Source organism: Thamnophis sirtalis, unplaced genomic scaffold (genome assembly GCF_051295495.1).
Source record: "Thamnophis sirtalis isolate CommonGarterSnake01/CBP01778 unplaced genomic scaffold, rThaSir2_p1.2 scaffold_3, whole genome shotgun sequence".
NCBI classification, from domain to species: domain Eukaryota; kingdom Metazoa; phylum Chordata; class Lepidosauria; order Squamata; family Natricidae; genus Thamnophis; species Thamnophis sirtalis.
The window spans coordinates 100,880,534-100,952,622 of NW_028261383.1; the positions used below are offsets into that span (position 1 = coordinate 100,880,534).

At 40.4% G+C, this 72,089-nt stretch overlaps 1 protein-coding gene across 1 annotated transcript; it reads right to left on the reverse strand.

Moving 5' to 3' along the window:
* Positions 1-15,174: 15,174 nt before the first annotated feature.
* Positions 15,175-24,673, reverse strand: MSX2 (msh homeobox 2). Its single transcript, XM_087709609.1, has 2 exons — positions 24,143-24,673; positions 15,175-17,249 (listed from the first exon to the last, which is right to left on the reverse strand). The coding sequence occupies exons 1-2, from the start codon at positions 24,477-24,479 to the stop codon at positions 16,825-16,827; spliced, it is 762 nt and encodes a 253-aa protein (XP_087565735.1). The 5' UTR covers positions 24,480-24,673; the 3' UTR covers positions 15,175-16,824.
* Between the last annotated feature and the right edge of the window lie 47,416 nt (positions 24,674-72,089).

A 72,089-nucleotide genomic window follows, 5' to 3' on the forward strand; every position in this document is an offset into this window, starting at 1 on the left:
TCAAAAAAAATATTAAAAGTCTTCAGTGGTAACGGGGCAAAAATTTAAAGCTAACTAAATTACATACAGTAATTCAAAAGGATTTCCAATAGGAAAATGTACAAAAAAGTCTCCAAGCAGAATAAGATGATATTGGTTTGTTGACAATATGGAAAGTTCTGTTGTGAAGAGTCAACACCGGACAGAGTTATTGAGTTTATACAGAGAAATAAGCATCACTGACCACAAAACCTAAAATGAAAAAATACATGGAAAAATAAAGGATTATTTCTGGCTAGACTTCTTTACCTATTCCTTAGAGACAAATGGATCTCTGCAGTGAACGTTTTTGGCTTGCTTCCTGAAATTTTCAAGATTGTTGTAAATTCCAATTTTCAATCAGAGATTTAAAAGAGCAGCACTACATTTCTCATTTACCTAGCCCCGTGATGGCGAACCTATGGCACACATGCCACAGGTGGCATGCAGAGCCCTTGCAGGAACTCAAGCCTTCGCCCCAACTCAACTTCCACTGTGCATGTGCACATGCCTCCCTCCAGCCAGCTTATTTTCGGGTCTCTGCCATGCATGTGGAGGGGGCAGGGCGCATGCAGAAGATGAATGTGTATGTGTGGGTGGAGGGAAACACATATGGGGGTCACACATACATGCATGAGAGTGGGGTACATGGGGCAAGGTGGGTGTTTATTGCATCATGGGACGTGCACACAACCGTGATTTTGGCACTCGGCACCAAAAAGGTTAGCCATCACTGACCTATCCCTAGAATCAGGCTTCTGCCTTTCTTCAAAGAGGATCACAACCTTGAATATTCAGTAGAGGGAGAGATGGAAGAAAAACTCATTGCTGTAGGTGACTAGAAGAGTATTTCTCTTTCCAAAAAAGGGATTCAAATTCAGATTCTGCTGCCTTGATTGGGAAAGGCTTGCAACCTGCAACTTCAGGCATGGACTGTGTGTTTTGTGTTAGTCACTTCACGAAGCAGCAAAATGTTTGCCAATTGCTTTGTGCATTGTGGAGAGGAGAATATAGAAATGTTCGTTGGGGTCGTAAGTCAAGGACTATCTGTAATTTAATTATCAATTTTCTTTCCAGGAAGTCTCCATTAGCATAAAATGAAATAACTCAAAAATGCATATAGGAATGATAAGTCATGCCTATAGAGATACAAAGACATTGAATGTATACCTTCTCCTATTGGAGGGAGGGAGAGAGAACCTTCTCTCTCCCAAATAGGAGGTATACATTATATATATATATATATATATATATATATATATATATATATATATATATATATATATATATATATATATATATATATATATATATATATATATATATATATATATATACATATATATATAGTGTCACAACCCCTGGTAAGCCCCAATTATAGGAGGAAGCTAACTGCTTCCATTCTCTGTCCATCGGCTCGTCACAAGAGACCATCATGACAGAAACCCAATATTTTTACTGTTGCCTTTGTTACATCAGCACAAATACAATTTTATATATACCGGGGGTTGTAAGGCCCGATTCCCAGTAAGGGTATGGCTAGCTGATGAGAGCTAAATAGCTTGAAATAGATCTATACTAGTCTCCCTTTATTTATTTATCAGCACAAATATTATATATATATATATATATATATATATATATATATATATATATATATGTATGTATGTATGTATGTATGTATGTATGTATGTATGTATGTATGTATGTATGTATGTATGTATGTATGTATGTACGTACTTATTTATTTATTTATTTATTTATTTATTTATTTGTGGTTTTTTATATTTATTTAACAAAGGCAACAGTAAAAATATTGGGTTTCTGTCGTGATGGACTCTTGTGACGAGCCGATTGACAGACGATATATATACACACACACATACACATACATACATACATATAATGTATACATATTCATTATTCAGAGTGAGTTTGTGTGTGTCTGTGTGTGTGTGTGTGTATGTGTGTGTGTGTGTGTGTGTGTGTGTGTGTGAGAGAGAGAGAGAGAGAGAGAGAGAGAGAGAGAGAGAGAGAGAGAGAGAGAGAGAGAGAGAGAGAGAGAGAGAGAGAGAGAGAGAGAGAGAGAGAGAGAGAGAGAGAGAGATTCATAGGCTTCTGAATAAAAAAACATATTAAGGTAGCTCTAAAGCTTGCATGTGAGAAATGAAGTGGCGATATCCTGGCCTATCTTCGTTTCGAAGGTTGCTCCTTAGTGAAATGGAATTATCTCTGAAAACCCTTGTTTCTAAGGTCTCAAGTAAATAAGTAATTTGTTTACTTATTTACTTGTACCATATCCAGTAGGCTTAAAGTTATATCATCCTTTGCTCTTGAATATATTGTCTTTTATTTATCTAAGTTTTGAAGATAAGTAGAAACAAGAATCATAGGATGCCTTTTGCATATGCATTTCACTGAAAGCTAGTGTGAATTGGTAATAAAATATTTTTAAAATATTTACTATATATATTTTAAAAATATTTAAACAGAATGAGGTATGACAGCATGAAATCTGAAATGTCTGAAACTCAGCTAAAAATCAAGAAGTCCCCCTACTGAATTATCTATGTTCTCTTGTGGCCTCACTTTGTGGATAGTAGGCTAGGTCCAGTTGTTCAGCTTCAGTCTTCCCCATTGCGTTATGTAGGATAGTTCCTGATTTGTATTAAACAGTAGCTGCAAGGATTACACTTGGACAACGAAAGGAAAGCGCTTTAATCAACTAAATACAAATGTTGGTTTTGCTATTATCAATTTTATGGACAGATGAGAAGAGAACACATAGGAACAACGGTGCCCGGTGTCACTCTTAAATGGACTTGTCAAATACATGCTGGAGCCATTTACCTAAATACTCACACATGCATAAGCCAGCAAGTCAAGGATTATTTCCCCCACCCCAAATCTCCTCCCACTGTCCCCCATTTGAACCTGGTCTGTTACTTCCTTTGTTTGTTTGTTTTGGAGGTTACAACAGCTAAATAATAAATTAAATGCCCCCCTTTTTTAAAAAAAGAAGAAGAAGAAGAAGAAGCAGGTGCATCACAAGTTCTCCAATAGGAAACTTTTTTTTTCCTTTCTCTTTTCCCTTGCTCCTCTCCCTCTCCTCCCCTCCCCATCTGAAAGAGGGGTATGTTTAATTATGAAAGGCCCCTTCTTGGTTGTAATCCGTTTCCAGTTCAGTTCCTTGGCTGGATAAATCCCTTAAACGTGTTGTCGTTTCTTATTTATTGATTGGAGGTATTTGGGGGTTTAATTGAGCAAGTCGGTCGTGGCCCGGGGCAGGAGTGGCGCTACATGAGCAATTAAATCTGATTAGTCGGAGCCCTTTAAGCCCCAGCTGGGTGATTGATAACCGAGACCAGCATTCCTCAATTGACTCGCTACATCAAAAAGGGAAAGGGCTTAGCCGAGAAATGCTGGAGCCCGGCGTGAAAAATAGCAATGGAGTTGGGCGGATTAGGCTTTTAAAAGGAGTTGAACTAAGAAGAAGAGAAGCGATGGGGGAGGAAAGAAAGAAAGAAAGAGGGAGATCCGCCGACCATAAAGCAAACTCCTCGGGGACTGACTCCACTTAAAAAAAAAAAAAAAAAACCCTTGTCTGCCTACCGCTTCAAACACCACGCTAAAGTCCAAACCAAAATCGGGCTCCGCCTGCGTGTCCAAAGGGCTCGCAGGACCGCTCCTCGCGTAACTCTCGTCCAACCCCCCTCCCGTCTCTCTCTCGGGAACTGCGCCTGCGCTCATAAAACTTTCGAGAGTTTGTTCGGCGCGTTTGTTCTCCCCGCTGTTCGCAACTTTCCCAATCTTTGAAGGAAAGAAATTCTCTTTATGAGCCGAAAGCCGCGATGCTGCGGCCCTCCTCTAAGCCCGGCTCTTCCCTTCGCGTAGAAACCTGAAGGAAGGATGCCGAGCTTCCAGATTCCAGCCAAACTGAGGCGTGGAGACTGGATGTAGGGGTCACTGGCCTGCTGAAATTGTTATTGTTTACCTATTTTCATCCAAAGTAGTCCAAAGAGTAGAAATAGTGCTCTCCTCCTCCCTGTTTTAGCTTCACGATGCTTGTGAGGGATGGGAGACTAATCTGGCTTCATGCCCTCCCGCCAAACTAGAACGTTCCTTTTGGATGTAACATGTTGGATTAATCTGAAAATGAAGCTGAAGATGAAACTGAAATACTTTGGCCACCCAATGAGAAGGAAGGACTCCCCGGAGAAGAGCCTCATGCTGGGAACGATTGAGGGCAAAAGAAGGGGGCGACAGAGAATGTGGTGGCTGGATGGAGTCACTGAAGTTACAGTAGGCATGAGCTGAAATGGACTCTGGAGGATGGTAGAGGACACGAAGGCCTGGAGAAACTGTTGTCCATGGGGTTTGATGGGTCGGACACCACTTCGCAACTAACAACAATGTTGATGAATCTAGCCAACCTGGTTTAAAACATTTAGCGACTTAATGTGTTGTGTGCATTATTGGTCAAGCTGCAGTGAACAAACCACAATTGGGAAGATGTGAATCTAGCTAGACGTTAGCCAAGTTTGAACACATCCAAAGGAAAGGGGATGGATTCTGAGCGAACATCGCAGCTCCCCCCTCCCCCCCGTTCAGGGATTTGCAGAGCATCCTAAATGTTTAAGATCGGCTGTTAACTCCCGGGGAAGTAAATACAGGAGAGCTTTTGCCTCCGGGACAATTTTCTTTCCGCCGACCCGAACCTCTCTCAAGATACGGAACAGATGCTGTAACTCATTTCTTCTGCGTCGCCTTCCTCCCCGTAAAACCACGGTTTAAAGGGCATCCCCATTAAACGTGCGGCTTTGAGTAACTCCTTAACATTTACCTGGCCTTTGTTCACAGATGAGGTTGTTCCACGACGGAGAGGGCTAATATTGTTAAATATTGAGGATGCCTAAAACTGTGGGGACTTATATGGCAACCATGATCACTAAATAGGAGGCACCTAAGTGTTTTTAAGAGGTATAGCTGAGTAGGTGTTGGAAATGTGCAGGCCTGTATTTGTCCTGAGGCGCTGGGCTGGTCCAGGGTGCTCCTTTCAGGGCGGTGTGGACGGGCGAACCAGGTTTGTTTGATGAGGGAAGAGCGTGAGGTGGCAATGCTTCTATGATAGGACGTGAAGCTAAACTGACTAACTGGAGAAGTTTGGACGTAAAGTTATTTTGAGTCGCTGAAGAAGGATTGCTAAACCCGACACTGGAATCAATAAAATTAACAATGTTGGTCCCGCGAATTTCAATTCCCCACCATTGCCACTGATCTAAGAAAGCCGAGCCATTTTCTCTCCCTGATCCAGAGAAACCGCATGATGGGTGCAAAGCTACGGAGCAAGGCCTGCGCTTATCTAGTTGCTGGTCCCTCCAGCTAAGCGGAGAATCCTGGGGGCCAATTCACGCAGTTCCACCTTCTTTCTTCTTTAGAGCGCCGAAATGCTTCGAAGCTTGAGAAATTCAAAACATTTGAAAGGGGTAGGGGTCACTTGACAGGGAGTTCGGAACTTTTTACCGAAACAAAACCAGGGGTGCTAGGAATGTAGGAGAGTTTCGGAGGGAGGGGGAAGCGAAAAGAAAGGGCCATAATCAGGAATTTCGATAACATTTCTCAGAAACTTTCTACGTGTCTGGTTCCCGAGTTGACGGGCTTTCGAAACAAACTTTTGCTGGAAGGGTTTCGGCTTTCCTTTTTCGGAGCAGAGGGAGGGAAGTAGGGGCTACCGACCTCGCGCTCATTTTCTTAACCTCTCATATTTTTCAGCCAAACCGTGAAAAAAAAGGCCTGTGTTCAGCGCCCCCAAAAACCACCGAACAGAACACACAACCCTGCAGCTCAGAAGGAGGGCCAGGGATCTTACTGTTTCCAGAGGGCGCATCCCAGAGTAATAGCAATAGCAATAGCAGTTAGACTTATATACCCCTTCATAGGGCTTTCTGCCCTCTCTAAGCGGTTTACAGAGTCAGCATATTGCCCCCAACAACAAGTGTTTTGTTAGATCCTAGAGTGCCCTAGGATCTGATGGAGACGATTCAGCTCCGATCACAAAACCCCCATAACCAAGTTACTGAACTGACCCATTCCCGGGGATCTTCTCTGCCCGTACATCATACCACCACCGACCAGTTACCAACTGAGCAACCGGCCTGAGTTCGTCCAGTAGTACATTTAACGCCACAGAAGCTTGACAGAAGAGAACGTTGACCAAGCTTAGCATGTGGTGTAAACGCAGCTGTAATACACCCGGGGAAGTATGTCTTGTGAACTGGAGCAATAAAGTGCTGCGGCAGGTGCTGAGAAGGCAACGTTGCTCTCGTCCAAGAGGGAGATGGCTTCGGATCAGCCTTCCCCAGATCAATGCTCCCCGTGCAGCCCGAGATTTAAAGACTGGGGTAAACTTAAATAGAATAGAGCTGGAAGGGACCTTGGAGGTCTGCTCTAGTAGGATACTAGTCTATACCATTTCAGATACGTAGCTGCCCAGTCTTTCCTTGAAAACCTCCAGTGATGAAGCACCCACAACTTCTGAAGGCAGCTGTTCCACTGGTTAATTGTTCTCGCTATTAGAAGGTTTCTCCTTAGTTTCAGGTTGCTTCTCTCCTTGATTAAGTTTCCAACCATTTTTTCTTGTCCTGCCCTCTGGTGCTTTGAAGAATAATTTGACACACATACACACCCCTTCTTCGTGGCAGCCCCTCAAGTACTGGAATACATGGAGAACACGGAGTTGGATTGGCTTGCACCAGCAGCCCTAAAAGAAGAGGCCGTAGACAAGAGAGGCCGCCCTAAGTTCATTCACACGTGCTAGGGTTACTTGCAGAGCAAGGTGTTAATGGTTTAAAAAGATCCGACTTTGTTCTGCTCGGGTACTGATCAATGCAATGATGTATTAAGCAGACTAAGCACACGATTAGGGCACCAGGCCCAAAACGGGCACCGCAAAGTTCAGAAAGAAAATAAAAACCCAATGAAGATTTGTACAGTAGGTACAAAGGAGAGAGGGGGCATCAAGATTTGTCAGTGCTTAGGGCCTTAATCCGCCACTGGATCAATGCATAGGATGGCTGCTGTCCCGGCCGACTGATGGGCCAAGCCTGTGGGAATTCGCCCGAAGGGATTTGACGGGCGCCGCCTCCTCTGAAGTAAGAAACCTCCGGATCCGAAGCCTGTGGGGATTTCTTGTCTCAGCCTCCCCTTCCAGTCGTCGCCCCCCCCCCCCGCGCGCCCAGCACTCGGGGAGGCCTGCGGAGCAGCAACAGCAAGAGACGCTGACTTTCAACCAGGATCAAAACAACTTGAGAGCAGAAAATCAGAGGAGGAGGAGAAGGAGGAGGAGGAGGAGGCATCGGGGGCGGGGAGGAGGGCGCCAGCGGGATCCGGCCTTCTCCAAAGCCTTCCGTCCCCGCCGGCTTCAATATTAAGCCCCCTCCCCACCCGGGAGTCCCAGCCACTGTCTTAATTGGTGCAACCACCCATAAAAAAGGTGGGTTGAAAGCCGCACTCTTCGCCTCTGTTGCAAACAACAACAAGTCCCGTAAACACAATTGTTAGCTTGGCCTATTGCCTCTGGTAAATTACACAGCATTAAAAAATAATGCTTTTCATATTAGGCAGTAATTAAAGGTTGGGACAGCTTGAAAACAAGCGCAGGGTGGGGGGAGGGGGCCGAATCAAAGAAAATATAAAAATGTTCTTTCAAGAGTTATGGGAGGCTAATAAAGTATGTCTGTTCGGGAGAACCACTTTGCCCCCAGCTACAGCCAAACTGGAGCCGCGGCAATTGCCTCTCAATAAGACAATGATATTCCTTTCTCTGCTATTAAAAGGCTCCCAGTGCAAACTTAAAATGATTTATTTAATTTAAGAAATTATGAGGTGTAACTTCAAAGCGTAAGCCGTTAGTAATGGAAAACACCAGGTTGTTTCAAATTATAATAATAATTGTTTGGAATACACTGACATCAAAGTGCTTTCATCACCAAATAAAATATAGCCCAGACCCCGAAATCCAGGGGAGTTTATCGAGTAGACATTCTCTCTCTCTCTCTCTCTCTCTCTCTCTCTCTCTCTCTCTCTCTCTCTCTCTCTCTCTCTCTCTCTCTCTCTCTCTCTCTCTCTCTCTCTCTCTCTCTGTGTGTGTGTGTGTGTGTGTGTGTAAGAGAGAGAGACGGGGGCGTCATGTGAGTTCGTGCGTGTGTTCATTATTTCCTTATCAAGAGACATTATTTTAGAAGCGCTTTTTCTCAGCTTTGAAGTTTTGACAGTCTTAAATTAGCTTTATTGCATTTCTTTTTTTCTTGGCTCGCCTACGGGAGATTATCTCGGCTGTTTCTATTTCATTCTGACCGGAGTTTTCTTCCCCTCCTCTTCTTGCTGTTTCCAGGGTACTCGCGTTTGTTATTTAACACAACACCTTGAGAGTCCAGAATCGGCTATTCAAACTCATTAAAAAGTAAATAACTCTCCCTTCCCTCCCCTCCTTCGTTCTGGGGGTTCTAAAGCAACCCAATAACGAATCGGGGGGTGGGGGTTGATGAGTTTAAACAAACTTCAGAATATTGGCACAACGACCATATTAAAATCAACAAGGGAATATTTCTAAAGAACATAGGCCTCTTCTCCTTGTGATTTTTCTCCCCTTCTTAATTTCAAAGACGAGTGGGGCATTATTTTAAAAGAAAGGGAAGAAGCGCTTTTTTTACAGCGAATATTTTTTCCCCGCTGTAAGGGATAGAAAACAGGTTTCGTTTCCAACGCGGCTTCTAACCTGCTTCCTTCGCTCTCGATACTGGCCGCCACGGACACCAACAGCCGTGCAGGATTGGGGGAAGGGTGGGAGAGGCGTCTCCCCAAAGACAATGCGGAGAGTTGAAAGCCCGGGGGGGGGGGAAATATCCAGGCATTCACTGATGTGATGGGAGAGGGGAGGGAGGGTTCTCTGGAGCTTTAGAGATCGAGAATTCCTCTGAAAGCTGCAGGTACAGAAGTTTGTCTGCTTATGTAACACAAGGCGGATTTTTTAGGAACCTGCGTCTGCCCACCTTCCCTTTCCAGAATCTAGAAGAGAGGGAGGGAGGGAGGGAGAGAGAGAGAGATTCACACAACACGCATTTTGCTGTTCCCCACATCCTTGAAATGGAGGTCGAGAACTTAATAGTGGCCAAAGAGACGGAAAACGGGCTTTCCTCCATAGGATAATGACCAATCTCAATGAGTTGTAAGGCTAAAGCGGGTCTCCTGATCCCTGAAAAGTGAGGATCCCGAGCCGATGGTTATCCGTGAGCTGAGAGAGAGGCAGGAAGCTTGGGGACCATCTCTCTACCCCGTCCCTTCTGTGATCCCAACTGGATTCCCTAGGTCTGAAAACAGCGACAGCTCTCCGTAACACGAGCCTCAGTAGAGATGCGGGGAAACATCCCGTGAAAATCAACCACGAATTGGGCGTCGCGCCTCAGATTCGCCCTCGGCCCTCAGTCCTCCGTTTTCAAGTTGGGTGTTCTCCTGGCCCGTCCTAACATGGGCAACAAGTGAACCCCTTTTCAAAGCACCTCTACCTATGAAATGTATGAAGCATCCTCCTCGCCCTCCTCCTCCTTCCTTTTCTCCAGGAAATTTGGCCCATTTAGACCGAGTAGACTAAAAAGAGCTTGCACCTGCCCCAGTTCAGTGCGACTTCCGACATGAATGCGATTCCAAGCCCCTCCTCACCCCCACCCACCCTTCCTTCCCTTCCCTTGCCTGAGCCCAAGAGTAGATCGGGCAGATTCAAAAACGAGTCCTCTCTAGTGACAGTATTTCAATTTTCAGTTTTCAACTTCTTGGGCTTTCCGAAGCATTTCTGCCACACCGTGATTTGACTCAAAACAACCCAGGGAACAAATAAGATCAACTTCCGTCTCATCATGGATAAAATTGATAACGTTTTCTGAGAGTTTTCCAAATGCTTGGTAGGTCATATACATATGAACTTATACTGGCCAGGTATACAACAATGGGCAGCTGCCTTTGCAAGATTTATTTTAAAGAGGGGGAAGGAGTGGGATGGGTGAGGGGGTTGAAATAGCAAGCTCCGTGGAACAAAAGATATTTTTCTGTCTTCACGAAGTACAGGTTTTCCTGTACTCACTCAGACCCATTTCTGACCCATTCATATTTATCTGTATTTTACTTTAAAGGGGGCATGAGATCGGATTGTTTTACTTTTAGCTTTCCTGTTCCCTAGAATTAACAGTAACAAAAAAGGAGAGGAGATTCTAATGCCAAAGAGAGAGAGAGAGAAAGGCAGAAAAAAACCATTACGAGCAATACAGGTTTTGGGACCAGCAGTTGGAAGCGAAGCCACTATAAAGATAAGAGGAGGCTCCCCATCCAAGGCAGGCACCCAAGGATTTCCTCAAATAGACGAATTGAGTCGAGAAGAACTTCCTCTCAAAGAAACATGCAATCACGGGGTCAGAAAAATCCTTTTCTTGCTCATTAATTTAGTATCCGTAATGGGCATAAACCTGTCTTGACTGCCACAAATATGTCCTAACCCACAAGGTAGTTATTGTAGTAATAGTTTGCAGTAGTGACGGCAGCAGCAATGTTGGGGCGTGTGCTCATCATTTTACAATAGAATTGTTTCTGCTTCCAAGAACCTTTTCTTGGCTGTCCCCTAAATATTCGGAATTTTCGAGGTCCAAGCCCGAATCAGCGGCCGATATATATTTTTTTGGGTGCGGGGAGGAAAAGCTGCTGCCTGAAGAAAGCTTTGCTCTTAGGAAAGCTGTCAGAAATGCACATCACGGAGACCGGACTTGGTCATGGGATAGATTTCAGGAGCGCAAGTGACTGTTGGGTGCAAAAGTGAGATTGAGCTACGCCTTGGTGGTCGCATCCCTGCAGCGGTCCACAAGGAGCACTCCAAATGGGGGGGAAAGAGGAAAGTAGAATAGGGTAGGGTAGGGTAGGGTAGGGTAGGGTAGGGTAGGGTAGGGTAGGGTAGGGTAGGGTAGGGTAGGGTAGAGTAGAGTAGAGTAGAGTAGAGTAGAGTAGAGTAGAGTAGAGTAGAGTAGAGTAGAGTAGAGTAGAGTAGAGTAGAGTAGAATAATAATTTGAAAATCACAATCCCCTTCTTTATAAGGAGCGCATGGTTGGAGAAGCAGAGCGTCAAGCAGCCTCTTGAAAGAAGGGAACATCCCTGCCATTAGGGTCAAAGCTACCGCTTTGAGGAAGCTTGTTATCGCCCCGTCGCCGCGATGCTATATATCACTAGTGAGGAAATGCCTTTGTCAAAGCTGTCCATCTTTCGGGAGAACCGCGAAGGAGAAGCGCTTTCTTTCGCGATTCCCCCGCCCACTCCGCTCCGCCCCTCCAACCCCCAGAAATTAATGTGGCCTTTAGTTCGGGGGGGGGGACCCCAACAAACACATCTGTTCGAGTTCTAGGGAGACGAAGGAACTCAACGCACACAACACCGCATGCTGGGGAACCAGAGGAATTTACTTCGGAGTTTGCAAGCTCCGGATCAGAGAGCTGATCACTAGGGGGGTTGAGGGTGGGAGAGAAAGAGAACCTACCGTGTGTGCCAGATCAACCTGGCTTTTCTAATAAACCCGGACTGAACCTTCTAAACCTAGATTTAAAGGAGCCTCAGCGTTGGCACAACCTAACGGGGCGAGAGGGAGGGGAGGACTGGATTGTGTTTACAGGGGACGCGCCCCCCCCCAGCGACCCCCGGTTGCGGCTGGGTCGCGCTGGAGGCCCTCTGAGTTCTGCTCCGAATACATCTCGACGGCTTCGGTGGGTTGGGTTTACTTTCCTCTCTGGCCCCGCTACGGTGACCTCGCTTCCCTCCCCTTTCTCTTTTTAAAATCCCTAAAGTTTTACCCCAGTTACTATCTGCTTCATACGGGATTGTTGTCCTTATAATACGTATCAATAAGATCAGTGGCGGATTAAGGCTCACTGGTGCCCCAAGCACTGACAAATCTTGGTGCCCCCACCCCTCCTTTGTACATACTGTACAAATCTTTATTTTTCAACTTTGCGGTGTCCTAAGCACGTGCTTAGTGTACTTAATGGTTAATACACCACTGAGTAAGATCTGGTTTCTCTGGGATCCCCATCAGACAGCTACTTTTGACAGCAATTCGGTGGTCCCGATTCAGGACTCCCCCCCTTTTTTTAAAAAAAAAATAGTTTTCGCAGCTTCTTACGGAAAGGCCGGAGAGGGTAGCGGGGGAGGGGGGCGCATCACATCACTCCTCCGCCCTGACTCTCAGAGGAGCTCCGGTAACCATCTGCCTGTCTCCGGGACAGCCTCCCTTTGGAGCCGCGACAGAATCTGCCCATAAAGGGCAAGGCGCGATTCGCTCGGCTCGGATCGCAGCAGTTACAGAAGTGCTGGGGTGAAATTAGAGGAGGGTCGGGAGAGGCAGAGCAGCTGGGGAGCGGTCTTGCCCTTCTACTCCCGGCTCTTCTGAAGCCCCCCCTGCCCCCTAGAGCCCCCCCCCCCCGACTTCCCAGCGCAGAGATTTTCCGGGAATCCTCTCCTGACCCCGTTGGCTGGCTAATATCTCCCCTCCCTTGGCGCAACCCTTTCTCGGGAAAGCCAGGCTGTATGGAGCCTCCTTGCTCCCACCTACGTCATTAATTACATGAATTAATTGAATCGACTCGACTTTCGGTGAATGTTCAGTTCAAGCCATTCCTACTTTGGTCTTACTGTGAATGTTTTCAGCGGAATGGTTGGTTCTGCACTTTTCATTAGTGGAAACTGGGAGAATCTGGTTAATTCTGGGAAGGATGGATTTGATAGGTGTAAATCCTTTTTTCCTTTTAGAGAAGGAAAATAATCCACTTTGGCAAATTCCTATTGACATTATTTGGTGCTATATACTTCAAGAGTATTTTTTTTTTAAAAAAATGCATTATTAGAAGAATAATTGGAACAGACTGTGCTGAGCATGGGTGGAAAAAATTAAGAGAGTTGATGATAGCCCAGGAGTAGAGGGTTTGATCTATTTTCTTCCAGACTTTTGTTTAGACACCTCAGAGCAATCCCTGCAAAGATGTATGTATATATGTATGTATGCATGCATGCATGTATGCAAGCATGTGTGTGTGAGTGTGTGTGTGTTAGCCAGTACAGACACCTAGCCCTTCTGCACAGCTAATCCTTCTGTTCCTATCAAGGCAGAAATCCATTCTGAGAAGTCTGAATGCAATTCAAACTGTCCATTCCAAGTTACCTTGTGGCAGGAAGGGGAGCTTGTCACTAAGGAAATGGGTACAGAGTTTTAATCAGTGCCCGAAAGTAAGCCATTATGATCTGTAAAATGGGCACGCCAAGACACTGATCCAACAGGTTCAGCTGCAGATGTTTTATAAGTGGTGCCATTCCGTGCAAAGTTTTTCTTTTCTTTTCTTTTCTTGGAAGTAGGCCCTGTTGAATTGTAGGAGTTATTCTTGAATAAAATAGAAGACTCTTTGGAACATTTCTTATGCATTTAAGACTTTGATCCATTCAACTCAAGAAACTACTGTATGGAAGATTAGGAAATGGGTTACAGGATTATTGTTTAATATCACATTTCCCCCAGCAATTAATTGCTAATGCTGTCCAGGTCTCTTTTTTAGATGTTTCATTTTCAAAATAATTTCAGATATTTTACTCAAATTATGGTTTTCAAATCTCAAGATTGTGTAGTTCCACATCTCCAAAGTATGATTTTTGAAGACAATGCCACTTCAGGAGTAAGAGGGAACTATTCAATGTATCCTACCAGCTGAACAGGAGGGGAGGGGGGAAGGGAAAGTCATAATTTGGTTGAGGGCCAGTTTGGTGTAGTAGTTAAGACATCAGGCTGGAAACCTGGAGACCCATAAGGGGGTTCAAGTCCCTAACTTTGAGCCAGTTGCTCTCTCTCAGCTCTAGGAAGCAGGCAATGGCAAACCACTTCTGAAATCTTTGGAGGAATTTCTCTTGGCAACCATCAGTAGTCAGAACTGATACAAAGGCATTGTTGTTGCTGCTGTCATTACAATTTGTCCCTTCATGATTAAAAAAAAAATCCTTGTAAGATTTCTCAGCTGAACTAAGTGCAAAAAGCACTTCCTGATGATCAAAGACAAGGACAAGGAAGCCATTGTCTTAGTCCCCTAATGGCATAATTACACACACACACAAGTTTTAGAGAATGAGGGTCACTGAATTCAATAGAAACAAAGTTTACTCTCTGTTAAAGGTATGCAGGTTTCCAGCCTGGAGACACTGGCTTTCTGGATTGGGAGTATTAAGGTAATATCCTCTCATCTCCATGAATTCTAAATCTAGCATTTTCCAGTGATAAAAGATCAAGTCATATTTTCCTCTGGACTGTGCTTATAGCTTTAAAAAAAAATCCTTTAAGAGGAAACAATTGTTCCCTCACCCACCAGGGTTGTCTGATATCCCTTAAACTGGATTTTTTCCTGAACATTACAGCCTTAACCCTTTGGGAACTTTCCCCTTGCTATGTTTCTCCTAACCTGGATGTGAAATCTTTTAGTACATATTAGGGAGCGTGTCCTAATGATCTGGAGAGCCAAGAAAGCATCAATCCCAAAGGTGCTTTTTTTTCCAAGAAGGTAACTGGACTTTATTTTTTCTTTGGAGACGTTTCACTTCTCATCCAAGAAGCTTCTCCTGAAGAGCTGAAGAAGCTTCTTGGATGAGAAGTGAAAAGTCTTCAAAGAAAAATCAAAAAGTCCAGTTGCCTCTTGAAAAAAAGCACCTTTGGGACAACCATGACCCTGGATGACGGAGAATCTCCATAGGCAGAAAGCAACAAATTCAGAGCCAAGACACCAGTTTGAATAGAACCAGTGGATTCTATTCATCTCTCTCCCTCCTGATCATCTCGATAACGTCATCCTATCAAAAACACAAACTGTATTAATGAAGAAGCTAACATCAATGTCTGTAGTAAAGATCCCAAAGGGGGAAAAAATATTTAGAAGCAGATTGTTAATGACTTGCAATGTCTGCATTTGGATTTTGCTAAAATTATTTTTTTTCCTGACCTACCCAAAAGTCTTTGATTTTGACCCAGAGAAGGGAAGGCAAAATTAATCTTTTTTTTTAAAAGAAAGAAATTAACTCCACACATGGACAAATCAACACACCGTTAAACAAGATGTTTTTAATTTAATTCTAAATAAAGAGATAAGAAATAATAAATCTTCAATAAAATATATAAAATTGTACAAGGCATCCCTTTCAAAGGGATTTTCGTAAGGCTAGGGATGGGTGGGTAAAAGGCCAGCACTGAACTAATAGACAAAAGATTCACAATGTAGCCTTTAGCTGGGCAGATTCCTTCTCACTCTTGAGGACATGCTAAACACGCACCTTGAAAACATCTGGTCTTCAGCAACCTGCCTCCTCTGTCGACACTTTACCACAAGGTTTGGCCATAATAATAATAAAACAATTAAAACAATTGGGTTACATAGTACCATATATGCCAAGCAGAACTCTTTCCTCCCTGCCCTCCTCTGAAATAAATCAAAGAGAGGAGAGTTGTCCTGTCTTTAGAGTGGGCGGCACTACTTTGTTCTCATAGCTTTGTTTCATCCTCTGGGTTTTGTGGGTGTGTCAAGACTCCTTTAAGCATAATTCATTTTTACAAGCTAATAATGGTTAAATCACAAGATTATTGCAATAAACACAAAACAACTCTGCAACACAAAACAACTCCGGTTTCCTCATCCCTCTGCATATCTGCACAACTATATGTCCTCTTTTCGTATCCCTAACCCTGTTTGTTCCCAAATGTCGGCTGAACATAGACTTGGTTTAAATGAAAATTAAATGGACACGGGGGCAAACCAGGATCAAGACAAAGAGGCTTCTTGGGTTTTCCACCATAGCCCTGTACCCATCTGAATGCTGCCTTACAAACAAGAATAAACTGCAAACGAAAACCTGGCAAAAAAACCAAACAAACACTCTTGCATCTGTAGAAATCCTTTACAAGATTGAAATGGGAAATCCCACTTCATGGGTGCCATTCTACAGGAAGAATTTTTTTTTATAAAGGAACAGAAAACTCGCTGTGCCAGATCAGATCAACAATCCCACCCACTCCTCCAATCCATTATTTTGCATCTGAAGTATTCCAGTTCCTTGCATTTCAGTTTTCAGGACTGTCTGGAGTGCAGTGAAGGGATCCAAAGAGAAATGCAGAAACCAACCGAGTCTCAAGTCAGCTTTTATTTCTGAAGTTGGTTTTATAAATAAACCTCCTCTATATGTTTACGCTTCCTCAATCAGCCAAAGAGTACATGTGCGTTTTTACCTCCAGGCCTGCACTTATACCACACTATGGGAATAAGTACTACTGAACAAAGTGAGATATATTCCTTCTGAGTAAGCAAGCATAAAAGAAGACTGCAAGTTTCTCGCTGTCAAGATGTGTGGGTGTGTGAATGATATTCCACAGGTTTACTGGGAACTTCGAGGAGGCTAATAATTAAATCATACATTTTCCTGGGAATAATTATCAATGTAATTCCCCTTCCCTGTGCAGTATATAAATAAACTATATTCCTTAAGTCTGTATTTTTTTTTTAAAAAAACTTGCATTCAGGATCAGATTCTAGCTGGGGAGCTCACATTTGGTCGGTTCCCAAGTTGCAGAATCCCCAGGTTCTGGGTTCAAATTCCTATATATTTGATAAGGCACATTACAAGTAGGTGAAAAATGACCAGTCATAGTTCTGTACAGCACTTTTTAACCTAGTACACTCCATCATTCCTTTCCGGTCTTCTTATGATAAGTGATACATGCTGTAGCCCACAGGAGTAGCATAGAGTCCTACAGGTGGGATGGGAAGCACAGGTCTGTGAAAGGGATATGATGTTCCATAGAGAGAGGCGGCCTGGAGAGGCGAGTTGATAGGGAAAGGGAGGCTAAAACCGGACGGCAACATGGGCTTCGCCGCCATTTTTAACTTCTCCAGCTCTGCTTCCTGCAGTCTTTTTGCTTTAGCCCTCCGGTTCTGGAACCATATTTTGACTTGGGTCTCTGTAAGATTGAGGGAGCTTGAGAATTCAGCCCGTTCAGCAATGGATAGATACTGCTTCTGACGGAATTTGCGCTCTAAAGCTAGCAGCTGGGAAGTTGTGAAAGGTGTTCGAGGCTTCCGATTGGTCTTGTGTTTCCTCAGCGTACAGGCTGTGGGGCTCAGGTGTCCTGGAAGGAAAGCAAAGAAAGATCGATTACTTGAGGAGACGAGAATTAGATGGCCAAATGCAAGGAATAGCAACTTTCTTTTTCTTTTTCTTATGCCATATAGAGCATGTAAAGAGCATAATTTGGGGGGGGGGGATAATATCCATAGCCTAACAAAGTAGGAAGATGAAAGCTTTTGTATAGGAATGACAACAAAGCTTATTTCACAAAAAGGTACAACATGCACGCACTGATGTCAATAAGACAAAACATTCCATTTTGGAAAAGTACCCAGAGGAGAGTATATGAAATAAAACAGAACAAGAACATTTGGAGGTTACAGAAAGTTTTTTAAAATGGAGAAGGAATTATTTGTGAAATTCTGGCTTATGATGTCCTTTTATTTCATAAGGTGAATGTCTTAAGCTTATCCTTAGCAAAAGCACATCATCAGATAAAACCTACTGTGCCCACACATTAAATTATTACACCAGATCAAAGCAATCACCCATCCAATCCATTGTGTTTATTAATTTAGCCAATATAATCCACTTAAGTCAGAGTCTTTATCTGCTGTGTTTAAAGTCTTCTGCAACTTAGCAAATCAAACACACAAGAGTTGCTTTGTCCTTAACAGTCTATTTAGAAACTCTCCTGGTGTGAGAGTTATTTCACACACATTACTTAGCAGCCAAAATTGGGGTTTATCACTAAGCACACACTTGACAGGAATATGTAGCCAATTGTTGCTTTCGATTTACTTTATCTATGTAAAACATGTGTTTGACACAATATCACTACCCAGTTTGAAGTGTACACTTTGCACATTCTGGCAAAACCATGTGAAAGGAATAATAAACAGCACTCTATATGTTTATACCATATACTTTAAATTCCTCCACAAGAAATAATAGAATTTACCAAGGAAATTTAATGTTTGTCATAAATGTCCTACTCCACTACAGGAATCCCAGTGACCATATGTATTTTGGCAAGAAAGCGATCAAAAGAACAAAGGTTGTGATGTACTGAGAAATATCCTGCAGGTAGTCCTCAACTTACAACAGTTCATTTACTGACCGTTCAAAGTTACAACGTCACTGAAAGAAAGGGACTTGCGACCGTCTTTCACACTTACGACCTTTGCAGCATCCCTATGATCACATCATCAAAATTCGGACATTTGGCAACTAGTTCATATTTATGATGGTTGCAGCATCCTGGGGTCATGGGATCGCCTTTTGCAACCATCGGACAAGCAAAGTCAACGGACAAGCCAGGCTCACTTAACAACTGTGTGACTAACTTAACAACTTGCAGTGATTCACTTAACAACTGTGTCAAGAAAAGTCGTTAAATGAGGCAAAATTCGCTCAACAAATGTTTCAATTGACAACAGAAATTTTAGACTCAATTGTGGTTGTAAGTTGAGGACTACTGTGCTTAGAAACAGGATGACAGTTACGGTACCTAATGTGACAGAACAGCCCACAATTTTTATGGCAAAGCTTGTTTGTCCTTCTCACATTCCGTATCTCCAGTATCACATCGAGAAGGAAGGAAAACAGCTTGTTACCTAGTCAATCACTGGCTCACTTCCCTTTCTGCAATAATTTATTCCATGCCATTGTCTAAATAAAATGACTTTTTAAAATTTTGATTTATGAATGAAATTGATGTGGCTGCCCATCTCACAGAAAGTGACGCTGGGCTGCCATACAATAGTCCAATAAAACAGTAAATAAACTTATGGAAAGACATTGAAAGGCCTCTATTTGGAAGAATAAGCACATCAGGTGCTGCCTATATGTTCATTTTTGCAAGTCTTGGGAAAACAAGAATTTTAATAGGTTATAACTGAAGCAAAAGGGGAACATAATTCTAAAAGAAACTCAGCTAGGTGAGCTTGTTTTTTTTAAGTCTTGCAAGTGCTAGAAAACTAGATATCACATAAGCCACTACGTTATGATTTATCTAGCTGAGATATTTTTAAAATTTTGCCTACAGGCACTAGTATAAAAGCTGAGAAGTTTTTAATTTGTTTGTTCAAGTCTATGTTCACTTATATGACTTCCACTGAAATTAAGGGTTGATTGATATATATGTGATGTTTGAACAGAGTAGATTATCACCTCTCTGTTGGAATTAATTTAGTTTCTTGTAACTTTAGGCAGCAGTGGCAGGTGTGGGGGGGGGATAGATATCAAAAGGCCGATATATTGATTTAGCATATAGTTTTTGTGACAGGTGCTAATCCTGAAAGTATATATTCTGAACAAATATAGGATTTAATCATATTCCATTACTACTCAAGACCTTTAATTGAGAAGGTTGCGATTCTTTTCAGCCTATTCTGCATATATCTAGAAGTTCAATAATATGAGCTATTATTTTCAATCCTTGGGAAAACAACAACAACCTGTCAGCATCAAAACCCACGCATTTCTCAGTCCTACTGTGACATATCAATCATGGTGGCTTATTTCCAAGACACCGTGAAAATCACAGTCTCAAGGAAGCCCCTTGTAAACTTGAGAGTGCAAACTTCTGCTGGTTTACTCAGAAGTGAGTCCCTTGTGTTCAAGTTAGGCTTGCTCCTTTATAAACATATTTCAGCTTGTAGGTTCAGAATAATCTGGAAGGAAACAGTGGTGGAAAAGGCAAAATGTTGGCTATCTTTACATGCCAGATTTACCTAAGCATATCCTTAACATGGTTTCCTGAATTGACTCCATTGACTTAACTCCATTCTCAGCCACAAACAAATCACACAGGCTATGTTTGCAGAACCCATTAGGTGTTTAGCAGTTTGTGACTGAGGGGGTAGTATAAATCCAGTGACTCTTTAGTATTGTGTTATTTTAGGAACAAATATAAAGAATTTAAGAATGAAGTAGTCATTGCACTACAGGATCAATGCTAGAAATGCCATGCCATTAGTCTACAAGGAATCTTTTTTTTTTCTTTTGCTAATCTATTTTTGGTCTTTAGAAAGAATGTTCAGAAATACAAAATACAGTAAGATTGCCCTCCTATAAGGCACACTTACAGAGAAGCCACTCCCAATTAAATCTTTCGCAGAAATAGAAATGAAGTTATTTTCGTATTTCATTTAAGATTATGTTGTAAATGTCACCAAGTTGCTGCAAAAATAAAAGCTTTATCTTAAAGTGTATTAATCGTGAATGAAATAGGTTTTTTTTTGATCATGTAAGTACTATTTTTGTTTACTATTTTTTACAGCTCTCCCTAATTAAAGCAAAGTCCAAGTGATCTGTAGACAATGATTCTCTGTTGATGAACAGAGTTCATAAACAGAACATCAGCTTCTTTTGTGCTTTAAGATAGTGTTAAAAATCATTGTTTGTAAATGAAGAAATCTTACTGACTGAAAGATGTTATTGGAAGGCAAGATTAATATGTTCTCTTTTATATACTTGTATGAGAGTTTCAGTAAGCTACAAAGAATGTGTTAAACCACCAGGCTATTCAAATGCATAGACGACTTCATTTTAACTGGGTTTATATTAGGAAAGTATACATAGATTCAGTTCATGCTCCTATTGATAATAGAAAGGAGAAGGCGGCAAGGTATATATCTTCTGGCTGAAGTAGTAAGGCACAAAGCAGTAGTTTTACTTAATGGAAGTTGGTTAATAGCTAAGGTTCCGAATGGCATTACATCTGTTTTCAAAATATGATATGCATTATAAAAAAATATAATCTCTGTAATCTTTAATTTAAAATTTTTAAAATTGTCTTCTAAAGTAGCTTGCCATCTGTCAAATGATCTCATTCCATTTATTGCCGCAGTTCATCACCATAGTACAACTATTTTTTTAAAAAAGTTTTATTACTATTTACAAAATTATATATTGAGCAGCAGCTGGAAGCTATCCCTTGCATTTCCTTTCAAGTATTCTAATGTTTGGTATTTTTTCTCCTTGTGCCTCAAGTGCCTTTTAATTTATTTGGCTATTTGATGATAATAGATCTTCTCCAGATAAGTTTTTCCCTCTTCAGGAGCAACATGAATAAATCTGTAAATTAGTGAATACTGCAGGAAGACTTTAAGATTCAATCCATGAGAGAAAATTCCACTGAAGTTAATAAAAGTTATTTTATTCAGAGGTAAGATTATTTATCAAAATAATTCAGTAAAGGGGACAGAATCTCTCCAAGGTGTATCCTCCTTTCAAAAAGTAATATTGCCTTATGATTTTTCCTATTTCACTTTTCATCCAGTTGAAAACACATTTAGGTCATATTGGAATCTGGTGCAATTTTAATTTCCAGGTTTAAAAAATGATTTAAGATGAGTTTGGGACTATTTTAAAAGTTTTTTTTAAGTTATCAAGGCCCCACAAAACTGAATTCACTCTATAGAAAAAAGAAATAAGCAGAAATGCCAGTGTATGCTTTGCAGAAGTTATTTTACTTTGCTTTATTTTTTTTCCAAGACTATCCTTGCATATATCCCTAGGCAGACCTTCTAAATTGTACTGCAAGACAGATTTAGACTGTTTTAGAGTGGTTTCATCATGTGAAGGGAATGATCAGTGTGCAATCCTATACAGATTTACTCAGGAGTTAAGTCTGAGTGAATATGGCCAGGCAACAGAACCAAATAGAAAGAAGAGACATTGTCTTTGATTGCTTTCGATATGGTTTTACAGAAAGGTGTGTGGAGCACAAAAACATGACAGTAGGTTACCTTAGTTTCTGTGTATTCCCCTGAAAACAAGGTTTCCTTTTATACTCAACAGTGATTTTTTTTTTAAGTCTACTTAGATCCTAACAGAACATACTGTGAATGTACGGTATATTCCATTAAAATGGGTAAGAGCAGAGCCTGACAATAACTTAAAAATGAACCTAGTTGTGACACAGGTTTTCATGGGGCAGACTCCATCCTTTGCCAGATGTAAGTCCAAGGGCCATAAATGGCCATATTATAATGGAATATCGAGAGTAGCCTGCAGTTAGTGTACTAAGACAGCTGCAAATAAAATAAGCTGTTTCCCCATCTTCTCCAATGAATCAGAAAAGGTTGATACAGGGGGAAACAAGTATCTTTTGAGGAACTGTTTTTTAACTTGGGTTCAAAAATATAGAAGAGGAGGGGGTCTTCCTTCCTTCCTTCCTTCCTTCCTTCCTTCCTTCCTTCCTTCCTTCCCCCCCCCCCAAATGGCAAGCTGATTTTTGGAGAGAGGGGGACTCGGTTAAGAAAGAGTTTTACAATATATTCATTTCAAAACCTGCCTGCGATGAACTAGGTAGGTGTACCAGGATGGCAGAAACGCTCCTGGAGACACCCCCCCCCAAAAAAAAAGGGGGGGAGAGAAGATGTTATGTCTGAACCGCGTAGCAACGCCGATGTCGAGATTCCCTTTACGACCCAGCGTTACTGGAGAAAATCACCCGGGCGGGACCAGGCAAAGCGGAGCGGGAAGTTCCCGACGGATTATAAAAGAGCAAAGTGACCCCTTCCTCAGCATCCCGAGTTCTTGGGTTCCGGGGCCTGGACCCTGCCGTTGGGACCTAGGCAGTAGCAGGCATTCAGAGAAGCCGGGAAGGCCGGCTGTTGCTACAGGTGCACCGAAGAAGGCACCGGAGGGCGCTGAGCGCAAGGATCGTCCCTCGGCCGCTAGAAAGAAAGCCGCAATTTTGGCGCCGGCGAAGAGTGAAGAAACGGGAAGGGGAGGAAAATCCAGGGAACTAAGCGAATTAAGCAGAGAAACAGACTTTTCACGGGATGGGGAGGTGCGGATGAGGTGGTAGGATGATCAGGGGCGATCGAAGTCTAAGCAAGACAGCGAGGGCAACTTACCTTCTGCTCCCGAAAGGCCGAAGGTAAAAATTATCCGGTTAAAGTTGGATCTGAATGGTCGGGAAGATCGAGAGATAGATAGATGATAGATAGATAGATAGATAGATAGATAGATAGATAGATAGATAGATAGATAGATAGATAGATAGATAGATAGATAGATAGAAAAATAGAAAGATAGAAAGATAGAAAGATAGATAGATAGAGGGGGAGATAGAGATAGAGATAGATAGATAGATAGATAGATAGATAGATAGATAGATAGATAGATAGATAGATAGATAGATAGATATAGATAGATAGATATAGATAGAGGGGGAGAGAGGAAGAGAGAGAGAGAGAGAGAGAGAGAGAGAGGGGGGGGGAGAGAGGAAGAGAGAGAGATAGATAGATAGATAGATAGATAGATAGATAGATAGATAGATAGATAGAGGCAGAGAGAGAGGGAGAGAGAGAGAGAGAGAGAGAGAGGGAGAGAGAGAGATATTCGGACTTCGGAGGGGAGGAGGAGGTGAACTAGCTTGAGCCTTGAACTGCAAAGGCGTCAGTGGCGCCAGGCCCGCGGCGTCCCTTTGGACAGTTCCGGACACACAGCAGCTTAAGGGGCGGCTAAAGCTTAAAAGATCGCGTCGCTAGCGAGTCCAAACGTTAACTGGCGGCGCTCAAACAAAAGAAGCCGCTTTATTACACTTTGAAGGCCGAGCGACCTCGCCGAAATTATCCAGCGGACATTGCGCCGCGGTTGCTTTGCAAACTGGAGCGGGGTTTCTAATCTCCCCCCCCCACCCCCGCTGAAGCCTTCCTTGGATTCAGCCTGACAAAATGCTTTCTTCCGAAGTTTAAAAAAAAACAACAACCCGCAGGCTTCCTCCCTATCCCGCTCTTTAAATGTCCGGACCGTGGCGAGATCGCAGTTTTGCGGGAGGGGGGGTTGGAGGGGTTCAAGCCACATCACACACACACACACACACACACACACACACACACACACACACACACACACACACACACACAGAGCTGACTTGGTCGCCCAACTTTCGTACTCCTAGCGCCTTCCGACCCTCCCTATGTTAAAAGCACTCACTTGGGGGAGGGGAGTATCTGCCGGCCTCTGGAATCCAGGGCGAGCCATCCTCGGAGTTTTCGGATTTCACCGACGAGGTCTCGAAGGTTTTTGTAAGCCCGCCGGGGCTGGGAGCTTCCCTGGAGACGTGAGCGGGCAAGAGCAGGTTCCTAGAAGTCCCCAAGCCAGCTCCTTCCAGGCTTCCGCTCGCCTCTCGGGCCGGCTTTTTGTCGGACATAAGCGCTTCCACACTGAACGGCAAACTAGAGACCTTGACTTTGTGGTGATCCTCGGCCCCGGCCGCCGGGCCCTCTTCGTCCGAGGAGAAAACCTCCTTAGCTTTGGAAGGAGAAGACATCTCGGCGCAGCTTCGCAAAGATCCCTGCGTTAGAGAAGCAGCCGCCCTGCGTCTCGCCGCCGCCGCCGCCTCCTCCGCCGCCGCCGCCTTTCTTCTCCTCCTCCTCCTCCTTTTCTTGTTCCCGAGTTCAGACCTCTCAATCAAGCTCTGGCTTCAGAGGCTCTCCTGGACGAACCACCTCCGCTCACTTCAGCCCCCGACAACAGACCCAAGTTTTTTTTTCCCTCCCCTTTTTTGGGAGACTTCTGGCTGTTTCCTCCTTTGGGAAGTTGAGTAAGCGCGTCTCAGCAAATGAGAGCCGCTCGGGATGGCGACGTAAGGCGGTGACTCATCTGATTGGCTCTGAGCGGCCCTGAGCATAAGTGGAGGGTTTTTTTCCCCTTTTTTCTTTTCTTTTTTCTTTTTTTGCCTTTTAAATAAATTAGAAGTTAATGACATGGGCAGCAAACGGAGCTGTGTTATTAGGGAGCTTTCCAGCTCTGTAACCCAGCCAAACAACAGGAAAGTCGATGGAGTAATTAGGGCTGATGATACCAAAAGGAAACTCTGAAAGGGGGCAGGATTTCACCCCCCCTTTTATATTTAGACTCTCTCAACCGGGGGGAAAAGAGGGGGGAGAAACTGCTGGGTTTTCAACCAGAATCGCTTCAAAACGACTTAACTAGGCAGCCTTCCCCCCGCAACATTCAAGTCCGCATGACATAATAGTGCTGCCATCCATTTTGCCTATATACTGAAAATGCAAGGAGAACTAGGTGGAAAATAGTTGTTCTCTTTTTACTTCTAGAGAGACACCGATGTTGGGGGCGTGGGAGTGGGGGGGGGGGAGAGAGGAAGAGAAGGAAGGATGGCACAAGGCAGTGGCATGAATCACTTCCAGGTTAGGGAGGTGAAATGGACGTCCTCTGGGCAGAACTTCTCTTAGTGGAAGTGAAACCCACGCAGTCCTTCAAAGCGCGGCCAGGGATAATGAGGCCCCCTTGGGAAAAGAGGGGGGGAACGAGCAAAGTCTCCCGAGGCCAGTCGGTTGGTGTTCCGAGACGAGGCCTTTCCGATGCCTTCGCTAGGGTTTCTCCCCCTCCGAACGCTGAAGGAGACCCTCGCGGGACAAGGAAGAGAAATTGGCCCGAGAGTGGAGTGAGTGGGAGGTGGGATGAGTTGCAGACCTTCGCGCGGGGGGGGGGGGAGAGAGGATTCATCAGAGGCAGCTGACTCTTTCCACCCCCTTGCGAAGATACTTGGGATTTGAAGTTTGCCTTTTTCTCACTTTTGTGCAGGAATCGTTTCCCACCGCTCTAAGGAACACATGAAGCGAACACATGAAGGGGGAGAACCTGACTTTTTCTTTTAATTTATGTTTTTAAAAATAATTATGTCGGTAATGCTTAGTTGCAACAGGCGCCTAAGCCCTGATGAAAAACAGATGCATTTTTAATAAGCCTGAGTCGGCACTCTTTCATTTGCGAGCGCATCAAACAGCCTCAAGGAGAGCAGTTGTCACCCTGGGGTTTTTTTCCCCCCTTCAACACGACATGCCACGAAGACCAAGGAGGTGGATTCTATTTAAATGACATTGCAATTAGCAGCTGGAGAAAAGTAGATCATATTTTTTTTGGCTTGGCAATTAATTTTAATCTGTTGGTGATAGCTATCTAATCGCTCGCTGATAACTATTGTGCTATTAAAAGAAGCAGTAGGCTGGGGAAGCGGCGGTGGTGGGAGCGATGGTGTTTTCAAGAGGGGGAAGAGGCTGAACCACAACAGGAGAAGAACTCTGCCCTTGGGTAATATTCTCCTCATTTCTTAAAAAGAGAAAGGGAGAGTGGGGCGCCCTCTTATTTGATCTTATATAAGCACTTAGTTTGTTTTTAGCAAAGGCGACTCGAATCTTTTCAGCTTTCTGAAACTAGCCTAGAGGAAAGAGAGAGATTGAGAGAAATAAAGACCTGGCGCTTGGTCGGTTATGTAAAACAGTTGGGTTTATTGTGGTAAATCTTCCTTTATCGCAGTTATTAGGAAAAGGTGCCCTCCTTTCCCAACATTGCTGGGCTTTCCATCATTAGCTGGAAGGGCAAACCGAACCATCCTGAACCTCGGCCTGCAGCTTTGTCGGGAGTGGGGGGTGTTTAAGGGGAGGAGATGCACATCGAATTTACCCAATTTCTGCCTCCCGAACTTTTTTCTTTTTTTGAGCAGCCCGCTGTAGTAGTTTCAACGAAACAGATGACTTTGGCTCGTTTACTCACTCCTCTTTGAAATAAGACCTGTTGCCCGCCTCTTTTGCATTTGATCATTAATGCTCAAAATAAAAATTAATTTGCTGCCTTACACAAGATGACGGGGATCATCATTTCCTTGTTTACGAGAAGTGGTGTCAGAGTGACAGGCGCAAATAAAGGCTGTCCCCCTCTCCTGCGGGGTATGGAGACAGTTGCTTTGATCGGGGTGATTTCCACCGCCCCCATCCCCCACCTTGGTCCGAAGCCATTACTTCCAGCAGTGGGTGTGAGAGAAAAAAACCGCTGGACTTCGGAGGGTGGACAGTCCACCTCCCGTTGAAACCATGGCAACACTCCTATGGAATTCATCATAGTGCCTTCAGGAGTCTGAAAGGCGCTGCAAGAAAACACACGGACTTCCAAAGTAATTGCTGTTATTGTCAGGTCTTGCAACCAATTACTGCGGTTATTATCACTACTACTATTTATGCTGCGTGTTGCAGAAAAGCAGTAGTAACTTAGGATCACAGGCTCCTGGACCCATCCTAAGGAACGCAGCACCGGCTTAGAGCTGCAAGTGGTTCAAATCTGGATTCCGGAGAAGAAGGCGAAGTTCTTTTTCATTTGCCAGTCAAGCCCCGTAGACTTTATAGTCCACCTTTCACTTTAAGGCTTCTGCTATCTACAAAGAGGTGCCGCTTGGATAAAGGGGTGGGCATCTCCTCCAAACTGACCTATGTCTGGTCGCCACTTCCCTAGCACCAAGCCCTGCAAATGCCAGGACCAACTTGGAAGCGACATGTCTACAAGCTCGGTTGTTTTCTTGCAGACATTTCAATTACCCAACTAGGTTAGATCTTCAGTTGGGTAATGAAATGTTGTGCAGGAAAACAATCAAGCTTAGAGAGCATCAAGGACTGTTCAGTTCGACACCGAACTAGAAATATCTTCTTCCATTGGTACCACATGCCTCCGTTTGAGAAATATTTTAGATTAGGTAGATGAACCCATTATTCTATTAAACCGGAGTGGACAGAACTTGAAATAAAATCTTGGGAAGGTGAACCTTCTCTCACTCTCCCGCCCTGTTTTATCACGAGTATTATTACCAGTACCACTTTTAAGCTATTTTCAAAACTCAGACTGCCAAACTATGCAGCCAGCATGAACCGACGGCAGGTTCTTGAACCCTCGAGTGGCAGAAAGTAAGCAATTGAGTCCTCTTTGCAAAACTATAGACGTTGGGATAGCAACCAGCCTGAGTCCTGATTCTCCTCCTCAGTCGCCCGCTCCCCATCGCCAGTGACAGGAAAATTAAAATTGATGAAAATCGAGAACAATATGAGTAAACAGAAACATTGTAAAGCTAGTGCCGCTCTGTCGAAGAGGTTGAGATAATTACCCCGAATCAATGCAACGCTTTACCACAAAGAATGGGAACAAGCATCAGGTTAGGTCAAAATGACCTGGTTACAGTTCGGGCGTATTGGATTCTGTGTCTTCAAACGGACAGGTTAAGGCTTTTGAATTCTTCTAGCCTCCTATACCCCTCTTCCCCCCCCCCCTTTGTTATGGGTTCAGCTTGGTCGTCTGCCCAACTGAGCCCCACCAACTTTATTATTTTTACAATTTGCAGGTTTTGTCCATCCAAACCATATTTGGTCATTTCATTCGCTGGTGGAAGATTTTGCTTTGTTTTTACTACAGGTAGCGAGGGAAGAGGTACCGATGCCACCCACGGACACCCACGCCCCACGCCCTGTACACAGGGAAGGAGAGGATGATAAGTGAACCGAGGGGATATTCCCATAGGCTTCAGAGACAGGAGGACCCAATTATATGGTTCGGGATTTGAAAGGCTCAACTGGATCAATCATTTCATTCAAGGCAGCACAAATAATCCGTTCCGTGTAACCCCAAGTATTATTTCAGTAGCTGGGACTTTCCAAGCTCCCCCTCCTCCCTTCCCTTCGCCAGGCCATTGAGTTCAATGGACAAAATGTAACGGAGGGGGGTGGGAAATGCATTTGGGAGGGGGGGAGAGTCTTTGAAAGAACTTCTTGCGTATCTTGATCCAACTCCCCCACCCCAACGCATCGTTTCTGAAGGCAGAGGCAAAGGGAGAGGGGTTGGATGGAAGGTTCGTCCTCGAACAGAATGGATCGGAGGCGTTTCGAACCCAACACAGGCCCAAGGAGTTCAAAGGGCATTCAAACGCCTAGAGGGCAAGCAGCCCGACGCGTGGAAGGACTTTCCCCTGATGTCAGTGGAAGCGCCAACCTCTCACCGTTCCGGGGCTTTGAAGTCAAAAGCCCGAAGGGGGGGGGGAGCTTTCGGGCTGCCACAGTCTTTGTAAAGAGCAATACATCTTTCCCAGCAGGACGGCCTTTCGCCTGTTGACAAGGAGGGGGGGGGGGTGGTTTCTTTCGGTAGGATGCCTTCCTAAAGGCGTCTGCGTCTAGCCCGACAGCATCAGAAACGCGGAGCAGCCGATTCTGGCAGGGCTCGCTCCTGCTTTGCCTGAACTGACGCCGCGCATTAAACTCGCCGCCTCCAGAGAAGGGACTCGTAGAATTGTTACTCCCGAATGTTTTGGGGTCACAGTTCATAAAGTGGCCCCCAAACTACAAATGTCTTCCCTGTTTGGGCCTGCAAGCCTTAAGCGCTGGCATTTACTTCAACTACGGAACATCTCCCGAAGGGGCATGAAATAACACATGCCAACTATTCTCTTGTGGCCGCGCCTTCGCCACTCGGCCAGTTGGGTTCCCGATCCAACCAACACAATAAGTTCCCGTTTTACTTTGGAAAGAGGCGGAGCCCTTCCTAGAATTTAAGCAAACGTTGCAACCGGTTGCGCCCAGAAAAGAGCCAGGAAAAGAGCTTCTCTTTTTCTGCCAACGATGGTTGAGATTAAGAAACGTCCTCTGTACTCACTACACACTGTTGCCTGATTATCGTGTTGATAGCGACGGCAATAATACTCAGCGATTCGGGCAATTAAACGGGATTGCACAAATCGGCATTGTTGCCTTGCCACGAACACTTTTTTAGTCATCGTCGAAGTGCTGTGCAATTTGTCTTTAACGCGGAACGCAATTCAACGAGAGGTGTGCCGCCCTCTGCGTCCGGTTCATTTTCAAAGGGGAGGGGGGAGGCCGATGTCCTTATGGGCATCGCTTCGGTACCCACCTTCAGGTTCAGTGGGACTGGAGGAAATTACGATTTCAGGTTCCGAAAGTTCTTTGCAAGGGCTCCGGTTTGATCAAACTGCACACACACACACACATCCAAAGTTAGGGTGCCCGCCAAGTTTAGGGCTGAGTGCCATGGAGTGTGTGTGTGTGTGTGCTTATTCGTCTTGTTTTAACAGGCCGACGGCGAACATCTTACATGCTATTTACTGGATGAGAATACATCGCTCAGGGCGTGGAGCATCCAGGGGTTCAAGGGACAGTTGTGCCGGCGCTAAGGGCCGAGTAGCTGAGGGCAAACTCCTCTAGGCTGCTTCCCACTAGAGGCCATGAAGGCGGAGAGCTCCCAGAACAGTTCCGCGTCGGCTCCCTCTCCCCCCACCCACCCCATAGCCCGCCTTGCCGCCCCTCCGCTTTCTCTCTCTGCCGCCGCCGCCCCTCTCTCTGGTCAATTACAGCAGCTGGGAAATATGCGCCCTGTTTCTGAAAGTCAGTCGCTCGCTAGAGGAGGGGTGGCGAGCGGGAGGGAGCGAGAGACGGAGGGAGGGCGGGAGAGACGCGGCAGACAAACTAAGGCTGTTTGCAGGCGCCAGCAGCGGGGAGATGAAAGCAAACCTCCTGGGGGAAGTGGCTGTGCAGTTCGACCGGCTCCAGCGAGAGCAGAAGCTGCGGGCTGTCCCAAGCAATCCCGCCCCGCCCCGCCCCGCGCGCCCAGGGCAGCCGCCAGCCTGCCCCGCTCGACTTACCTTCCGCTGCTCCGGCCCCCGAGAAGTTGGGACGGGGAGGGTCGACCTCAAGATTCCATCGCCCCGGGGTGACTGTCCGATAGGGGAGAGGAGGAGGAGGATGTTTAGGACGGGGGACGGTTTGGAAAGATCCTGCAGAGGGAAAGGGATACAGACCGGGTACCGGCGGTGGGAATCTCAGAGGTGCCCTTGCCGTAAAGGGCAGCAAGGAAAGGAGAGAAGATAGAAAGGGTCAGATCTCGGACCCGAATCGGACAAAGGGAAAGTGGCATCCGTAATCTTATCTGTATTGAATCGCAACTACGGGGAGAAGTGAGGAGCGGGGAGGGGAGGCAAAACGGAAGCAGCGCTTTTTCTCAGCAGAACGGACGGGCGCTAAACCAAGTCACATCAGGAGAAGCCTTCACGCTTGCTGGCGGAGGTTTAGCCTCTTTGCCCGAACTCGGCTGGTTTGATTCCATGCTTTGCAAGAATCCAGAAAAATGAGTTAAAAATGAGTTAATCCAGTTGCTAAATTAAAGGTGTTGTGTGATTCTGAATACATTCTCATTCTCTCTCCCTCTCTCCCCCCCCCCTCTTTCTCATGCGCCTACACGCACGCACAAATTATGGCTGTTTTTTAAAAAAAGTCAGTATAATTCCCTTCTAGCTCTGAAGAAAGCCAACACAGGAAAGGGGAGTAAAAGCTAAAGGTGAACCAAATTGTTTTAAGGAACTGGGTTCCACCAAAAACACCCTACATGTTCGAACTCTCTCTATTCGTATGAAGCATAAAGAAGATCCTTTTGTGTATAACCAATTTTCATTGGACACACACGTACCCACGCGCACACACAGAGTCCATCTTCTTAGGAATCGCTTCCAGAAATAGGGAACATAGTGCTTTCTCCAAATACCAAATTCAAAAAGTGAGTTGAAATAAATAGCTTGCCTTTTCTACTAAGGATGGTCCCATTTAAATGCAACTTCAGATTTGCGATGGCTTGTAAGTATGGTGTTTTGGTGGTATGCTCTGCTAAGTTGGGAAAAAAAATCAATGGGATCAGAACCAAAGGAGAAGAGACTGTATTTTCAACAAGTTTATTCTTAATGCAAAACAACTGCAATAAATTTTTAGATGCAGGTGAGATTCCCCAGATTCTTAAAGCCAACACCGATTTCAGCTGTTAGTACTATCTGCTTGTAGAGAGCAGAGATCAATCTTCCCCAGCCTAAAATCCTTCCCAAGTGTGGAACCACAACTCTCACCACCATCAGCTATGTCCTGGGAGATTATGTACGGGTGTAATGAGAATGGTGGAAGTTGTGGTCCCAAATATGACAGAAGTGATTAGACTGGGGGAAGCTAGCTGGGATCCTTGTCTGTCTTGCATTCCTGTGTGTAGGATTGCAGCTAAAAGCCTGTACACAGAAACAGATGGCATGCTCAGAAGAAATCCTTGGGAATCTTTGGCAATTGTGCCTTCCCAGGAGTGAGTTCACACACGGTATGGAAGGGGCACCATGACCACATCTTGTCTTTTCCAAAAGGTGTCCCCTTTTTAAGAAGCTCTCATCTTTAAAACATCAATAGCAGATAATTTTTTTTAAAAAAACTACTTGCTAATCAAATGGAGACTCCTCCATTTTCTCTTTGGTACCCCCCCCCTCAGAAATAAATTTCACTCCTAGGGAAAGAAGGAAATTGGCTAATCTTTGGTCTTTGCAGTCTCAACATAAAGATGAATAGTCTGTGCTTTGTCCTTCTTTCTTCCACCCTTTGAGTTTCTAAGGGAAGAGGTGAAGTCAGTAAAAGAGAGCCTCAATTATAAGTAATGTTGTGTGCATTTATCTTCAGACACACCATGAAGGGGTGGGGGGGAAACATCTAGGTAAGAAAGCTTTGGTGCATCTGCCTCTGCTCCCAGCTTCAAAGCTTCTCTCCCCTCCCCCCCTTTATATTTTGGCCTCCCTTGGTTCTTATTATGTATGTATTAAGTTCTAAGTTTCAAGTTGTTTGCATCTGGGCAGATTCTACACAGGCTGAACACAGCAGATACTCCCCATTCAAAAATCCCTTTAGCACTCAGGTTTCCATCTGACAGGCAGGCAAAATTTCCTTGAAGAAGGCCAGTTTGTTGCTAAAGGTTGCAACTCCGAAACTTTTCAGACAGGAAGTAAGGCCATTACTGAATGAGGAAAGCATCTAAAATGGACACCTTCAGAAGTTTTCCTGTGGACCAAACAAAATACAATTGCCTTCAACTAGATTTCTTTTTGCTTTAAATTTCCTGGTAGCCATCTGCTGTATCTAAATATGAGTGGGCCTTTGCTTCCAAGAAAAGGGTCCATGTTGCTTGTCCAGGGAGACTAAAGCTGCACTGTCTCTCTAAGGCAGTGGTTCTCAAACTGTGGGTCAGGACCCCTTTGGGGGGGTCAAATGACCCTTTCACAGGGGTTGCCTAAGACCATCGGAAAACACATATTTTTGAAAAAAAATACAGAAAACATAAACTAATTTTATGGTTGGGGGTCACCACATGAGGAACTGTATTAGGAAGGTTGAGACCCACTGCTCTAAGAGGTGCTAATGGTCTTTTGCTGCAGGTACAGAGAGCAGAGTCAAATTTTTAGGCCTCTGTTTTGTTGGTGGAGTTGAAGCAGCTATTCCAGTAAGGCAGATTTTAGTTAGGTTTAAGGATCTTATTGATCTAGGAATAAGAAGAATTTAAGACTTACACTGTAGAAGGTACAGGTACCTGGAAGTGAAGTATGTTGCCATCTGTACACCTATAGTATTGCTGAGTAACACTGAAACATCTGTTAACAATGCATTTTTAGAAATAAAGTCCACCGAGATTTTGGAACTTGTTCTTCTGGAAGAGTGTGGTTAACTAAAACAATGCATCCATATTTGCAGTCATTTGTCAAATCAGTTCTGTTACTTTTTTCTCCCCAATAACATTGGGTTTCCTGACTCTTCTTCAAAATCGCTATAGCCAAGTTACCAAGCCCAGTTAGATTTTTTTTGTAATCTTCTTCCATTCTTTTACAAGAAAGGGATTGTGCATTTGACATGTATGGCTAGTGGATTAACTTAATAGGTTTATCATAGAGGATATGCCCAAGAACAAAGGTGTATCTGAGGTATAAACTCTCTTTCATACACTTACATGTGCACACGCACACATAGAGTATAAGGAGTATAAAATCCTATGTAGAGTATAAACAATTAGAGACACAAGGACAGTTTCCCCCAATGTCATCACTCTACTAAACAATTCCCACACTTAAATTATCTAATAGGGCTATTAACCTTCTCATCTTTCCTATTACCTTTTTCCTTATCTTCTTATGGCTGTAACTTTGTTGCTTGTATCTCACAATTTATATTGTTTTATTTAGTATCCTAGTATGGTTTGTGTTGGTAGCTTATTTAGTATCCTAAGACTATCACTAAGTGTTGTATTTTATGATTTATGATGAATGCATTTTTATGGTGACTATGAACATGATTTATCATTTGTTGCTTGTTTGTACACTGAGAGTTTATATCGGAGACAAATTCCTTGTGCATCAAGTTAAACTTGGTCAATAAAGAATTCACCTCTCTTCTACTCTACTCCCTTCTGAAAATCAAGGAGATCTTGACTTCATTACCCTTTTTCTCTGACAACTGAAATTCATAATTATTTATGTTTGACAATAGCCAATAAGATCAGTTACACACACACATTATGAAATTGGAGCCATCCTTCCATCAGTGTAAATTGTCTTCAAACAGGGGTTTGCTTTCTGTATAACTGCACACAATTTCATATCAGATATCCATGTTTATGGGTGGAGGAAAAGAGCTGATGGGAAAAAAAATGAGGTTGCTATTGTGCTCTGAGATTAGGAGCCATTGAATTCAGTGAGTTTACTTCTTAATAACTGCTTGAATTACAAGAGTATTCCACTGGGGATTTTTTTAAAACTCATATTGAAGATATTACATATCCCAACAATTTCGGTTGTTGTTTTTATTTAGCCCCAGCATTCAGAGTTTCAGGATTCTGCTTTCTGGGATTTTATAGAACTCACTTTGAAGGATTTAATGTTTCTCCCTTTCACTTTTTGCTGCTTTAGGTCTGTAGATTATCCCTCCCCCCTCTAGTAAAATGCTGAGTATATTAGAAATGTTAGATATTGATTGTAATTATCAAAGACGTGAGCAGGTGAGTTAAGTTTCTTCTCTCCTGGTAGGTGATAGGACCAATGCTATGCTTCAGTGATAATAATTACCTTCCAAATTCAGCAATAATAATAGTATCAACTTGTCTTTAAATCTGGGAACAAAACTTTAGGGTTACACAGACACGCATATGCAAACCCTTTCGGATAGACAACTGAGTTGGAAGACCCAAATAATTGTTCTCTTTCATACATTCTGTGTCTAGAGAGTAGACGAGCATTCATGTCGCCGGGAGTCTTTTATTCAGCTACCGAACATCACCGCGCAAGCGAGACCAAGAAAAATTCCCGAAATATCCAGGGAACCTCCCCCCATAGATTTCAGATTGTTTCTGGAATGTTCGTTTGTTCCGCAAAGATATTGCGGAGATACAAAGTTCTCGCTAGACGGTTGCATATTAATCATTTTGCACTCTCCGCGATCGGCTGGCAACAATTATTGCACCTGCTAGGACATTCTTGGAATTTAGAGAATATTAAATAAAATACGAGGGTTTCTACCTGCTCCCTTAGGTGAAAATTATCTGAGCCATAAGTCTCTTTAGTTACAGAGGCTTGGATCTAAAACGATTACAGAGATTCTTGACTAATTGTTTTCCCGAACGTGCGTTTTGTCTCTGGTTTGAAAGGGGAATTTCCCTACTATTAATTCCCTTTCTAGCTCCTAGGTGTTCTAAAATCGCTTTGCCTCTCCTCACCGTTCAAGTCACGAAGCAAAGGCTATAAAATGCGTCATCTGACATCCTTTTCATTTTCTTACACGGAAGAGATCCCTTAATTTCCAGCTGACCCTTCCTTTTTTCACACCCCACTTTCGATCATTCATCATCCGATATTACCCTACGTAATAGTAGGTAGCCAAATCAGTAGTCCTACCGTTTACTGCCTGCTGCACCTGAAGCAATAAATCTAAACGTGAAAATAAATGCAAACACTTAAGAGCCCAGGCGTTTTTGAATTTTTTTGTTTAATCGTTTGTAGCGTCCTAGCATTTATATTCATAAAGTTAGGAACGCATCACTGAACATTAGACGTAGCGGGGTGAAAAAGAAATCATGGCTGGGAAAATCACTTTTCATGTGACAGCTTTCGGGCTGCTTCAGCCCCGTTTAAGAAAAAAAGGACGGCAAACTGATCTTTCTCATCGGAAATATTCAGGCAACAAGGTGTTAAACACATTAATTGGGAGGCAAGCACCCCTGCATTCAGCCGAGCTTAAACGTCCTGAGAAATCTCTCCACATTTGCAAACATGCAAAGTTCAGATGCCTTTATAGTACATTTTCCATGTCCCTTTTTCTTTTTTCTTTTGCAAGGAGACGGAGGTTGCAGCGCCAAGCGAATGTCAGTTTTAAGCGTCCTTTTTTTCGCCGGCTTTTTCTCGCGGAGGTTCTCCAGGTTAGAAGGAGCGACATTCCTCGGCTTTCAAACGCGGCTGACAGCAGGCGCCTGCGCCCTGCGGCTTCCTCGCTGCCTTTGGAGCCAATTTCGAAGGCTGGGAGAGGACTTCTCCAAGGCAAGGGGGGCGGGGCTCGCTGTGGCCTCCAAATTGGTTCCCAGCCGGCCTGGGGCAGCGTTCAAACGAGGGGAACGGAGGCGGGGAGGCCTAATCAAAACCATAGCGCTTCACTGCGAAGTCTTCTACCTCAAAGTTAGCCCACCGTCTCTCCGTTAGGAGATCGGAGCTAAAAAAACAACACCTCTAAAGGTAAAGGGAGATCTCTCTCTCTCTCGCCTCCCTTCCACTTCTGTTATTTCAAAAGCGGCCTGGGGAATTCGCGTGTCCTCAGGAGTGGGGCACAAAATATGGCTGGAAATCGGAGGCATTCAAACAGTGCAGTCAGAGAGGCTTAATGAAGACCGGGCTGATACCCTGTAGAGAAAAGGGTGTTTTATGGTCTACCAACACCATTCTGAATAGTCCATGTGCTAGCACTTGATACCTTGTAAAACAATATTACAATCTCTCTCTCTGTCTCTCTCCCTCTCCCTCCCCCCCCCCCCTCTCTCTCTCTCTCTCACACACACACACACACACACACACACACACACACACACAGAGAGACAGACAGACAGACAGACAGACACTCAGCTATAAACTTGCACACTGAAACCCTAGCAGGAGAAACTTCCTGCATATTATGACATGGGCTTTAGTCAATAATAAAAAAACAACCAACAAGAAAATTGATCTTTCATAATCAGACATTGAAGCTCATCCATCCAAATTCATCCTTGATTTTTAATAGATTTACAAAGATGCCAAACCTAGACAAAATAGGGACAAAATGCTTCTAAGGTCCTGTGTTAAAGTTCTTAGCATTCATTCAGTTCAGGTAGAGATGACAGTATTTCTTCAAGTTATTAATCCCACAGTCTGGAGGGGCAGGAAAAAAAATCAGGAGCAAAAAATTCCTTGAGTTACAAATCATTTCATCAGATTGATGGCACGTTTTCTAACTACAGGTAGCCCTCAACTATAAACCATTATTTAGCAACTCCTAAAACAATTTATAATAGCACTGAAAAAAATTACTTACAATGGGTCCAGCACCCACACAGTCTAGTGATTAAAATTTGGGCTTTTGGCAACTGGCATGTATTCATGATAGCGTTCCTGAGGTCATTTAGTTGCCATTAGCAAAGTCAATGGGGGAAACTGGATTTATGTAGTGGAGTGATTTGCTTAACAACCATGGCAAAAATGATCATAAAATCAGGTGTGACTCATTTAACAACTGCTTTAGTTAGCAATGGAAATTCTGGTCCCAGCGGTAGTCTTAAATTGAGAACTACCGGTAACTACTGATGTATGTATGTATGTATGTATGTATGTATGTATGTATGTATGTATGTATGTATGTATATATTTGTCACCATAAATTGAAGCTGTGCTCCTACAGATCTAAGGACACTGGCTCTATTTACACTTTAGCAGATTCAGTTGTTATGCCTTATTAGCAATAGCCCTTAAGACTTATATACTGCTTCATAGTGCTTTACAGCCCTCTCTAAACAGTTTTACTGAGTCAGCCTGAGTCGATCTCCTGGCTGTTGGCTGAATTAGCCTGTAAATACTGCATTCTAACCACTGCACCACCACGGCTCACATTGTTGACTTTCCTTAGTTTTCAGTTTCTTTAAAACAATGAATCCTATCAGTATTAAGTGTATATTTATCCTACTGAATTCATTGGAAGAAAAGCCAGGTCAAGAGCTCAATTAACTCTCCCATTGAGTTCAGTGGGTATATACTACAATCCTGTTAATGAATTGTGTCCTTTTATGAAAGGAGCAACAAAGAGCTTTTCCTCAGAACCACTTCAGTGTAATTTCCTGCAGTCCATGAAACAGCATGAAAATATGCCAGCTCCTCCATCTGACCTCATTGATAAACACTGTTCTGCTCCAGCAGTTGTCCTCACAATTTTATTATGGGATAATTTAAGGATAGTGAATGGTGGATTCCTTCTTGTATCATTTGGTGGTAAAACAACAACAACAACAACAACAACAACAACAACAATCTGTTCCCTTAAGGAATAGAGGGAGAACTCATTAAATTTGCAGATGACACTAAGCTGGCTGGAATAGCCAATGCCCCAGAAGATAGGCTCAAAATCCAGGTGGCTCTTGATAGATTTTAACACTGGGCCCTATCTAACAAAATGAAATTCAGTGGAGAGAAAGACCTTGCCTAAGGTTCTACCCTTAGGCAAGAAAAAACAAATATACAGGTATAAATAAGGTGAAACTTGGTTCAAGCAGTAACTGTTTGTTAGAGAGATATTGGAGTCCTAGTGGACAATCACTCAAATATGAGCCAGCAATGTGTGGCAGCACCCCAAAATGCCAAAACAATCCTAAGCTGCATTAACAGTGGGATCACATGAAGTATTAATATGGTTTATAAAGTCTCAGTAAGATTACACTTGGACTATTGCACCAGCTTTGGTCATCACAATATAAAAATATGTTGAAACTGTTCCCTTAAGGAATAGAGGGAGAACTCATTAAATTTGCAGATGACACTAAGCTGGCTGGAAAGAGTGCATGGAAGAACAACAAAGAAGATTAGGGATTGGAGGCTAAAACATGAAGAACAGTTGCAGGAACTGGGCATGTCTAGTTTGATGAAAAGAAGAACTAGGGGTGACATGATAGCAGTATTCCAATATCTAAGAGGCTGCCACAAAGAAGAGGGAGTTAAACTATTTTCCAAGGCACCTGAGGGTGGAACAAGAAGCAATGAGTGGAAATTAATCAAGGAGAGAAGCAAGCTGGAACTAAGGAGAAATTTTATAACAGTGAGAACAACTAACCAGTGGCTTGCCTTTAGAAGTTGTGGGTGTTCCATCGCTGTATAGTTTTAAGAAGAAACTGGACAGCCACTTGACTGGAATCGTACAGGGTCTTCTGCTTCAGCAGGGGGTTGGATTAGAAGACCTCCAAGGTCCTTCCAACTCTGTTATTCTGAAGGAATCGAAGTTGGTCCAAATGTCAAACTCTGAACTGGAACTAATACTATGCATGGATATTTATGCACATGTGTTGATGATTTTGATGAGTGAAATAGTGAAACTTCTGCTTTACCAGGCAGAACCTCCCTCCTCACCATGATTCAGGCACAAATTGGCCTGGCAGAACATCTCTCATTTCACTAAGCAGAACCTCTTCCTAGACATTAAGTGCTGGAATGCCTGATCAGCGGGGCAGGGGTGGGTGGGATTTTGTGTAGTAAGGCAGTTGCTTGATCATTGGTGTTGGTGTTGCTTCCCAGGAGAGAAAAAGAGTAGAAGATTTTTGCTTTACCAGGAAGTGCCCACTCACCACATGGATAAGTCTAAGGAGTGCTGACATATGTTTGGTAGCCTTCCAAAAGATTACTGGACGCTTTTCAAAAAACATCCCTCCCCTTCTCCTGCCACGCATTTTAATAAGAGAAGGGGGAGAAAGCAGCTCCTTGGCTTCCAGTTTTCCCCTTTCACTATATTTGCCATCTCTCCAAGCCCTACTAGCCTAGCAGGATTGGCAGGTGAGGTGGAGAAAGATAGGTGTTTTTTTTTAACAGAGCTCAGTTTGAGACAATGGGACATTCTCACTTTCAAAAGTAGAATAGCTAAGGAAAACAGATCACAGGAACCAGAGCGTAGAGGTATGTCTACTTTAAGAAGATTTTGGATAGCCATTTGTCTATATAGAGTTTCCTGCCTAGGCAAGGGGTTGGACTAGAAGACCTCCAAGGTCCCTTCCAACTCTGCTATTGTATTGTATTGTATTGTATTGTATTGTTTGCAGTAGCCTCAGGTAGCAGGAGCAAGTAAACCCCAGATTTTAATTACTTCATCACCAGCATAATTGTGAATACTTCCGTCTTAAGAAGATGGAAAATATACTTATAAACTGAATCAGCTAAAGTGGAATGTATGCTGCTTTTGTAGTGAGCTGGGAATCAGATAAAGACAATATTTGGATGGTGCAGCCTACAAAAATGGCTAGTCAGTCATCATTGTGACACAGTAAGGAGGATATTGTGGGATGCAGTGGCTCAGTGGCTAAGACACTGAGCTTGTCGATCAGTAAGGTAGGTTGGCAGTTCGAATCCCTAGTGCCACAGAATGGAGAGAGCTTCCGCTACTTGCCCCAGATTTTGCCAACCTAGCAGTTCAAAAACATGTAAAAATGGAAGTACATAAATAGGGACCACCTTTGGTAGCGCTTTGGTGTATAGTCATGCCGGCCACATGACCATGGAGATGTCTTCGGATAACACTGGCTCTTCGGCTTTGAAACAGAAATAAGCCCCACCCCATAGGGTCGGGAATGACTAGCACAGATGTGTGAGGGGAACTGTTACCTTTTTACCTTTAAGGAGGATGTAAAGAAGAAGCCAGAGACATCTTCCATATGTTCTTGGATCTACAAGCCCTACAATCCCCTATCAGCATATCCAGTGGTTATGTGTACTGGGAAGTGGTGGGTTCTGGATCCCGTTGCAACTGGTATGGTGCAACGGGGCCTGGCATCCACCACATGAATGTGCCCAGCACGCACGCACATGTGCGCAGCACGTACATGCATCCTTACCTCCTGCGATGCTCTGCGATGCTCTAGCTGCTCGGCAGAGCATCGTGCAGGCACCATACACTCCCTGCATGTGCACAGAAGCGCCATAGAGCTCAAATATAGGTAAGGAGGGCGGGTGGGTGGGCCCTCCGGAGCACCATACCAGAATGGTACCCGGTGCTCCGGGCAGGCACTGGTATGCCGGTACTGGGGCTTACCGCCTGCAACCCACCACTGGCATTGGGAATTCTGGGAATTATTGTTCCAGGACGCTTGGTTGTACTAGTTTTGGAAAGTCTGCACTAACTCAATAAAATAATTGTCATAAGCCTTTGTGAATGAAATATTTCTTCATTAGAGAGAAAATGGACCAAGTGTAGCAACAGAAATGTTCTAGCCTGCAGCTCTCATCATTCCTCAGCTAGCTTGGCTGGTAGTCAGAATGGCTCAATTCCCCCACCCCACCCTTAGGAAAGGCTGTTCTGTGTTCTCTAAGATGATGTAGGAGTGTTGCTACTGCTGCTGCTTAACTTTTTAGATTAATCCTACTCTCTTAATATTTTTTAGCTTACATAGATAAGATCAGAACATTATACCTTTCAACAGATCCCATTTGATGAAGCCATTTATTATAAAGAAGCTTTGTTCAGCTTCAGAACTGGAGGGATGCTTTATCTGGGATAAATCTGAAGAGGAAGGACTACTTTTTTTTTCATTTGTAAGTAGAAGAGGCTACCGTATGTTGCTAGCACAGCCAACTAGGCAGTCTTCACATCTGAAAAGGCAGGATGCTAAAGGATCATGTGAAACATTTTTTTGAAAACTAAACTAGAGACTCTATGAAACTTCTTAAATAGAAGTATTACGTTGGTATCTATCGTCTGTCCACTTGGACATCATGCTCCACAGCTGTGCTAAACTGAAGGCATTCTATACCACAGTATTTTCTCACTGCTGCTCTTCATACTTCCATCCCATAAACCTAAATCCCACACATTTATGTTGAATTTATTGAGGTGGCTGTTGAGCCAGCAGGGAGAAGAGAAAGACACTACTCTTCTTTCAACTAGTGCACTAGCTTGACCGAACCAGGAGATAAACTTTTCATTTTCTCCCTTTTGGCTACAGGAGAAGTCACCAAGAACTGTGGCCCTCAGAATGTGGAAATTCATGAGAAACCAGCTCTTTTAGCATAAGCAAATGGCAGATGTTCTTTATCCTAGAAAAACTACTGTGCCCAAAGCAAAAATCTATACAATTTGTAAAAAAATGTATAAGATAACACTACATGTCATTTTTGTCTTTCCTTCAGGATCCACTTTGGTGATGGGAAGACAATAGTCCTTGGCATGATCTATAATAATAAAAAATGAACCAAAGCATAGCCTGCCCACCATAGCTTACATGAATGAAAAGAAAAAGGCATTAATAAAATACAGGTAGTCCTCAACTTATGACCACAGTTGACCCCAACATTTACTTCTGTTAAGTGAGACATTTGGTAAGTGAATTTTGTCCCATTTTACAACCTTTCTTGTCAAAGTTGTCAAATGAATCACTGCTGTTGTTAAGTAAGTATCAGGATTGTTAAGTGAATCTGGCTTCTGCGTTGACTTTGCTTGTCAGAAGGTTGCAAAAGCTAATCACGTGACTCAGGACGCTGCCAACCATCATAAATATAAATCAGTTGCCAAACATCTGAATTTTGATCATGTGACCATGGGAACGCTGCAATGGTTGTAAGTGTGAAAAATGGTCATAAATCATTTTTTTCAGTGCTGTTGTAATTTTGAATGGTCACTAAATGAATGGTTGTAAATCAAGGATTACCTGTAGTGAAAAGAGTATAAGACAAGAATGAGAAGACCAGAGAAGCAGAGAAAGAACTCATAGGAACTGACAAGCCAGGGAACAAAACAGAAAAACCAAAATAATACAATATAACAGCTATAAAGATTGTACTGTAAATGAATAAATGTAACATTTGAGTAAGTAGATCTAGGTGTATATATGTGCGCATACATCCTCTATCTCTCTGATACACAGAAGAAGGATGTACCAAAAGTTAAGCCCGTGTACAAAAAAATGTCTTATTTTCCCCCCACAGAATATGTTATTGTTCTTAGGAGTGTTCAAAGGTCATGAGTCAAATAAGTATGAAAGTATTTAGAAGAATGGGCAAATAATTTTGGTTATAATCTACAGATGGGACAAATGGGAAATATGTGGCAAAAAGCGTGGAAAGTTGACACTATGTTATGATATTAAAAATATTACAGAATGTTGTACATGACATCAGATAAATTATCTAGAATGCATAAAGGTATTTCAAATGTTAGAAATGTGAACCACATGCAGGGAATTTTAGCATCCTTGGTGAATAAACACTAAAAACTTTTGTATTTGAATATATACATACAATGAGGATTTTAAAGTTTAATATTCAGCTGAAGCCAGACGTTTCCTTTTAAGATTGATGGATTTTAAAAAAAAGAGCAATGGAAGATTATTTCATTGTACGATTACTGGGGTGAGGGTATTTTGCGGGCAAAGATGAAAGATTTGGCATTACCTATTATGGACGAATGGCTGGTGAAATTGACAAAATTTGCTGAAATGGACAAATTAACTTTTTTTTCATTAGAGACAGGTCATTGTTGACATTCATCAGTGACTAGAAACCCCTTATGGACTTTTTGCATAACAAAGAAAATGATTTTGTAATTTATGGTGCTGATGATTAGAAAGCCTAGATTACAGAAAGATGAGAATTGGGATGAAATTGCAATGGTTGGACCAGAGTTGTATGCATAACTCCTGAAAAGAATGTTCACTTTTTTTTTTAAATGGTCTTTTTATTTTCTTTTTTCTATCTTTTTTGTTTTTCTTCTCTCCCACTTTTCCACTTACCTTGTTATATTTTTTCTTTCTTTGAACGTATTTCTTATTAACTATGTAAAAACTGTTAACAAAAATATTTTTAAAAGAAAGTGTTTAGAGGAAAATGGCAAGTGATCCAAACGTTTCATGCAATTTATATAATTGAACATTTAATGTAATTTATATAATTGCTTATGGGATATGATTTTTTGGTACTCTGCTTTTTTTTAAATGTATGCATGTATATGCATATGAGAGTGTATACACACACACAAACGCATACATATTCACACAGGATATTGTTGCTGAGTTATCTCTGTCAGCTTCCCCCCCACACACAAACACTTATTTTCTTTCTTATTCCCAGGGCTAGTTCCCAGGGCTTTCGTCCAAGCGTGATCCTGTGAGACCGATGCAAATACTTTCCTAAAGGAGCTCCTTTCAAACGCCGTCGGTTTTCAGTCCAAACTATCCAGTCACCATGCCCTTCCTTTCATCACCAAGGGCCCTACTGGCTGGGGATGATGGGAATCGCAGTTCTACCTATTCGGAGAACCCGAAAGCTACCCTCCAAAGTCTAGTTGTTCATCCCTCTGTGTTTCAGGAAGTGGGACTTCCTTTCCTTCAGATTCGGCTTGGCAGCCGGAAGTTCAGAGCAGCAATGGAGAAGAGTTACAAGAAGCCCGTATTGCTCGGCGGCGCCCGTCTCTCGGTCCCCGACGGATCGCCGGGCAGCCCAAGCCTCCTTTGGTGCGTCCGCCAGGCTTCCGCCGCTTCCTGAACCCTGAGCGCGCGCGCGCGCCCTTCGAGAGGACTGGCGTCTTAACCGGAGCTAAACTGTAAGCCCGCTGAGGGGGGGCAGAAGCGCCTCTTCACGTGTCTTTAAGGCTGCAGTCCCGTGTACGCTTAGCACTCGAAACCGGGAAAAGCTCTGCTTTCCCCCAGTCAAAAGCCAGCGCTCGGAATATACTGTATATTTCGAGCGCTGGCTTTTGTCTGGAGGAAAGTAGAGCTTTCCCGAGCACTCAGTCTGTAAATGGCTTTAGAAAACCTATTTCTTCCCTCATTTCCCGGGGACTGAAAAAAAAATTCAGGTTACCCTACTATTGCGAGAGAGTGGGGTGTTTTTTTTGGGGGGGGGGAGCGGGAGTGTTAACTTTGCTCAGGAACCGATTTTTCCTGCTATTTTGGGGGATTCGAAATGGGAACTCTGAGGAACAATGCCTTTTTCTTTCTTCTTCTTTTTGTTCTTTTCCTAGAACAGCATCCGAGTTAACCGAGACTTACCTAACGTTCAGCGGACTAGCACGCGCTGGCGTTGCTTAGGTAAAGAAATCCTCTGCCAAAGGGTCTGTTTTTTTAAGACATCACACAGATTTCCCCGAATCTTGACTGCTTATTGATGTCTTTTCCCGCCATAATTTTAATTATCAGGGCGAGTCCGATTTTTCAGGAGAAATTGCAGTGGGGAAGAAGAAAAAAAAATCAAACTTCACTCTCTCAGCCCTGCCGCTCCCAGAAAATCTTCAGTCTTAAGGAAAAATAAAATAAACTCCATGTTTGTTATTAGAAAGTATGGTATCTGTGCCTGTTGATTATTTTGTGATAATAATCACTGCAGTCCCACTGAATATCAATACCAGGTGGTGGTGAAATATAGGGAAAGAAAGCCTTGAACTAGTATCACACATAGGGTGGATGGGAGGGGATGGTTTGTCCATGGTGAAAAATACTCAGAGTTCACATTATTTTCTTCTTTTTAAAGCTGAAGCCTTTATAAATATGAAATCAAAGAAGTGAGCTTATTCTAGAGAAAATCCATTTCACATCCACTCCATAAAACAATGCCTGAAGTACAAGCATTGTTTTATTATTTTTAATGTGGAAAACCTATTCTTCTAAATTCAAGTCATAAAACTGGGTCCATGTATACTGTTGTCATAAATTGGCAGGCTGCACAGTAAAAGAGAGAGAAAAATAAAACAAAGATGAAGAATCTCCAGGCCCCTGGCTGAATCTCACCTGTAGGCAGCTATACCATATAGCTACTGTATATAGCTATAGATAAGGGTCATTTCTTCTTCTCAAGTGTCAGTTTCCTCGATCCCCTAACCACTGACTCCTTGCACAGTTCAGCTAATTCTTAATCTTTTCTAGCAATTCCAGCATATTTCTCATATGATCCAGGAAAATACTTCTGCCGGTTTCTAAGTGCCTAATGTTTGGCAGGCAAAAATACTCAGCTGCTTCCAAACACAGGTTTTTTTATTCACTAATATCTACTGGTGGATTTTCTCCATATCTTTGTCTAATCAAGGACAGTTTCAGTTATAAGTTGATATTGAGTCATTACTGAGAATACCATGAATTTTATGAAATTTGAGGCCACCCAGCAACACAGTGGCTCTGAGCAGTTTACAGATAAAATAAGAAAGCAAGATGTATCAAGGGGAAAAAAAGACTTTTAGTTCCTTTAAGTCCAGAGTGAAGTCTTCATCTTTTCAGCTTCTTCCCTCTTTCCATGCTCTAGCAGAAATAAAACTTTAAGCAAAGTTTAAGCCTGTAAACTTTGATTTTCAGCTGGTCTTGAAATTTGATTGAATACTTTCCATGCTGTGTGGTTCCTCGATCCAAGCCGCGAGTAACCTTGTTCTGCTTTAGGTTATGAGAAATTTTTTTTTGCTTTTAGAACTAGGCTCAATGGCTTTGTAGAAGAATACTCAATAACAATTTATATGAAAGTTCTCCCTCTTTAGCACACAATTGGTAGGATGGTATTAGTATATCTGTACACCATAGAATCACAAGCTGTTAAAATTTTTTAAAACCCACCATTTTTATTTGATAGCCTTCATGCAATTCTAAAATTCAATATTTCAGAAAGAAAAGTGACCAAACATTAATAATTAAATAATTAAGGAGAGCATGGAGAAGGAAACTTGGAGGCAATATTTAAGAGAATAATTAATCAGAGTTTTTATTGAGAGTGCAGAACTAAATCAGGTTAAAAAGGATTTATTATGTACAATGAATACAAGAGACGTGTGATGTCTTTAGAGAAATGTGAAGCATGCATTTCCTTTAACACTATATTTTGGCTTCTATAATTTCACATCTTCTCTACTAAAAAGGAGACAAAAATAGAAAAATTATGGAGAATCCCCAGGCTACAGGCTTAATCCAATTTGAATCACACCTAAGTAAGCCTCTTCTTTCTTCTCAAGTCTACCTGCTTACCATTGTTATATTTTTTTTCTTAAATAGTGGATGTATAAATTGAACAATCTTTTTTCTTCCGAGAAAGGTAACATCAGATTCCAATGACATTTAGTCGTAGATGTAATGGAAGTATGTCAAACATTTGAAGAAAAGAGTGTAGAACTTTAGAACATATTCCAGCCTAATGTAGGCAGTTTTCTGCTATGCTGATTTTGGTGAGACAGTAAAAGTAGAGAAACTCAGTAACATAAAATTTAATGCTGTTAATTTCCATTCAGGCTACTTATTTTGTTTCTCAGAAACATATAAATACTAATTAAATACATGGTGTGCCAAATCAATATTCTATAGATAAAAATCAAAGCAAAATCCCAGAGTAAAAGCAGTGAATAAAATTCAAATAATATATTATATACACAGAAAGGTATGTAATTATGCTAATGATAAGCATCAGAAAGGATATTTGGAAAAATGATGAAGTGAAGGAGCCTGTGGACAAGGAAAAATGCTAATAAGAGATTAATTGCTATAGGATGAAAAATAGAAATTTATTGTATATGTTCTATAGAAAGAAAAAGATAATTTCAGAGAATGTAGTCAAAGATAATGAAGAATGGTTAAATGGAAAGGGGTAAAAATGTGGAGCAATATTGATAGAAATAAAACATAGTTTTGGAAGTAGAGGAAAAGGGTTAAGCAAGGGGCCTATTGCAGAATAAATGGAATTAAGAATGATTTGAGATGAAAACTAATGACAGAATGCTGAAACAAATATTTTAAAGATGTAAATGAGAATGAAAGGGGTATGTCAAAGAATAGAACTGAAATGAACAAGAAAAGTTCTAGTTTCCAAGAAAATAAATGTTGAAAAGGCAGTAATGAATATTTTGAAAATGTCGAAAAAATAGTAAGGCTATGCCTATGGGCTAATTGAAAAATATTAAAATATGGATTTGGTTTGTTTGCGGTGTGGCTATGTGACTAGTTAGAGTAGACTCTAGTGTATGTGAAAGCTACATCCATGCCTGATTACTGGAAGGATGCCATTATTGTTCCTTATACAAAAAGAAAGGTAGGAAGAATAAATGCAAAATACTACAGCGGGATTCATTTTTTAAGCCTGCCTGGGAGAGTATTTAGCACAATGTGATTGGAAGGGTACAAGAGTTGACAGTGGGAAACATTGGGAAGTGGTGCTATACTGGTGCTACATCTGGAAATCTTTTGCTTTTCAGTAGGTCACTGAAAAATGCATGAAAGTAGAAAAGAAAGCTAATTGTTTGCGTAGAGAACATTAAAAAAGAGATATAAATAAATAAATAAATTGCAAAAATAGTTTTGAATTTTGTGTAACTATGCAGTTGAAGACTACTTACTAAATATCTAAGAGTGATGTGGTAGAAGTAAAGCATGCATGAGAATAAATTATATGTTTAACACTGAGCAGGAAAAAAACCCCTCAGGTATCTTTGACATTCCATTGGTTAGCTGTATTTATAGATAAATGTACAAAATGCTTGTATAAATGTATTTATTTAATATTAAATTTATTTGATGCCTATCTTATGGTTTGAGGCAACTCTCTGTGTAATTTTGTTTGCAGATGATGGAAACAATAATCATGTTTATTATGTTTTTGATGGATGAGAACCTTCATATTTTCAAATGAATGTTAGTTTATATGAGGAAACAAAGAATATGAACTTGAAAATTAATGTAGAAAGCTCCAAGATATTTGTGGCCAGCAAGGAAAATGGAATAAGTAATTGAAGGTTATGTAAAAATGGCAAGTAATTAGATCAAGGAGATGAATTTATATTTGTTGGGAGACTAGTGTTTAACGATGAGTTAATGGACAGACAGTTCTTAAGATGTGTAAATACTAGTAGAAAAATAGTGACTATTATGTGTCTGTTACAAGGAATGCATGCATGTCAAAGGAAGCAAAGGTGGAATAATTTTGTTACATAAAAATGAAAATATGTATGTCAGGACAAACATAAAAGTAATTTGAATGCACTGGGAAATGGATACTTGGGAAATGATTGTGGTAAATTAACAAGAGAGAAATGAACAGAGGCTGAATAGAAAAATGAGTGACCAGTATATAAAATAATACATTTAGGTGATTTGGTCATATGAAATGACTATATATGACCAGGTTTTGGCTGATTCCTTGATAAAAACAAATTTAAATTGAAACTTCTAATTTTGTATTTTATTTTGTATAAAAGTGCAAAATAGTTATACTTATTCTAGAAGAAAAATAGTCTGATGGATAGGTCAAATATTTTTAACCAAAATACCATCAAAATGTGCCATGGATAAGCTGATATATACAGTATATTAATGGTATTTTAAAATTTTGAGGGTCTGCTTATCTGCGTATGGACACATGTAAGTAAATACAGGATAAATGGGTAATTTAAAAAGGTGTTGTCCTATTTACTTCTGGAAAGCCCATCCATAGAAAAGCTGAACCCATTTTGGCAGCTGTCTTTTGGCACCCACAAATCTGAGCTTATTCACAAGTATATTTGATGATAACATCTCAGTCCCCGTGCCTAAGGGAAAAGCCAGGTTTTAGGCACATTTCCTAAGATTGCCAGGTAACCCAGCTTCATTTAGAACAGAGCTGTCAAAGTCGCAGCCCACGGGCCCCATGCATCACGTGCAGGCCATACCCATGCCTGGTTTAGCAAAGGGGAAAAAAGTTGTGATACGTCATGTGATGATGCGAGTTTGACACTCCTGACTTAGATCCGTGGAATACCTTCTCTGTCAGATCAGATGAGACACACAGAAACCGTAGGCAGTTAGGCAGTTCTGCAAATGACCTGGCCTCGTTCTATATAGGGGTTAAAAGTATGTAATTGTTTGAATTGTACCCAGAAGTCTACTGGAAGCCTATGCAGCTCATGTAACAGTGGTATTACATAGCCATACTACAATGCACTCAATACCATACTAAGCATTCTGCTCTTCAAGGGCAGCCCTGTGTACAATCTGTTGCAATAGTCAAATGGGAGATAGCTAGGGCTTGAGTGACGATTAGAAATGTCTCCAGATATAGGAATGCATGCAACTGGTGTATAATATTATTTGCTCAAGGATCCTCTTGACAATGACTGTCACTTACTCCTTGAACAGAAACCACAAGTTCATGTGGAACCCCAGATTGCCCACCAATTCTGTCTGGAAGGATGTCACCCATGCAATATTAATTAGGGAGGATCACTTGATGCAAGGACCCTAAAACCCATAGTCTCTCCATCTTGTCAAGGTTAAGCTGAAGCTTGATTTTTTCATATGGACCTGTTCAGCCTCCAAGCCCAGGGAAAGCATCCTGATGGCGTCATTTGGATGGCTGAAGTCAGAAATATGCAACTTGCTATCATTAAGATTTTTGTACCTAATCCCTTGATATCTGATGACCTTGCTTAGGAGTTTCATATATGTACTTTAAAAGGAATGGGGATAGAGTGTAGTTCTGTAGCACCCAGCAAAGCAGAGGTGTAGTTCCGAACCCCTCCTTACTCATCACACCAACTAGAACTTGCTTCAGAGGGAGGAAGAGAACCACTGATGAAATGTGCCCAACTACTAAATCCCCCTCAACTGATCAGAAGGGTACCATGTTTGATGGTACTGAATGCCACTGAGAAATCATAGATGACCAGGCATTGCTCTTATCCAAAGTCCATCAGAGGTCATCTATAAATACGATCAACTACTATCTTGGTAATATAAGATGGCCTAAAATTTACTTAGTCTTACCAGAAGATTATTCATTGCAGTGATTTTTTTTGAAAAAGACATCATTCATCATCTAGAAAAATATCACATCTTTGAAAAAAAATATTCTCATTATAGAACTACTTTTTAGCTCAATTTTAAGGCTTGCATAAGATTGGGCTCCCTTGTAGTAGTGTCAGTACAAAAATAATGTTCAGTGTAACACAATTGGGATTTAGACTTAATAGATTTAGAAATAAAATAATAGAAATAAAAAATAGACTTTGGCCACATGTCATTTTTTTTTTTAAAAAAGGTTGTTTACATTAAAATTAATCTCTTGACTCTAAGGCAAGGATTCCATGTAAAAACTTGTGTGTTATTACATAGCAAACATTTTCATCTCTCAAATAACTGAAGCTTTCAATGTGGCAAATTACTCACAGATTGTTGGGATTTAGTACAGTCCGTTTGTCATTTGAGAGGGAGTCTCATTTCATTCTGAAAAGACATAAATCCGCTTTAAGTGGAGTAAATCGATAGTTGCCATACCTTGTTGGCATAGTTATGTTGGACAAATAAGATCTGGGATTTGGCCAGATGAGTTGTATATTGTATCTGTTTGGAGAAGGCTATCTTGATATCTGAATTAATTTAATAGAATATGGAAAATTTATGAGACCTTAGAACAGTTGGACGCTCTAGGAGTTGGGTGGCATATAATTTATTATGATGGTTTGTCATATACTCAGCCGATATTTAGGCTGAATTTTTCATTTTTATCCACCTATCAGGTCCTCTCAAGGATCTGGGATAGATAGGCAGATGTTGTTTGTTGGCATTAAAAGTATCATCAGTGAATGTAAACTCTTCCAAATAAGTCTGTCTTTTGCAATTGACTGATTGTGATTTTGCCAATGATGGGGGATTCAAGTGGTGCGCCATATATTCTGAGATTGTACCCAAAGCAACTATCACCATTGGTAATATCTTTGCTTTATTTTTCATAGTTGTTCTACTTCTATTTGCAGGTCTTTTTATTTGGGATTTTCTCCAGTTCTTTGTCTTCTCTTTTACTGTCTTCAAGTACTGCACTATCCAGAATGATTTGTCTTTCTTATCAGCAGTTGTTAACTGTGGGATATTAGGTGGCAGTTCCATGATTATGATAATGATGATGCTTGGATATATATATCAAATAATGTCTAGGACAGGCTTTTAAAATTTAGGATTCTGTTAGAAACTAAGTGCATCTCTTCTTCCCAATGATACTTGACCAACAGTAGAACACTATCAATAGAACATTACTTCTTGAACAGGGATCTTGGGATTTTCTTTTTACTGACAAGGTCCACAGTATGATAACAATGGAAATCTTCTGATTTGTGAATGTTAACTATGAAACAGAGAGGGGAGGGAGAGGGAGAGAGAGGGAGGGAGGGAGGGAGGGAGGGAGGGAGGGAGAGAGAGAGAGAGAGAGAGAGAGAGAGAGAGAGAGAGAGAGAGAGAGAGAGAACAATTTTTAGCAATTTATTCAGTTTTTCTTTGATCGTCTCCTAAAGTTTGTTTGCCACTAAACATTCCATGGGGAGTATACTGGGGGGGGGGGTATCACAATCATGTTTTAAAAATTACTCATAGCCCCTAAATGTGTAAACTGTGTTTTTTGAAATGTATGCTAAAACCACAAAATAAACTTTCTATTCCAAGAAGCAATTAGGCATATACCCTTTCACATATTTTTAAAATAAACAGTGTATGTGCTTTTGGAAACATCAAGAATGAACAATTGCAACTTGTGGATTCCCAAGAATGAAAGTTTATTTGTAATTAGAGTTACTTACATACAAACAGAGTATTGATCAAAATATACCATCTCATGAATAGTTCTATAATTAAGAACGAAAAACATTTGTTTTCTATCTAAGTTTAATTCTAATTTTAAGCAGCAATCTTATTTCAACGTTTGCTGGAAGTAAAATAAAACTTTCTTTGAGGTCTGATTTGGTTTCACAATATCTTAACTGGACAACTAATTACTGTTCTGGAAATTCTCCACTTTATCAGGGTTAAGTTTCCTGTTTAGCCTCAAGTATACTCATAACTAATCCTGCAAGGATCCATGATAGCCCAAGGTATCAGTTCATATTTGGAGATAGGCAAGACTCACTTTTTATGTTCTAAATAACAGCTTATTTATTTAGGAATGTGTTAGTTATCCTTCAGTAGCTAAAAAGAAAGATCAAGATACAATACATTAAAACAGCTACAGAAATTAAAAGCAGAACTAAATCTGGTTAAAGTATTGCATCACAAAGGAGATGTGAACATTTAAAATGAAATTGGAGGATTAAAGTGCGCTTTAAACTGAAAAGAGCAGGATGACTTAATAAACACAGCATTAACAACAGTTAATGTTAATTTGTATGCATTATTACTATAGTGTTATTAACTTGAATTATAGGATATATTTTTGGTACAAAGAAATTGCTGCTGCTGACATATGTACCTAATCCAGCAGCAATTCATATTTCTAGGACAGTAGTTATTTACTTAGTTGTGAAGTGATGTTCTTCAGAAGTGAGTTGAAATTGAATGAATAAGTGGACTCTGCCTCTTCTTAAAAGCTGGACCTATTGATAGTGCATTTCCTAGTTAACGTGTACTGCTCTTTCATCTAATATTTGGCTCTATTTTCATTCCCTTACCCCACTGATCAGTGAAGATTTTGGCAGGCAATTTTGAATGAAAGAAACTTCTGGTGTGCTTTCTAATATATCTTGACTGATACCCAACTTTGTCTCTTGCCCAAGGATCCTCTGTAGGAAGATATGATAGTTGGCTGTCTAAAAAGGGGCTTATTAGTAGTAGTCCCTATTTACAAATTGCCCTCCTAAAAGATTCACTGATTCAGTATGTACTTTTGCATATCATATCAGTATCAGTTTTTTGGAAGTTGCAAAGTTTTAAAATCTAGCATTTTCCACCTTGCATTATCCTGTTTTCACTAGTCCCATTATGCATGTAGGAAACATGTCTAAGATGTGTTATCTGCTGCTTGAAAATATTTTTTGTGTGATTTATAAAAGTTTTGATATACCGTAGTATAATAGTGTTTTTTTTACTAAACTGTGATTTTAAATTCTCTTGGTTATATTTAATAAGATGAATTTTCTATGTAGAATTATAATTATTTAGGTTATATATAAAACAAGTAAGTAAATGAATGAGTGAAACAATACTTTCTTTTAAAAGTATATTTAGTTTATTAAATTAAAAAATGCAATTAATATTCATTGCATGATTTTTTTCCTAACCAGTGCTAAATAAGCAGAATTTTGCTTCTGCATCCAAAATCTTTCCTCTTCCTCCCCCCTGTGCTCCCCAAAAGCTTTTACAGAAGGATACTCTTTCCTCTGAGAAAAATCTGTCTGTCAATAGAAGGAACTCATTTCTTTTAGTGTTCTAAAGGAATATTTTTAGCTTTTTACTCCCAATGATAGAACAAGGATTGATATCACTTCTCCCAAAGCCTGCAAATGGCATTGTGGTAACATAATCCATATCTGAGTTCCTAACAAATTGACTAAAACATGATATTGATCACATGTATGTTAGCATTGAGATGTCTTCTATGATTTGGAGAGAGAGTTCAAGTTTTATAACACTTTTCAAGATTTGACTGACAGACTTACAAGAAGTCAAATTCAGAAGAATTACATTCATGATGATGGAAGATAGATAGATAGATAAATAGATAAACTGTTGCAACAATATCTGGAAGATATGGTGATATCGATTATTGGATGCAGGAATAAACTAGAATGTATTAAAAAATCAGGATTGTATATTTTAATAAACATAGTTAAAGTATTGGACAGACATGAAACCAAAAATGTTTAGATGTCAGTATAAGTGCTGAGGATGGTAGAGGACAGGAAGACCTGGAGTAACGTTGTCCATGTGGTTGTGATGGGTCAGATACGACTTCGCAACTAACAATAACATGAGTGCTGTAAATATCATTTTTCTAGAACTGCTAGTTAGTCAGCTTTTCTAGTCTTTGTATTGAAGATCTAAAACTGGAAACATTTCTGTTTCACATACCTGTCAGCCTTTTCCCCCTTAAATTGTATTATTGGATTGGGAAATTATATCTCTTCTCCTAATTTTATTTCATTTGTTGCTTTGTTTACAACCAGGATACTTTTGCTCCTGTGCACTTTTATTTACTGGTATCTTTTACCTGTTTCCTGACCATTCCAATTGGTTGGACTGGAAACATAATTATTTTGAAACAAACAATTCAGAAATAAAAAAAATAAAAGAAAAAGTTGGAATTGGAACTCAAGCTTCTCCACCCTGCTCCATCGGACTTGGATCACTTTCCCTGGATTCATCTTTTAAATGTATTAAGGAAAACGGGGTCCAAACAGAGGTCAGGGAATGTTAATGTTAACCCAGGAAACAAGATGGTGTCAGCAGGCTTAACTGAATCTCTCTGGTAGTCTTTCCTTCTAGTCATGTTAGGCCCATCTTAATAACAAAGCTGCCTTTATAAATCAGCACAACCTGTAATGCAGCTTGTTGTATAAAATAATACACTGTTTTCTTTTTGTATATGTTTTATTTATTTAATGAGTATTTATAGGCCAGGTCAGTCATGGATATCCTGTCAGAACTGCTACAGTGAAACATCTCTCACTCTATTATCCATTATAATCTACAGTTGCTGAAGTTTATAATTTAGCAGTAAAAATCTCCTCCAGGCTAAATCTTGGCATAATAAGTGTCAGCACTGAGGTAATTCATTTTCTTTACACACCTTAAGAAAAAAAAGAAAGAGGGAGGGAGGAAGGGAGGGAGTTGCCAAGGGGTTATCATGTGCAAACACCTACACTTTCTTGGAAAGGCCTCCTTTATTATTTTTGCTCCTTCTTCTGTTCTTTTTCTTCCCTTCTCTTTCCCTGTTATTCTTCCTCTTTACTTATTTTTTCTAAAACAAATTTCCACATTACTAAATAGTGCTGTAAATGCCCAATGGGCAACTTACCCAAAGACAGGTGATTCCTTCATGATTTTATAGAGGTAAATAAATCCATGCGATTATAAAAAAACATTCTCAGCTCTTCTCTCATGATAGGGTGATTTTTAAATTAATACAGCTCTATTAAAATCAGAGCGTCTGCTCTCATTTAAGTTGTTATTTTTATAACTCCTTGTTAAAACAAGACACTGTGAATATATTAAAACTTGTATAGAAAGAATAGGGAAAAATCAGCCTGTTTTCCCAAGAGCTTTTTCAAAAAACAGTTTCATAAATTAGGGGCTAAATGCTAAAAGCAGGTTTTCAGAAGCTTTCTTAGTCTTAACATGTTTTGACCTTGAGATTCAGTAGTCTTGGAATTTCATTTTATAATTTCTTATTACAAAAAAGCTGCTCAACTAATATAGGCCTTGCTTTTGAAAGAAAACAAGGCCAGCCCTTACACTATGCTAAATTTAATTCATTATTTAAAAGAATTTTTTCATGCCTTGTCAATGACAGTTCAGCAGAATATAGGAAAACAACTTTAATTCTTACAAAAATGCCTATTTGATGACTTTTTTGGGGGGAAAAAAACCTCATTTCCATAGTCACCAGATAGTTTCTTAATAGACGTCTTCCATACTTATCTGTGATTTTACATTTTCACTTTATCATTACATGTGGGATATAGGGAATTGAGTCTGAAGAGTGAAATGGAAGGAAACTTGTAGCATTGTTTAATTCATGCAATTCTTACTATCTGAACCTACAGGTGGTTGACCATTTCTTGACCATTGAGAGTTTGTCATTTGCTTTTTCAGCCTTTCTAGTTTTCTGCTGAGTAAAATGACATTCTAAAGGGTCTCTCTTTGCAGGTCTTGAAAAAGCAAAACACAGCACAGAATGCAATCTTCTGCTGTGCTATGCCATCAGTGCCTTTACCCAGCCTCATCCCTCAACTTCCTGTCAGGAGCAGATCTTTGTTTGCCAGTAATAAGAATGGGAAGAGAGTGAACAAAGAGACCTGTGGAGATAGGATGGCAAGCCCAGGGGCTGTATCCTTGATCAGTGCTTTTGAAGTTTTAAAAGGGAACTGGTAAGGTCTTCAGGTCGACAGCTGGCAAGCCATTCTACATAGTCCATACAGCCGGAGGTATCTGCAGGAAAATATATCTGTTTTTACTCTTTGAATTTTCTAATTGTTGCAGTGCTGAGATAGATGCATGGCATGATATGGCTGGCTTTTTTCCAATAGAAAATGCTAATTTTGTGTGGAGTCGGTCGGTTGGACATCCTGAGGGTCTCAGCCATCAATATCCCTTCCCCCTTCCCAGGCCAGAGTTTGTACTTCTAAAAGGTTCAAATTTTTCTTTTTTTAGTGTGAGATGTTGGAAAAATTATTAAACATGTAAAACATTTTTTAAACTATTTAATGAATGCATTATTTTAATACATTGAAATGTAAATTATAATACATTTATTTTTTTCTGATTCTGTCAACATTTATCTTGATTTTGGCTTCCTTTTGGCAAACCTTGAAATAGAGTGAAATTAATTCATTAGCAATACATTTTTTTTACTCCACAACATCTTTCATATTGGATTTGGTGGAACTGGAAAGCAATTAGATTGCAGAGTTAAAGATTCAAGTAACCACCAGAGGAATAAATGGTATTAAATTAAAAGATTGTCTTACAGAACTTGAAAAAAGCTATATGTCTTCATTTCATTCATGTTATGGCAATCCATTTGTGGGGAAAAGTTTTCACAAACTTTTCTCCTTCACGTGTAATTTCCTGTTGTTATGTGTCAGAATAATTATTCTGTCTTTTCTGATTCATATTCCTTAGTTCTTGGCTCATGAATTGCAAATTATACAATGCAACTTCAGAATTCCTATTTGATAATTTAGAATTAATAATCTCATCAGTGTATTTAATGACGAGAAAGATTACATTTCCATGTAAAAGTAATTAGGCACTCAGTACTTTATAGCATATGTTACTGGATTACAACTCACTTAAGCATGGAAACAGCAAATTGCATAATGCACAAGTAACAATGTATGGCAAAGCATTCTCATTAACTTGGTTGCCTTAATACCACTCATCTATGTTACTGAAAGAATATATTTTGGATAATGATTAGGACACCACCCAGTGAATCTACTCCACCCATTCAGATGTGCACAATCCTTTGTGCTTTTCCAAAATATGCTCTTCATAAACTCTTGAGAATGGAGAACTATGTAAACTGATAGCATTAATAGGGAACCAAGTGGATTTGTTCCTAATTTGTCTCCAAAATTCTTGTCTGAAAGAGACCCCATTGTAGTTGAAAAGCCAACTAGTGAAGCTTTTCCCTTAGATACTCTAAAGCAGTGGAGTATATTTTTTTCTGAACCAAAGATATATGGAGCTGAATGACATGTTAGAACCACACTTTAAAAAACAGCGGTGGGAAAGAACAGGATAGGAACTAACTATGGATTTAATTTCATTTACATGAAATGAAGATGAAATAATCTGATTATTTTCTTGTAAGTAAATAATCAATTATCCTTGTTGTCATAAAAATGATAATTTTAGAATAACATTTGGAGGTCAAGGACTTTACCTGAGTTGTGTTGGGTTCCCTATTGCCCAGGGCTCAAGTCCTATAAGAAGAGATTGAGGTAACTGGATACTTTTAGCCCTCAGAAAATATGTCAAAGAGAGAATATGATTGTACTCTTGAAGGGATGTCACAGAGAAAGGAAACAACTGTTCTCTATCAGGTTGGAGTGTGGGATGTGGACTTATTATCAAGTTACATGAATGAAGATTCTAATGAGAAAATTCAACAGTGGAGCTAATTACATGCAATGTCATAGGCTTTCCTTTTTGATTGTGCTCAAATATAGACTAGATAGTAGTTGGAGAAGCTTTAAATTGGTTGCATGTGATTGCTGGACATCAGACTCAGTGTTTTAAGTTGTGTGTCTACACTGTAGACTGTAAAGAGTTTTAATAGATCTGTTCTGCCTTTCCCTTCCCAATTTTACATTATCTTGCCTCAAATGACAACTGAATTTAGCTTTTTCTTCACATTTCATCATTCCTAGAGGCTACCTAATCTGTTACCTATTTTTGGGGAGGTGGTAAAGTTGGCCCTTTGATTTTTAAAACTGTATACCTATTGCTGTATATTTCAGCTTTCATTTAGAATGGCCGAAAGTTCTTGATTATTTTTAGTACAATAATAACATTTTATTAATGGTCCTTTTAGAAATGAGTAGGATCATTCAGGATAGAAATATACCGTATCCACTATTTAGAGTAATTGGAGAAAAATAAATAGGGATAAGGCTGCAGTTGTTATGCTTTGTATATTTAAATCATATTTTAATATCTTTACTTACGGTAATATTCTCAAGTTTATAATTTGAAAGACATAACAGAAGGAGAAAAGGATGCTGAGAGATGAGGAACTGAAACCATTTCCTAGAGACAAACTGAATTTCTAATATATAATAGGACCACAGTGCTCACTGTAAGTGACAATCTTGGGCTGGGAGAGTATTCTTTTATTTAAAAATTGTTAACTCTTTCTAGCAGAATAGAATCACGAACTATTTTCTGAAGTGATTTAAAATATCTCATTTACTTATATGGAAACATTAAATATGAACTTAAGTTTCTCTCATTAAATTAATGGGTGTTGAAAAGTATTAATGATAGTTGGATTAGAACTGCAGTCTTAAACTACACAATCTTCTGTGTAAAGCACCTGAAAATTAAGATGCCTCAAAAATCCCTTTTTAAGTGCCAAACCCTTCCTTCATTTTGCCAATGGTAATGGCTTAATTTTCTGCTTTAGAAGGTTCATAATGGTAGAGATATTTATGTGTAACTGCATCACTACTCACATACAGCAATGAGGAATCTGTGGTGATTTATATATTGCCAAGCCACAACTTCCAGCCACCTAGCCCATACAATTATCATAGAAGTGAGTAGTTGGTACACGTAGCTCAAAATCAAAAGGTGCCAAGTTCTTCATCACCTATATGGTGATGACCATAAACCAAGAAACATCTGAACAATTCTACCTACAAAGTCTTATGAAAAATCTGAACCATTTTTGCACTTTAATATTGAACATATATAATTAATTTAGTCTTTCTGTCCAATCTTCCTACAGTGCAGTTCCTATTTAACTTACCAATCTGTCAATGACAACACAGATAGCTTTAGTTTGCTACAACACAATATGAGAACTAGTCTATTGCAGTGTGAGATAGATATATTGCCACATATTATTGACAAGGTACTCTACAGGAATGTTTCACACCATTATGTTTATCTATTAAGAAAGCTTTGCTCTACTGAGTATCTCTGTTAGGCTGATATCATTGTTCTTAATGTTTGAACTTGACAAAATGAATTTCATATGCAAGTTCTATTGAATTCATTATAATGATTAAAAGATAATTATCCTCTATTAAAACCTGTTCCATTGTAATCAATTAGACTTTAAGACGGTGACATGTTTTCAAATTATTAAATATCTCTGTGACTATTACTGAGATTGTGTTGAGTTAGAAGTAAAGTGATTGACTTCAAACCATAAGCTGCATTCAGGAAAATTAAGCATATAAACTGACACAAGGAAAAGAAACATTACCACATTCTAGTATAAGTATATTTTGTTCTTGACAATAAAAGATTATGCTTGCAGAATGTTATCAGTGGATACAAAGGAATTATCTCTATTCTGTGAGGCTCTGGAACATAAGATTTATGTTAGCTGCTGTGTAAGTTCAGAAAGTAGTATGTACTAGGGTATGTGTTCCCACTCCCACACATTAGGGGATAAATCAGCAACAAAAAACCTCAGAATTTTTATGTCTGATCTATTAGATGGTTAGTTATCTGGATTGATGTCTGCTTCTTTAGGGAGACAGGGAAGCTCAATGGGAATCCTCACGTTTTGCTAAAAAGAGTCATGACAATTGTGCAGCATACAAATATAATATATTATATTTAGATAAAGTAGTGTAGAAAGTTAGCACCCACCCCACTCCTAGAAAAATAAAACATTTTGAGAAATATTAAAAAGGCAGAATCTTATATTTCTCTGGATGAGAAATGGAAAAGCTCTTGGAAAGGAGCTCCCCTTTTTTAATAGCCTCAGCAGATGTCAGAACTTAAGAGATAAATAGATAGATAGCTCTATTCATAAGCAAATATCCTCACCCAAGATCCAACAAAGGTATGATTAGCCCTCAGCTACAATAGGAATTGTCCAACGTTTATAGTTTATAGTTTTATAGTTTTATTGATTTTGTATGCCGCCCAATCCCGTAGGACTCCGGGCGGCTTACAATAAAACAAGGGAGGGGGATAATAGACAAAACAACATATTAAAATATACAACAATCACAATTTCTGAGGGGCTGGATATTTCGAGAGCCCCCTGGCCTGCTGGAGCAGCCAGGACTTAACGGCTTTGCGGACGGCCGGGAGGGTAGTAAGGGTCCGGATCTCCACGGGGAGATCGTTCCAGAGGGCTGGAGCTGCGACAGAGAAGGCTCTCCCCCAGGGAGTCGCCAGCCGGCATTGGCGGGCAGATGGGATCCGGAGGAGACCTAACCTGTGTGATCTAATCGGTCTATGAGAGGTGATCGGCAGGAGGCGGTCTCTCAGGTACCCAGGTCCGATGCTATGAAGGGCTTTATAGGTAATGACCAGTGCCTTGAAGCGAATCTGGAGACTAATGGGTAACCAGTGCAGCTCGCGGAGGATAGGTGTAACGTGGGTGTACCTGGGTGTACTCACGATCACTCGCGCGGCTGCGTTCTGGACCAGCTGGAATCTTTGAACACTCTTCAAGGGCAGCCACATGTAGAGCGCGTTACAGTACGTCCCTTCACTGCACCACCCTCAGAAACTTCAACTAAACTTAGCTCAGACAAACTCCTAGGATTTGTACATGGCCCCATGGGAGTCTGACAACAACCAATAGAATACATGTCCTTGCACAGGAACAGGAAGCTCAAGTGCAATGCCCAAGAGAAGGTATAAAAAACCCACACTCTCAACTCCATGTGGTCAGCTGCCCAGAACCCATGTGGTTCTGCTTTATCATTAAACCATATTTCTAATCAGCCTCCATGTTTCCAGTGTCTTTCTTCCAGCTTGGAACTGAACCAGGTGGATATTTCTTCCAACAGTAGGGATGGGCAAACCACATCTTGCAGAAAACATGCACAACCAACTCTTTTTTTGCACCCTCTCCTGGAGCCTGGCACAATTGTGCCATCAAAAGCTGTATGTGTATTTTCTGCCAGTATTCATATGCAAAGGCTCTTGTATCCAGGCCATACAGTTTGATTCAAGAACATCTTCAGCTTTTTAAATTGAATAATTCATCCCCTTTTTCCCACCCCTAAACTAACCCCATTTCTAAACTATAAATTCTTTAGCAGCAAGATAAGTCATGTTTCTCCTCCCCCTCCCCAGCATCTGGTCAGAAACAGAAAGATGGATAAGTAATTGTGGATTTATTCTTTTCCCTGGCCATGAAAGAGTTGCTTGCTTCTGAGATAAAACACTTTTACAGTAATAGTAGAAATTGCTGGAAAAGATGTCAGCCAGATATTTTAGGCTGGGTGGAGTTGCTGCCCTGATATCCATAAAAAACCATGAGATTTGGAAAACATTACACTTCCCAGGGATTCTAATGATTAAGATATTATTGTGGCAAGGTATTAGGGGTCTAGGGAGCAGGCTTCATATATTAATTGTTGTCTGATTTCACATTTATAGTGGATGTGGATTATATTTAATCTCCATTCATAAGGGGAAACACTCTAGAAACTCTATTAAGCATTTAATAAAGGCTGACCTCTGAATATAACCACCAAATTATCAGATTGATTTAATATGCCCCTTGTGCACAAAAAATCGCCAAATTGCAGGATTAATTTAAAGACATCCAATCTGACACATCAGTTCCTTCCACTAATTTTACTTTAAATGAAACAAAAATTACAACTCCCTACAACACATATAAGATGTTATCTGTGTGCTTTTCCTTTTATCTTTTCAAAGCATTGAAGAGATAAATGAGGTGTGTTTTTAATGCTGTCTTAATGGACTAATTAAGATTTTGTCCAAAGTCTAATATTTTAATATATTACGCTTATTAATATCTTACATCATATTAACATGCTTTCCCCCACCCTCTTGCACCCAATATTTGAAAAATGGATGCAGTTGTGTCATCCTCTCCTTAGAGTTGAACTACTAGCTCATCATCAAAAATGCACTGCCCATAGCTGCTAACTTTGGAACAGGTGTATCTTCTGGCACCTCATAAATTTGATTGGCTAGAAAATGCCAATAGTCAGAGAAGGGGGTCCGCTGCACAAGAATCAGAAGCCACAATCCAACTGACAGTGACATGCCTCTAATTCCTCTTAATGGCAGCTGTAGCTTTTGGCTCTTGATGTGCTCATCCCACTGTGGTTTTCCAACAGCCTCTGTACTTTTAAAAGATTTGCTAATCCTCTACTTTTAAAAGTAAAAGAGGAAGGGGAGAGGGTCTAAACTGAAAATTGACTCTTTTTTTGCTCTAGGCATGAAACTATTTTTTTCTTCCTCTTGAGGATTAGCTGACATTCTATTAGTGCTGCAGCGATGACTAGCGGCAGATAAGGGGCCTCTTCTCCTGACACTAGCTCTGCACTGCACTGTAGTAAAACATGACATTTCTTGCAGGGGTGAGCTCCCCACCTTAACATACATGGCTCAGAATTGGCTAGCCATTAAGATTTCCCCTCCGGCAGCCTCTCTCATCTTTTGTTTAGAGCAAGTTTTGACAACAGCAATGCTAATTGATTGAATGTTCCAATAAGAGATTATAGCTTAGAGAAAGAAAGATAACATTTTTATTTCAGTGAGCATTCATTTAATCTGGATGGCTATATTTTTGCAGTCTAGACAGCAGTGGATTCATTTGCATTGTTTATTGAATTCCTAAATTGGATAATTTTTACAGTGATTTATTTTATAGGACTTTTAGCTTGAACTGCCTATTGCTCTGTAGATTTCTCAGTCTTGATGGTCCTTGATGTAATTTTTGTTTTACTCTTAGCGGATTGTCAGCGTAAGTACAGGCTTTTCTGTTATTAAACAATCCAAGCATCTTTTCTGAACATTGTTAATTCTCACAGGGCTAGAAATCTTCCATGAAAGTGAGTACAGGACTCAACTGAGTTAAACAATGACTAAATAAGTCCCTTTTATAGATTCAGGAATTTTAACGTAGAGACTTACCCCGCCTCTCTATAATTTTATATCATATATTATCCAAGTTAATTTGAAAAGTATTTTTAATGTCAGGATTATGATTCTGAATTATAATCGGCCATGGATATATACCAAGCTCAAAACACACAGATCAACCCTGAGCTACAAACATTCTCTTCCATTGAACTTTTCAATTCTTGATCATGTAGAATCTGGAAAATATGAATTAACTTATTTTAAACTTAATTTGAATTGAAGGAATTTTAAAGCTGCCATAAAAATTAGAGTGCACACTATAATTTGAAAATCACAACCATACTAATGTGAATTCAGGAACCAATTTATTTTGAGTATCAACATCATCATTAATTCAGTGACATCAATGTTTCCTGGTGTGGCATACTCAGCAATTTTGTTTTCTCCACTTCCATTGCATTATTTTATCCTGGCAGCTTCAACATTAGTATTTACTAATAATTAGCATTATTAATAAATGCTAATTATATCAATAGTCAAAATGCTGCAATAAAAGGGAAAGTCACAATTATGCAAATATTTCATGGCATATAAATTTGATAAAGCTACCCAAAAATAGAAAAAAGAAAAGAAAACAAAAAAAAATGGAGAAGAATCAAAAATCTTATGGGAAAAGTTAATTAAAACAAACATGTCTCAGGATTTTGGTCTTAAAACTGTGGGAAGGCCCAGCAGAACTAAGGGTGGAACAGAACAGAATTTGATGTAGTAAGCTTTGATGTAGTAAGCTTCCACTGGGGATGTGCATACATGTGCAATACATGATTGTCTTGAGGGATGTTTGGAAATGAACAGGTGCGGTCAGCCACTGAGGATGAACAATAATCTCTCTGTGACGACTATGCCAATTTCAAATATCAAATGAGAATTATTATATCTGATTGTTGTGGTTCAAAAATTTCCACATTTTCTCCTTAGCTGCTATTTCTAAGTGTTTAATTGTACTTCTGCCTTTCAAGATCTGATTCTCTCTCTTCCTCCCTCTCCCTCCCTCTCTCTCTCTTACCTACCTACCTACCTACCTACCTACCTACCTACCTACCTACCTACCTACTTACCTACCTACCTACCTACCTACCTACCCACCCACCCACCTTCTTTTCTTCCATCTTCTGAAACTAATTTTGGATGGCCTTCTCTTCAAAATAGAAGGATAAGAACTTTGGTTGTGATTCTAATCGTGAATGTGGTTAACAAAATTTTCTAAAAAAACAAATCACTTTTTTAAGCGTATGGCATGTGTTAGCCAGGGCTGCTTCTGTGAAAGGAATTTTTTGGATGGTGTTATCTTACCTGCGGGACGTCTGAATGCCAGTAGGCAATCAGGGGAGGCTCCTTTCCTGTTCCTACATGGTTTATTCACTCATGGGAATGGATCCGCCAAGCTGCCAACCTCAGGGAAGTGCAGACTCACCACCTTACCATGTCAGCCACAAGGACCCCCTTACAAATGAATGGCTAGAATTTTAAAGGGCATTCTGTGCTTAACTGTAGTTTATTTCTTCAGAAACAAGACAATGGAGTCTTAAGATGCTGCATTTTTGTGATGCGAGACATATATTTATTTCCACATGTATAAACTGAGCATAAGATAAAGGCTCAAACATTCACTGTTCAGTAAATTCCTGTTCCTCATCCAATTGTGGGATAGAATGTAGAAATAAGTCAGCCTTCTTCCTCTCTTTTAGACCCAGTTGTACCGCACAACAAAACATGAGCTTAGGAGGACAAAAGATGATTCACTGCTGTTGTTTTCTTGCACTGAAACCTATTTATGGCCACCAACTGACCTTTGTTGTGTCTTAAGAGCACCCATTCAGCTCATATATAGAAAACATAGTCACAAATTACTATAGGGTCAGGTTGCTTATAACTCTGTTCTCTTAGATATTGATCCAATTCCTTCTTACCCTCTTTCCCCTCTATATCTTTACCAAGGTCAGTGAGAAAAGGACAGAAACAATAAAATTTCCTTTATCTTTCCAATTATTGTCACTAGAGGAAATGGATAACTTTATGCTTCCATCTTCTTTTTAGCGACCTTGATTCATATCACTGAGCTCTGGTTGTCATTTGGCAATGGAAATCTAATGACTTCTTTCTATGTTCACAAGAAGTCCGTCAATCAGTTGATTGGTAGAGACTAGATTCTGGAGCCAGAGATTTTAAAGTTGGAATGGAAACCAGGGTTTGCCAAATCTCTGATTTACAGAGCGAATGCCATAAACTGTACTTTAGGTGAAGTGTTCCTTTAAGCATGTACAACATTTTATTTTAAAATAAAGTAAGAGAAACGACACGCAACAGAATGAAAGAGTAAACATAGCAATTCAGCAAGGTTGTTAATTAAGGCAAAAAGGAACACCCTGATTACAGTTCTTCAAGTATCAAGGATAAGCTTGTGAACTAATTAGAGTAAAACAGCCTTAGAGATTACACTTTATCAGTCATGACACTACTAGCAATTTATTTCAAACAGTAAACTATTTGATTATAATATTTTATCTGTTCTTTGAAATAGTACACACATACATCTGCCCTAACTATTCTTCCTTTCTTTAATTAAAAAGCAAAAACTCCAAAGGGAGTCAAACCATTTCAACTACTTTGCACCTGGTTTCATTCAAGCTGCTTTGTTTTTCCTTGAACGAGCAGGTTTATTGATTCAAATTCACTCCCTATCCTACCCTTCACCGATAGGCCTTTACTGATGCATTATGTACTTGCCCCCTTATTCCTGGGCAAGAAATAAATAAGTTTGGCTTTTGAAAAGTGTATCAATATAATTTGTTCAAAATGTCTTTGGAGAAAAGAGTTCAATCCCATATGAAGAGTCATCATATTAATGCACCATTTTATTATATTTCATATATCCCTGAAAAGCAGTGCTAAAATGAGATTGGGGAAAAGAGACAAATCACAGCCCAAGATTGAACTCTGGTAATGGCTGAGAATTAGGGTAACAGGCCTTTGGTCTGTTTAGAATGGCTTAGAAAGTGATCAGAAATTGTTTGCTTAGCCCTGTTACGAATACAAGGTTGAACTTGTGGCCTTCTCTGTCATAAATAAACTGATGTCCAGGCAAGAGTAAGATGGTCCTCTTTCCTTGATGTGACACATCCTAAAAAATCTTTAGGGCAAGGAGGGTTATGAAACATAAATCTATGAAAATAGCTTTATTAATGCTCCATTGAAAATCCGTGCCTGTGAAACCAACAAGGTACAATTGGCAGGCTGGGAGAAACAGGGGCTTACCTCTTGTTTTTCTTCTTTTCATTAAAAACAGACATGTAATTTTCTCCTAGAAAATCAGCTATGGTCACTTGTAGGAGAATGTCAAGAGGATGTAAATGAGACTCACCTGATTTACTTATCATGCATGTCTTTAAACATATGTATTTACATAAAGACAGAGACTATGATGCTTTCTTATAATTTGGATGTGAATGAATAATTCATGGGGAATAATCTTGGAAGTCAGAATACCTGAATGGAACTTCATTGATTAGAAGTAGTACTGATACCTGTTGCTAGAGATGGAATAGTGGGAACAACAACTGCGTTTTAAACTTCCTAAAGGCATCTGTTTGGTCCCAACATTGGAAATGATATACAGAATAACAGAATGATTGAGTTGGAAGGGACCTTAGAGGTCTTCTAGTCCACCCCCTCCTCAAGCAGGAACCTTATACCAGTTCAAATTAATGATTGTCCAGTCTCTTCTTAAAAGCCTCCAGTGTCCAGTCTCTTCTTAAAAGCCTCCACAACTTCTGGAGGTGAGTCTTTCTACTGATTGTTTTAAGTGTCAGGAAATTTTTTCTTTAGTTCTACGTTTGTTCTCTCCTTGATTAATTTTCATCCATTGCTTCTTGTCCTGCCTTCAGGTGCTTGAGAGAATGCCATCTTAGATGGACATTATCATATAAAGCTGCAGTAGTTTGAAACGTGTAATTTTATAATTAAATTCCTACTAAGTAAGTAGGTTAGTGAAGCTACCACTAAATTAGCATCTATTGCAAAATTATTCTTGAGCTCAATGTATTATTCCAATCATAACCAGTATGTACATCTGTACTGAAAATATTTAAGAGTCAGGTTGAATGTAACTTTGTTCTTACTCATTACACAGCTTCAATCATTCTACATACTGCATTGTAAGTTTTCATTTGGTCAAGTCACTACTTATTTGCTATGAAAGTGCCATTGATGTAGTATTCCAGTTGACTGAATAAAGCAAGAGAACAACATAGAGAACATGAAATATTATGTGAGCATTTTCTCAAATCTCCAAAATTATGGAAAATTCTAGTTAAATATTTATTCATATTAAATATGACCACTGTTCACTTATAAGCTGGCAATCTGGCATGGTCAAGATAACTCATATATTCATACTGTCAAAACTAGTAATAAGAATACAGTTCTGGTTAACTTTCCATGCCTTTTGCCATCAATTGATTCTCTTCATGTCCTGCAAGTAATAAATCACACATTAGAACAATTCGCTGATAAAGCACTTGTAATCTGTCTCACATGTGACCTGCATCTTATAATCAACCTCTCTTCTCCTTTCTTCATAGTGCAGCATTCCGATTTAAATCCCACATCAATCTAGTGGGCTGCAGCTCATGAAAAGTTGCAGTTTTTAATCAAATGCTACCAGTCTCTTCCTGATTAACATAGCTCTTTTCCCACAATGAATCCCAAGTACAGTTCTTGGTACTGAGGTCGTAAATGCCTAGATAGCTATCCAATCTGATTTCTACTAGAAAATCTTATTTAATATCTCCTCTGTCTTTCTGTAATTGCCCTTACTATTTTTTCTAAATCTTTTTATTTGTTCACAGGGGTATCCTTCCAGCTTCAGTTTTGGTTGCTTCTTTTTGCATTGTTACTGAACTAGAGGTTCATTATTAAAGCTACAATATGTATGTATGTATTCAATTTGTTATACTATATTCTCAATTTATTATCTAACTCACACGTATAACTCTGCTTGGCTCCCATAGTTAAAGCAACACTCAGAAGCAATTAACAAAATCCAAACAAAAACAATGATATATAAAGTATGTTAAAAAGCACAAATCAATGGCAGAGTTACATTTCCTTTATAACATTCAGTCTTTCTATTGAACAGGTTTTACACTGGAGTCAGATTCCCAAGTACAGAGGCAAAGCCATCTCTGAAACACTAATAGAAGATTCATTTAGTGCAGTAAGAGCTGTGGCATAATGGTTAGAGTGCAGTACTGCAGGCATCTTCTGCTGACTACCGATTGCCAGCAGTTTCGGAGTTCGAATCTCACCAGGCTGAAAGGTTGACTCAGTCTTCCATCCTTCCAATGTGGGTAAAATGAAGTTTACAGTATGCTGACTCTGTAAGCAGCTTAGAGAGGCTATAAAACACTGTGAAGCGGTATATAAATCTAAGTGCTATTGCTATTTCTTAACTATTCCCAAACATAGATTTTGCCTGTTTTAGTGTTCACATAACAATACATGGTTTGTAGAATACACTAAATTGGATAATTTCAAATAAAACTCTCAGGGGTGAGCTTCAAAATTTTTAGCAAGGGTTCTCTGCCTGGTTGCTGCCTGGCTGTGGCCATGGTGAACATTTTGATCGCGTGACCATGAGGATGCCACAATGGTCGCTAAGTGTGAAAATGGTCGCTAAGTGTGAAAAATGGTCATCAGTCACTTTTTTCAATGCCATTGTATCTTCCTGATTATTAAAAGTGCAAATTCACTCAGTGTCAATCATGACTCCTGAGTCCATTTCAAAGTATTGTGCATAGAAATTTTAAAAATGGCTTGTTTCAATTTATTTTGGATAGAATCTTTTTTTAAATAGTCTAAGACAATTTAAAAAAAGAATCAACACAGAAGAACACTATTTTAAAAAATCATATGCACAATAAATAAAATATTATTTTAAAATACATTAAAAAAATAAAAGAAAAAAACCTGGGTCACTTACCAGCAGGCAGGCAGAGTCAGCAGATCTTCGCAGCGATGGATGGAAGCACACAGGGAGCCTATATACGCAACTGCAGTAACAATGCCAATGATGAAGGATTGGATTGAGTTAAAGAATAAAAGAATTCTGATCTTAGAAGGCCATGACCTGCAGGCAGGCTGGCATAATTCCTTATGGAATGACAAACATAAAATGCACAAATACTTTCAAAATCATTTAATTAGGAGAACTTTACTGCAACAATGGCTCAAAATCAAAAAAATCCACTATGTGAAAACCCCAAATTGGCTATCACCAACAGAAAGAATGACACACCCAAATTTTACAGGTTGGAACAAAATTCTAAGATACAGAGATCTAATTGACAGACAGGGAAATTTAAAAACAATTGAAGAATTGGCAGATTAGAATATGAAAGGTGATTGGCTAACCTGCCTCCAAATTAAAACTAAATACAATAAAGACACTAAAATATATGGTATTGAAACAGAACCACACGAATTGGATAAAATTATTCAAAGTCTGGACAGAAAGATGATAGGGAAAATATACAAATTCCTCTTGAAGTATCAAATGGAAGAGGAAATTGTAAAAGAACCAATAATAAAATGGGCACAGAACTTTGGCTATAACATTGAACTAGACAAATGGGAAAAATTTTGAGGAATAAATTTAAGAATGACACTATCAATCCCATACAAGGAAAACCAGTACAAAATGCTTTATTATAGATGGCATCTGGCACCGTCAAGGTTGGCCAAAATTTCAACAAATACCTCGCTAAATTGCTGGAAATGTGATTCAATACATCATGGCACATATTATCATTTATGGTGGACTTGTGAAGAGGCAAAAAAATTCTGGAAAAGGATCAAAAGTTGGTTGGAAGAAATAACAAAGGTTAAGTTAGATTGGAAACCTGAACTCTTTCTATTAGGAATTATACCGACGAAATACAAAAAAGAAATACAATATCTAATATTATGTATACTTACCGTACAGCAGCAAGGATAGCTTTCGCCCAGAAGTGGAAAAATAAACTAAACCTAAATGAAGAAGAAATAATAAGAAAAATTATGGACTGTGCCGAAATGGATAAATTAACGAAAGAATACAGGGAAAAGAAGAATCAGAATTTTATTGGATATGGGATAATTGGTATATAATTGGATGGAACAAAGGAATCACAGACAGTGGTCACATTGTTCTAACATCTTTAAAATCAACTTTTTGAACATCTCTGACTAAACACTGATTAAGATCTTAGGAAACAGAAAGTCAGATGATTTGCACACTATTTTATTAATTGCTCTATAGCATATACAAAGCTGTAACTTCAGTAAAATAATTACTTTTATTAGAATAAACTTCTGCCACAGCCCCTAAGTTTACTTACACAGGTAAGTTTCTACCACTTCTCAACATCAGAGTCAAAACTTTTTTTTAATTAGAGGAGACAATCTTTCATGGCAGATTTTTAAAACTCAAAGATCTCTAGTATTAGAGAATATTGCTATTTTATAGTTGGATGGAACAAAGGAATCACAGACAGTGGTCACATTGTTCTAACATCTTTAAAATCAACTTTTTGAACATCTCTGACTAAACACTGATTAAGATCTTAGGAAACAGAAAGTCAGATGATTTGCACACTATTTTCTTAATTGTTCTATAGCATATATACAAAGCTGTAACTTCAGTAAAATAATTACTTTTATAAAGAATAAACTTCCGCCACAGCCTCTAAGTTTACTTACACAGGTAAGTTTCTACCACTTCTCAACATCAGAGTCAAAACTTTTTTTAATTAGAGGAGACAATCTTTCATGGCAGATTTTTAAAACTCAAAGATCTCTAGTATTAGAGAATATTGCTATTTTGAGATTATGGGGGCCGCCACGCCGGCAGAAGCTCCGTGAGTCGTGACCGAGTGGAAGTTAGTTAACTGCGCTGGGGAGGGCGGCGGGAAACGACCATGCCACGCGGACTCGTGGCGTGGTC

Bases quoted from the DNA above. Each gene is read 5' to 3' on its own strand.
- MSX2 (XM_087709609.1), bottom strand. From the start codon at position 24,479: ATGTCTTCTCCTTCCAAAGCTAAGGAGGTTTTCTCCTCGGACGAAGAG. The intron at 17,250-24,142 runs GTGAGTGCTTTT...CTTTCCTTCCAG, and splicing joins CAGATACTCCCCTCCCCCAA to GACACCTGAGCCCCACAGCC.